Below are 64,978 nucleotides of genomic sequence, written 5' to 3'. Positions count from 1 at the left end.
CCCTGGCGTTGCACACACCATGCTGGCGTTGCAAACACCATGCTCTACCAACTGAGCCACAGGGAAAACTTTGATGACAAAGTTTGATGACAAAATTTGCCCACGAAGAACCGCCCCGCCACATTCCTGTTCAAGTGAGCACAGCACAACAAGGTGAGTCCAAAAATGTATTGTATGCTGCTGCATAAATTATGTAATATGTCAGGGAGATATGTATACTGAAAGTTATACTAAGTGTAAGTTGTGTAGCAAGCTGTTAGTAGCCCATGTAGCACACCATCAAGCGCTATGATGAAACTGGCTCTCATGAGGACCGCCACAGGAAAGGAAGACCCAGAGTTACCTCTGCTGCAGAGGATGAGTTCATTAGTTACCAGCCTCAGAAATTGCAGCCCCAAAAAATGCTTCACAGAGTTCAAGTAACAGACACATCAACATCAACTGTTCAGAGGAGACTGTGTGAGTCAGGCCTTCTTGTTCGAATTGCTGCAACAACAAAAAACACTACTAAAGGAAACCAATAAGAAGAAAAGACTTGCTTGGGCAAAGAAACATGAGCAATGGACTTCGGACTGGTGGAAATTAGTCCTTTGGTCTGATGAGTACAAATCTGAGATTTTTGGTTCCAACTACCATGTCTTTGTGAGACACCGACTAGGTGAACAGATGATCTCTCCATGTGGGAGAGCCAGGGGCAGAGGACAGACAGGCAGAGTTAGAGGGAGAGCCAGGGGCAGAGGACGGACAGGCTATAAGGGCACAGGGCGAGACCCAGATGCAGACACGGGAGGCAGATGGTTTGAGTCTCTGATATTTATTAGTATCCAAGGGGCAGGTAAGAGAATGACGTGGACAGGCAAAAGATCATAACAAGGTCAGAGTCCAGGAGGTACAGAGTGGCAGGCAGACTCGAGGTCAGGGCAAGCAGTATGGTCAGGCAGGCTGGTTCAGAGTCAAGGCAGGCAAGGGTCAAAACCGGGAGGACTATCAAAAAATAGAGCAAAGGAAAAGCAGGAGCACGGACTAACACGCTGGTTGACTTGACAAAATCAGACGAACTGGCACAGACGGACAGAAAACACAGGTATAAATACCCAGGGGATAATGGGGAAGATGGGCGACACCTGGAGGGGGTGGAGACAAGCACAAGGACAGGTGAAACAGATCAGGGTGTGACAGTAGGCAGAGGCAGAGGGGTGGGCCTGGAAACAGAAGACAAAGGGCTGTGAGACACAGGCTTAATCCTAGACACATGGAACGTAGGGTGAATACAGAGGGTACGGGGTAACAAAAGACGAACAGCAGTGGAACTAAGGACTCTAGAGATGGGGAAAGGGCCAATGAAATGGGGGGAAAGTTTGCTGGACTCCACCCGAAGGGGCGGGTCCCGTGTGGATAGCCATACCCTCTACCCAATGCGATAGCGAGGAGCTGGAGTCCGGCGGCGGTCCACTTGTCGACGATACCTGCAGTTGGTCTTGAGAAGCGCCGCCCGGGCTCATCTCCAGGTACGCCAACAGCGGTGGATGAACATCTGGGCCGAGGGTATGTTGACTTCCTGCTCTTGTTCTGGGAAGAGCGGAGGCTGATACCCCATGGAGCACTCGAAAGGGGAGAGTCCCGTGGCCGAACAGGGAAGAGTGTTCCGGTCATACTCCACCCAGACCAGTTGTCGGCTCCAGGTAGTGGGGTTGGGTCTTGGTTAGAATCCGGAGGACAGGCTGGCCGACAACCCAATAAGGGTGCAGAACGCCTTCCAGAACTGAGACGAGAACTGAGGACCCCAGTCGGAGACCATGTCCCCCGGGAGTCCGTGGATACTGAAGACATGCTGCACCATGAGCTGGGCCGTCTTTGGCAGAGGGTAGTTTGGGGAGAGGGATGAAATGGGCAGCCTTGGAAAACCTATCCAATACCGTCAGAATGACGGAGATATGGGACCAGGGACGATGAGGGACAGGTAGTGGCAGAAGGGGCTTGCCGCGGAGTCTTATGCTGAGCACAAATGGTGCATGCGGCAACGAAGGCAGAGGCATCAGGAACCATTGTGGGCCACCAGAAACGTTGTCGGAGGAAGGCCAGGGTTTGACGGGAACCAGGGTGACAGGTAAGCCTGGAGGAATGAGCCCATTCCAGGACCGGACTGAATTAGAGACAAACAACCGGTTAGCTGGGCCCCCTTCAGGGGCAGGCTGGGAACATTGTGCCTTGCAGACCAGGGTCTCAATACCCCAGCCCACTGCAGCCGCAAGGCATGAGGTAGGAAGGATGGTCTCGGAGTCAGAGGATGTGTCAGCGGGACAGTACAGGCGAGAAAGGGCATCAGGTTTAACATTCTTGGACCCTGGGCGATTGTGAAGTTGAACCTGGTGAATAACAGAGCCCACCGGGCCTGCCTGGAGTTATGGCACTTGGCTGTGTGGAGATATTCCAAATTCTTGTGGTCGGTCCAAACCAAAAAACGATGTTCTGCTCCCTCCAGCCAGTGTCTCCACTCCTCCAGTGCCATCTTGACTGCTCGGTTACCCACGTCGTAGTTTATTTCTGCAGAGTTGAGATGATGGGAAAGGAAGGCACAGGGATGGAGCTTTTGGTCCTGGACGGATCACTGGGACAGGATAGCCCCCACTCCAACATCAGAAGCATCTACCTCAACCACAAACTGATGGGACTGGTCCAGATGGACGAGGAAGGGGGCTGTAGTGAACCAATGCTTGAGGTCCACAAAGGCTCTGTCAACCGCTGGGGACCATGTGGACGGTACCTTGGGAGAGGTGAGTGCCGAGAGGGGGGCCGCCAGGGTGCTGTAGCCTTGAATGAAACACCAGGAAACCCCAGGAAACGTTGTAGCTGCACCCTGGACATAGGTTGGGGCCAATCCGCGGCGCGGGGCGTTGGTGAGTCCAAATGGCATGGCCAGGTACTCATAACGTCCACTGGCAGTGTTGAAGGCTGTCTTCAAGCTGAACCTTGGCAAGACGGAGCTGCTCTTCCTCCCGGGGAAGGACTGCCCGTTCCATGATCTCGCCATCACGGTTGACAACTCCATTGTGTCCTCCTCCCAGAGTGCTAAGAACCTTGGCGTGACCCTGGACAACACCCTGTCGTTCTCCACTAACATCAAGGCGGTGACCCGATCCTGTAGGTTCATGCTCTACAACATTCGCAGAGTACGACCCTGCCTCACACAGGAAGCTGCGCAGGTCCTTATCCAGGCACTTGTCATCTCCCGTCTGGATTACTGCAACTCGCTGTTGGCTGGGCTCCCTGCCTGTGCCATTAAACCCCTACAACTCATCCAGAACGCCGCAGCCTGTCTGGTGTTCAACCTTCCCAAGTTCTCTCATGTCACCCCGCTCCTCTGCTCTCTCCACTGGCTTCCAGTTGAAGCTTGCATCCGCTACAAGACCATGGTGCTTGCCTACGGAGCTGTGAGGGGAACGGCACCTCCGTACCTTCAGGCTCTGATCAGGCCCTACACCCAAACAAGGGCACTGCGTTCATCCACCTCTGGCCTGCTCGCCTCCCTACCTCTGAGGAAGCACAGTTCCCGCTCAGCCCAGTCAAAACTGTTCGCTGCTCTGGCACCCCAATGGTGAAACAAGCTCCCTCACGACGCCAGGACAGCGGAGTCAATCACCACCTTCCGGAGACACCTGAAACCCCACCTCTTTAAGGAATACCTAGGATAGGATAAAGTAATCCTTCTAACCCCCCCCCCTTAAAAGATTTAGATGCACTATTGTAAAGTGGTTGTTCCACTGGATATCATAAGGTGAATGCACCAATTTGTAAGTCGCTCTGGATAAGAGCGTCTGCTAAATGACTTAAATGTAATGTAAATGTAAATGTCTTCCACTCATCCTCTTCACGTATCCAAACCAGGTGGTAGGTATTCTGAAGGTCCAGCTTGGAAAAGATGGTAGCCCCCTGGAGAGGTTGGAAAGCTGAGTAGAGGAGTGGTAGGGGGTAACGATTATTGATCGTTATGTCAGTAAGGCCCCAGTAGTCAGTGCCTTGACACTGGGTCTTGTCCTTTTCCACAAAGAAAAACAGGGGATGCAGAAGGACGCATGCCTCCAGTCCTCAATATACTCCTCCATGGCCTTGGTCTCCAGGTCGGATAGGCCTGGAAGAAGGTCAATGGCACAATCGTTGGGACAATGCGGGGGAAGAGAAGTAGCCCGTGCCTTGCTGAAGACCTCCAGGAGGTCATGGTACTCTGCGGGGACAGCAGAGAAATCTGAGGCTTGACTTAAGCCCTGAGGAGGCCGTCTCGGGTAAGGCTACGCCGCTTTGAGGCAATGGGAATGGCAGAATGGACTCCAACCCAGGATTGAACTTGTGGTCCAGTCAATAACAGGGTTGTGTTTTTGGAGCCAAGACAATCTGAAAAAACAGGAACATGGGAGGACTCAATGTGTCACACCCTGATCTGTTTCATCTGTCCTCGTTATTGTCTCCACCCCCTCCAGGTGTCGCTTGTTTTCCTCAGTATATTTATCCCTGTGTTTCCTGTCTCTCTGTGCCAGTTTGTCTACCAGCGTTTTTTCCCCGTTTCCTGCTTTGCCTTTTCTCCTTTTTCTAGTCCTCCCGGTTTTGACCCTTACCTGTTCTGGACTCTGTACCCACCTGCCTGACCATACTGCCTGCCCTGACCTCAAGCCTGCCTGCCAATCTGTACCTCCTGGGCTCTGATCTGGTTATGATCTTTTGCCTGTCCACGACCATTCTCTTGCCTGCCCCTTGGGCAGGGTTAGAGAGAAAAGGAAAAAGCAGGAGCACGGTGTAACACGCTGCTTGACTAGACAAAACAAGACTAACTGGCACAGACAGACAGAAAACACAGGTATGAATACCCAGGGGATAATGGGGAAGATGGGTTAGGGTTAGCGCCAGGCTGCCCTACATTATGCACTCCTGCCACCATCAATACACACACCTGCTTCCCTCGTAATGCGCATCAGCGATTCATTGCACTCACCTGGTCTCAATCACTGTATTATTATCTCCCTTATATCTGTCTGTTCCCCAGCTCTGCTCCCCGTTTCTGCATTAATTGTCGTATGTCTTTGTCTTACACGGTTCTGACGCTGGTCCTGTCCTGTTCCATGTCTGTGCTACATTAAATGTTCAACTCTCTGTACCGGCTTCTCATCTCCAGCGTCAGTTCTTGCAGATGTGATAGAATGGCTGCCACAAAGGTTTGCATTATATTGAAAAATGCCTATAAATTGAACAGAAATAAAGTTTTCTTAAATATGCTATGTATGAACAGAGTTATTGTTGGCTGAATACATTTTGGTATTTGGTATTCCTCCACACATAGTACATTCAAGTGTGTTTCTCCACACATAGTACATTCAAGTTTATTTCTCCAAGCATACTGCATTCAAGTTTATTTCTCCAAGCATACTGCATTAAAGGGTATTTCTCCACACATACTACTTTCAATAGAAACATGATCGAGTTTGATCAATTTCCAATAGAAACTAGTATTTAAATTGGCTTAAAAAATTTATTTCACCTTAATTTAACCAGGAAGGCTAGTTGAGAACAAGTTCTCATTTACAACTGCGACCTGGCCAAGAATAAAGCAAAGCAGTTCGACACATACAACAACACAGAGTTACACATTGAATAAAAAAACCACAGTCAATAATACAGTAGAAAAAAGTATATACACAGTGTGTGCAAATGAGGTAAGATAAGGGAGGTAAGGCAATAAATAGGCCATGGTAGCGAACTAATTACAATATACCAATTAAACACTGGAGTGATTGATGTGCAGAAGATGAATGTGCAAGTAGATATACTGGGGTGCAAGGAGCAAGATAAATAAATAAATACAGTATGAGGATGAGGTAGTTGGATGGGCTATTTACAGATGGGCTATGTACAAGTGCAGTGATCCGTGAGCTGCTCTGACAGCTGGTGCTTAAAGCTAGTGAGGGAGATATGAGTCTCCAGCTTCAGTGATTTTTGCAGTTTGTTCCAGTCATTGGCAGCAGAGAACTGGAAGGAAAGGCAGCCAAAGGAGGAATTGGCTTAGAGGGTGACTAGTGAAATATACCTGCTGTGGGCGCTGCTATGGTGACCAGTGAGCTGAGATAAGGCGGGGCTTTACCTAGCAGAGACTTGTAGATGACCTGGAGCCAGTGGGTTTGGCGACGAGTATGAAGTGAGGGCCAGCCAATGAGAGCGTACAGGTCGCAATGGTGGGTAGTATATGGGGCTTTGGTGACAAAACGGATGGCACTGTGATAGACTGCATCCAATTTGTTGAGTAGAGTGTTGGAGGCTATTTTGTAAATGACATCGCCGAAGTCGAGGATCGGTAGGATGGTCAGTTTTACGAGGGTATGTTTGGCAGCATGAGTGAAGGATGCTTTGTTACGAAATTGGAAGCCGATTCTAGATTTAATTTTGGATTGGAGATGCTTAATGTGAGTTTGGAAGGAGAGTTTACAGTCTAACAAGACACCTAGGTATTTGTAGTTGTCCACATATTCTAAGTCAGAACCGCCCAAAGAAGTGCCAGAAGTATACAGAATGGTGTCGTCTGCGTAGAGGTGGATCAGAGAATCACCAGCAGCAAGAGCAACATCATTGATGTATACAGAGAAGAGAGTCGGCCCGAGAATTGAACCCTGTGGCACCCCCATAGAGACAGCCAGAGGCCCAGAAAACAGGCCCTCTGATTTGACACACTGAACTCTATCAGAGAAGTAGTTGGTTAACCAGACGAGGCAGTCATTTGAGAAGCCAAGGCTGTTTAGGCTGCCGATAAGAATGTGGTGATTGACAGAGTCGAAAGCCTTGGCCAGGTCGATGAATACGGCTGCACAGTAATGTCTCTTATCGATGGCGGTTATGATATCGTTTAGGACCTTGAGCATGGCTGAGGTGCACCCATGACCAGCTCTGAAACCAGATTGCATAGCAGAGAAGGTACGGTGGGATTCGAAATGGTCGGTGATCTGTTTGTTAACTTGGCTTTCAAAGACCTTAGAAAGGCAGGGTAGGATAGATATAGGTCTGTAGCAGTTTGGGTCTCGAGTGTCTCCCCCTTTGAAGAGGGGGATGATCGCGGCAGCTTTCCAATCTCTGGGATTCTCAGACGATACAAAAGAGAGGTTGAACAGGCTAGTAATAGGGGTTGCAACAATTTTGGCAGATCATTTTAGAAAGAGAGGGTCCAGATTGTCTAGCCCAGCTGATGTGTATGGGTCCAGATTTTGCAGCTCTTTCAGAACATCAGCTATCTGAATTTGGGTGAATGAGAAATGGGGGAGGCTTGGGGGAGTTGCTGCGGGGAGTGCCGGGCAGTTGACCGGTGTAGGGTAGCCAGGTGGAAAGCATGGCCAGCCGTAGAAAAGTGTTTATTGAAATTCTCAAATATAGTGGATTTATCTGTGGTGACAGCGTTTTCTAGCCTCAGTGCAGTGGGCAGCTGGGAGGACGTGCTCTTATTCTCTGTGGACTTCACAGTGTCCCAGAACTTTTTTGAGTTTGTGCTACAGGATGCAAATTTCTGTTTGAAAAAGCTAGCCTTTGCTTTCCTAACTGCCTGTGTATATTGGTTCCTAACTTCCCTGAAATGTTGCATATCACGGGGGCAATTCGATGCTAATGCAGTATGGCACAGGATGTTTTTGTGCTGGTCAAGGGCAGTCAGGTCTGGAGTGAACCAAAGACTATATCTGTTCCTGGTTCAAATGTTTTGAACGGAGCATGCTTATTTAAGATGGTGAGGAAAGCACTTAAAAAAAATAACCAGGCATCATCTACTGACGGGATGAGGTCAATGTCATTCCAGGATACCCCGGCCAGGTCGATTAGAAAGGCCTGCTCGCTGAATTGTTTTAGGGAGTGTTTGACAGTGATGAGGCATGGTCGTTTGACCGCAGACCCATTACAGATGCAGGCAATGAGGCAGTGATTGCTGAGATCTTGGTTGAAGAGGTGAGGTGTATTTGGAGGGCAAGTTGGTGAGGATGATATCTATGAGGGTGCCCGTGTTCACGGATTTGGGGTTGTACCTGGTAGGTTCATTGATAATTTGTGTGAGATTGAGGGCATCAAGCTTAGATTGTAGGATGGCTGGGGTGTTAAGCATGTCCCAGTTTAGGTCACCAAGCAGTACGAGCTCTGAAGATAGATGTGGGGCAATTAATTCACATTTGGCGTCCAGGGCACAGCTGGGGGCAGAGGGTGGTCTATAGCAAGCAGTAACGGTGAGAGACTTGTTTCTGGAAAGGTGGAGCTCGAATTGCTTGGGTACAGACCTGGATAGTAAGACAGAACTCTGCAGGCCATCTATGCAGTAGATTTCAACTCCGCCCCCTTTGGCAGTTCTATCTTGGTGCAAAATGTTATAGTTAGGGATGGAAATTTCAGGGTTTTTGGTGGTCTTCCTAGCCAGGATTCAGACACGGCTAAGACATCCGGGTTGGCAGAGTGTGCTAAAGCAGTGAATAAAACAAACTTATGGAGGAGGCTTCTAATGTTAACATGCATGAAACCAAGGCTTTTACGGTTACAGAAGTCAACAAATGAGAGCACCTGGGGAATAGGAGTGGAGCTAGGCACTGCAAGTCCTGGATTAACATCTACATCACCAGAGGAACAGAGTAGGAATAGGATAAGGGTACGGCCAAAGGCTAATAGAACTGGTCGTCTAGTACGTTCGGAACAGAGAGTAAAAGGAGCAGGTTTCTGGGTGCAATAGAATAGATTCAAGGCATAATCTACAGACAGTGGTATGGTAGGATGTGAGTACATTGGAGGTAAACCTAGGCATTGAGTGATGATGAGAGAGATATTGTCTCTAGAAACATTTAAACCAGCTGATGTCATTGCATATGTGGGAGGTGGAACTAAATGGTTGGTTAAGGCATATTGAGCAGGGCTAGAGGCTCTACAGTGAAATAAAACAATAATCACTAACCAGAACAGTAATGGACAAGGCATACTGATATTAGGGAGAGACATGCGTACCCGAGTGATCATAGGGGTCCAGTGAGTGGTTGGGCTGGCTGGAGACACTGCGATTCAGACAGTCCAATTGGCAAATGGATCTATTCATCTAACAGTCCAATATGCTCTAGACAGCTAGCGGGCCGCGCCTAGCAGGCTTGTAGATGCACATTCCGGGGCGTCGCGATGTATGAGCCAGCTGAGTAACCCCCTCGAGCAGATTACGTCGGTAGTCCAGTCTTGAAGGATCGGCGTACAAGCAGTAAAAGAGGTCCAGGCCAGTTGGCAAAATAGGTATTGTAGCCCAGGAGTGGCTGATGGACCTCTTCAGTTAGCCGGGAGATGGGCCTAGCATGGGCTAGCTCCAGGCTAATTGGTACTTGCTTCGGGACAGAGACGTTAGCCAGGAGTAGTCACTCGGATTGCAGCTAGCTAGCTGCGATGATCCAGGTGAGAAGGTTCAGCGCTTGCGGTAGGAATCCGGAGATATGGAGAGAAAATAGGTCCGGTATGCTCTGGTTTGAATCGCGTTGTACAAACCGGCGAGAGCTTTCCGAGCTAAAGGTAGCTGATGACCGCTAGCAGTGGTTAGCTGACTACTTGCTAGTAGCTCGTTAGCTGGCTAACTTCTGTTGGGGGATTCTGATTCAGAGGTAAAGAAAAATACTTTAGAAAAAAGCAGATCCACACCACATTGGGTGAGGTGGGTTGCAGGAGAGTATTTTGAAGTTGAGGTTTAGAAAAATATAAAAAAGATATGCGAAGAAAATATATAAAAATATATATACATGGGACACGACAAGACGAAGTACAAAGACGTCTGACTGCTACGCCATCTTGGATCACTTTGAATGAATCCTAGACCTTATATATATATATATATATATAATGACAAATACCTTTAGTTGGGTGTGGAGAGAAATATCCCATTCTGCCTTACTGATAATAGGCTATGTGTGCATCAGTTAATTCAGGAATTCCTCCTCAGGGAGCTGGATGATGCAGACAACAGGGAGGTGGTGAGGCTGATGTTTCAGCGAGACCCAGGGTTGGTTTTTGATGTCCTAGAGATTTAACAGCGGCGGAATGGTGAGCCACCACCTGAACATGTACCAGGTGGTAACCTTGGTAACTGCAGGGAGATGCCTACAGACAGAGAGAGGAAGTGTTTAGGTCAGGGACCAGACCTCTGTGTAAGCCAGCTGCCACATTTCGCCCATTACTGCCTAGACAACGGATATTTACATTTGCACAGGCGGTATAGGGTTGACGTGTTGGCAATGGCTGATGCAGCAGAGACTGGAGATGACGCCCGGGAGTAACGGCATGCTGCCTAAACACAGTTTGTGATGTGGCAGCATGTTGCCTTTAGTGCAGGAAACCGAGTTGTCAAATCAATTTTATTGGTCACATACACGTGATTAGCAGATGTTATTGCAGGTGTAGCGAAATGCTTGTGCTTCTAGCTCCGACAGTGCAGTAATATCTAACAAGTAATATCTAACAAATTACACAACATATACCCAATACACACAAATCTAAGTAGGAATTAATTAAGACTACATACATGTGGACGAGCGATGTCAGAGCGGAACGGACTAAGATACAGTAGAATAGTATAGAATACAGTATATACACGTATGAGATGAGTAATACAAGATGTGTAAACATTATTAAGTGAATGAGATACCGTAGAATAGTATAGAAAACAGTATATACATATGAGATGCGTAAAAAGTAATGCAAAATATGTTAACATTATTAAGTGACTAAGATATCATAGAATAGTATAGAATACAGTATATACATATGAGATGAGTAATGCCAGATATGTAAACCTTATTGAAGTGACTAGTGTTCTAGTCCTTAAAGAGGCCAGTGATTTCTAGTCTATGCAGTAGTAGGCATCCCCACAACCTCTCTCTCAGTTTGCATTCTCCACACACAAACACCTGCCAGGTGCATCTTCAGGACATCAGAAACCTTCTTACTGGGCACACCGTGTCATATCAAAGATTCTAAAGGTTGTTAGTTTATTTCTCACCCAAAAGTGTCATCACTGCACTTTCTCCTGGCAGAGCAAAGTTTTAAAATGGGAAAATGTCAGATTTTCTTTATTTATACAACTGAAAGTGTGCTGAAATAAATAATGTTACATTAGTTTGTTTGTATAATTGTTTTTTCTGGATATAACGTTTCAAAGGTCAAATTTTACACATTTTATACAACGTTTGTCTATATTAAAAATATTACAATTTTGACATAATCCTACTGTTCAAATTTCACCCTCAAAACAACAGTTAACGCCAATTAATTGTTCCAGGTCTATGCAGATAAATGAGAAGTTACTCCAAGCCTTGCTATTCAAGGAGACATGGGATGTCCAGTGAAATAAGACATAAACCAGTGAACTAATACAGAGGCGTGAAATTATTAGGCTATGGTACAGATATTCCAGATGAGTTTTCAACTGGGATATAAAACACATAACTACCCCTGGACAAGGCAGTTAACCCACTAGGCAAATATTTTAAAAAACAAATAAACTCAATGACATATTTAAAGTGGTAATCAGCGAGTTGTCCATGACCCCAGGCTTCCCCCCGCGTCTTGTGTTGTTTATATATACAATCTATGGTTGTGAGAGAATGGGAGAGTGCATAGATGTGAAAGAGAGCGTTTGGGCATGAGAGGGAGCACGTATGAGAGGGAGCACGTATGAGAGGGAGTGAGAGACCTAGAATGTAAATAGCAGAGTAGTCAGCTGCTAGCTAGTTGTAGATAAACAGTTGTGGTAGCAGGGACAACATTTTCAGAAATGTTATACTGAACAAGCATCATCATCATTCATTTTGGATCTGGATCACTCGACCCCAAAAGAGAAGTGAGAAAAAGAGGCAAGGGTTGGGTTTTGTTCAAAGTGCAATAACAAAAGAGGTGCGTCCTGGGGGTCGCCAATGACTCGCTGATTCCAGCTTTAAGGAGTTAAGATGCAATGTGAACATGATCAAACGCAAATTAACCCTTAGCTATCACGAAAAATGGACAAGTGATAAATGGCTAAAGCAGAAACTCAGAATATAACCAGATCAAAAACACCTTTTATCCAGAATCTTCTGCCACTTGTCACCTAACAAGAAATAAAAGATGTGTGTGCCAGCCCAGACATAATATCCACCCCTAGAGGCAGCCCCATGAACACAGGGATGGAAGGATTAGAGGAGGGTAAAGAGGCCAACAAAATATTTTAATAGCTATAAACCAACATAATTGTGTTATAAAATATAAAAATGTGCTTTCAAGGTCAATTCGTAAGGTCACAGATCTTACAATCTGACTACAACAGAACAAATAAGGTTGTACATCACTTCCCTCAATGGTTTAGAGAAAGGAGATTGGATGGTTTACAATACACTGCATATAGTTGAAGTCGGAAATTTACATACACTTAGGTTAGAGTCATTAAAAGTTGTTTTTCAACCACTCCACAAATTTCTTGTTAACAAACTATAGTTTTGGCAAGTCGGTTAGGACATCTACTTTGTGCAAAACACAAGTAATTTTTCCAACAATTGTTTACAGACAGATTATTTCACTTACAATTCACTGTTTCACAATTCCAGTGGGTCAGAAGTTCACATACACTAAGTTGACTGTGCCTTTAAACAGCTTGGAAAATTCCAGAAAATGATTTCATGGCTTTAGAAGCTTCTGATAGGCTAAATGACATAATTTGAGTCAATTGGAGGTGTACATGTAGATGTATTTCAAGGCCTACCTTCAAACTCAGTGCCTCTTTGCTTGACATCATGGGAAAAATCTAAAGAAATCAGCCAAGACCTCAGAAAAAAATTTGTAGACCTCCACAAGTCTGGTTCATCCTTGGGAGCAATTTCCAAACGGCCGAAGGTACCACGTTCATCTGTACAAACAATAGTACGCAAGTATAAACACCATGGGACCACGCAGGCGTCATACTGCTCAGGAAGGAGACGCGTTCTGTCTCCTAGAGATGAACGTACTTTGGTGCAAAAAGTGCAAATCAATCCCAGAACAACAACAAAAGACCTTGTAAAGATGCTGGAGGAAACAGGTACAAAAGTATATATATGTCCACATTAAAACGAGTCCTGTATCGTCATAACCTGAAAGGCCGCTCAGCAAGGAAGAAGCCACTGCTCCAAAACCACCATAAAAAAGCCAGACTATGGTTTGCAACTGCACATGGGGACAAAGATGGTACGTTTTAAAGAAATGTCCTCTGGTCTGATGAAACAAAAATATAACTGTTTGGCCATAATGACCATTGTTATGTTTGGAGGAAAAAGGGGGAGGCTTTCCAGCCGAAGAACACCATCCCAACCGTGAAGCACGGGGGTGGCAGCATCATGTTGTGGGGGTGCTTTGCTGCAGGAGGGACTGGTACACTTCACAAAATAGATGGTATCATGAGGATCGGAAAATTAAGTGGATATATTGAAGCAACATCTCAAGGCATCAGTCAGGAAGTTAAAGCTTGGTTGCAAATGGGTCTTCCAAATGGACAATTACCCCAAGTATACTTCCAAAGTTGTGGCAAAATGGCTTAAGGACAGCAAAGTCAAGGTATTGGAGTGGCCATCACAAAGCCTTGACCTCAATCCCATAGAAAATGTGTGGGCAGAACTGAAAAAGCGTGTGCGAGCAAGGAGGCCTACAAAGCTGACTCAGTTACACCAGCTCTGTCAGGAGGAATGGGTCAAAAATCACCCAACTTGTTGTGGGAAGCTTCTGGAAGGTTACCCATCTCATTTGACCCAAGTTAAACAACTTAAAGGCAATGCTGCCAGAAACTAATTGGGTGTATGTAAACTTCTGATCCACTGGGAATGTGATGAAAGAAATAAAAGCTGAAATAAATCATTCTCTCTACTATTATTCTGACATTTCACATTCTTAAAATAAAGTGGTGATCCTAACTGACCTAAGACAGGGAATTTTTACTAGGATTAAATGTCAGGAATTGTGACAAACTGAGTTTAAATGTAGTTGGCTAAGGTGTATGTAAACTTCCGACTTCAACTGTACACTGAGAAGTTCCTGTTTATATTCAATTACTCAACATTTTTCCTGCATCCCACGTCTTCGCCTACTTCGCAATCATATGGTAGAAGAAGGTCCAGCCTGGGTCGAGCCTGGGTCACTCCCCTCAAATCCTCTTTGTCATTATGGGGTTTCCCAACCATCACCCTAATGAAGGGATTCCCAGCCATCACACTAATGCATGGTTTCCCAACCAACACCCTAATGCAGGGTTTCCCAAACATCACCCTAATGCAGGGTTTCCCAACCCTGTCCTCTGTGACCAATAGACCGATATTTGTATACATATTCTGGTGGTCCCCGAGGACATTACTGCAGTAGTGCATAATGGACCATTAGCTGTAATCAGTTGCTAAATCGGGGGAAGGATTCTTGAGAACTTTTTATTAATTTTACATTTAAAATAAAGGACAAATTCTGATTTACATTAACGGCCTACCGGGGAACAGTGGGTTAACTGCCTTGTTCAAGGTTAGACGGACAGATTTTTCACCTTGACAGCTCAGGGATTCGATCCAGCAACCTTTCGCTTACTGGCCCAACACTCCAACCAGTAGGCTACCTACTGCCCCGGCATGTTACCCACCTGAAGTTCAGGTATTCATGAAGATCCTTCAGCCACCTTGTTTTGAGGACTTGTCTGTGAGAGCCCTTTTTGATCCATTCCCTGGTGTGGTTGTCCCCCATGCAGTCATGTTCACAGTGTCCTAGTGTCCATGTGTGTTCATTCACCACATGGTGAATAACACCTCTCCACAGGTCATGAAACATAACATTTTTCAAAAATCAGTGTCAATCCCCACATTGCCTATAGCAGATATGATTTCAGCAACTCAGGGTTAAGTGCTAGCTCACGGCAAAGCACAATACAGTAAGTACATTATCACTCAAACATAACATACATGGGAATAAATAAGAGAAAATATGACTTACAATAAACTCCTCGTCCGCCCATTCACAGCACCACCAAGTGTTTCACAAACTCCTTCGTCCACTGGAGGAGTTCTGCCTGGCCTTTACTTGTTAGATATTACTGCATGGTCGGAACTAGAAGCACAAACATTTCGCTACACTCGCATTAACATCTGCTAACCATGTGTTTGTGACAAATAAAATTTGATTTGATTTGATATATTTAGCATTCTGTTGGTGGAATTTTGCATAATAATTTAAATTGGAAAAACTCTAAGTTTTGCATCAAGTGTTGTTTTTTGTATCAGTTCATAAACCATCTGCCATGGAATTGATACATCGAAAATCTCTTTCCATTTATTTTGCAACCTGCATGGCGCAGATGTCAACATTTTTGTCGTCAATTGAAACTGGTATATTTTTCTATTTATGCCAATTGCCAATATGCCAATCTTTTATGGAGGATAAAACTGAAATTGAAACCAGCTTTGTATAACTTGGAGAAAGGGCGATACTTTAAACAAAATTTCATTTTCAATTAGTCGGAAATGAGTAGTTGTAATCTGTATAAAGGCAAAAAGGCAATTTTTGAACATGAGCCTTTCTCAATAATCTACTGGAGAACCATTTTGGGTTTAAGTATAACTTATGTATGAGTGAAGCTTTTAGTGAGAGGTTTAAAGCTTTAATATTTAATCATTTTAGCCCCCCAAACACATATTCATTATGTAAATAGGTACGCTTAATTTTGTATGTCTTAGCATTCCAAATAAAATTAAGTATCTTTTGATGTTTCATAATGTTCAATTGCTTCAAGTAATTGTCGTATATTATCTAAAATATATTGTCCATGTAAAAAACCTGTCTGATCAGGATGAACAATATCTGGTAAAACCTTTTTTATTCTATGTGCTATGCATTTGCAAGGATTTTCGCATCACAACGTTGATGAATAAGAGGCCTCCAGTTTTTTACATGGACTGGATCTTTATACTCCTGTTTTAGTAGTAATTAATTGTATTATGTTACTTAGATTGACGCACTGGTCAATAGACTCTTAAGGATTTAACACCTGAACTCAATGATTCATAGAGTTGCCACTGGGCACACACTGGTTAAATCAACGTTGTTTCCATGTCATTTCAACAAAATTAAATTGAACCAACGTGGAATAGATGTTGAATTGACGTCTGTGCCCAGTGGGTGACGTGGTGGGCTCATATGAAGAGATGGCTCAGGTCCTGCATGGATCTGTTAGAAGGAGCTGTTAGAAATGGACAGTCTACCCAGCTGAAAGACTCCATGACAGTACATGGGAGAGATGACACTGATGCAAGAGTGCTTGTGCTCCTATCAATCATGCTAACTGTCTGTATAAGAGGACACTGACTTGATTGACAAAAGCCAATTTTCCATTTTAATGATCTCTCTTTCTCTCTCCCCCCTCGCTCTCCCCTCCCCCTCTCTCTCTTTTACAATCTGTTACCTTGGGTCAAACAGGATTGTAAACTGCTGAGTGTGGCTTAATCCCCTATATCTGCTTAGTGAAGTGTCCTGACCAAACTAATCAGCCTGGCACTTTCTTCCCTACAGCCAGTCTAACACAGGGAGAAAACCAGACAGAATAACACACAGGAGACATCAAGACTGTTTCTCGTTGATTCAGAAAACAGAGACAACAACAGGAGGAGGAGTTGACAATGGAAGCTAAGTTACCAGAGATCTGAGAGTGCTAATCGATAGACTGGATACCAATCTTCACGAGGGACACACAAGCAGTATGGATGCTGTAAAACTATAATCACCACTCTCTGCATTTCTCTCCATCTCTAATTATTTGTTAGTTTTGTGAACGTTGAAATCTTGAAATCCTGAACTAGAGGGTTTAGGGTGAAGGGATATATAGAATTGCCCAATAGAGGAAGTCTTGAAGAGATGGCACAGGGAGACAGAGTTACTGAACATGAGAGGGAGACGGCTGAAGAGGAGGAGGATGCCTTGCTACACTTTAGCCGCTATGCCGAGGCCCGCCAAGCCCTGCCCTGGGACCAGAAGACCCGCAGGGAGAAGATTACCTACTACACTGACCGCTGCTTTCTCATCTTCGTCATCATCTTCCTGTCTGTGCTGTTTGGGGAGGCTATGTACAAAGCATGGTGGGTGTCAAATGGGCATAAGATAAAGGCGTTTTTGTTCAATTTTGCCACATACCTGTTCGCCCAGGAGGAAGGGGAGGACATGATTGAACTGTAGGCCTATAGGACAGTATGACATTGACAGATATGCTGAACACATCCTCATGATCACCCGAGGATCACCACACCTGAAATTATTATCTGTTAGTCAGTAGGCTATTTTGTTTTGACACAAATATTTGAAATGTGATTGACTGTTTTGTCTGTTTGGAAATCCTGTTTTTGTTTGTTACTGAATGTGTGCAAGGAAATCAACTAGATATAATCAGAACAATCGTCTAAACTCCAAAATGGTTAATTATTCAATAAAGTCAACTGTCTACATGAATAATTAGGTGTGATTGCTCATACTTCCCACAGGACACACACTGGTTGAATCAATGTTGTTTCCACATCATTTCAACTAAATTAATTATTATTCCGCTACCACATGTAGCACCAAAATCATAAAATATACCAACACCAAAACAACTTGCTTGAAAAAAAAAAACTTTTGATACTACTAATACTTTTCACATTACAAAAGTACCTGCATAAATCACAATGCATTACAATGGCCATAGTTTAACATGGTAAACGTTTGGACCGTAAGTAATTTTCAACCGTTTTAGCTAGAAACGCCATTCAAACTTTAAAATGTGCTGACCGGTCTGGCACAATAGTCTGATAGTATTCAGCTTTTTGATACCATTTATACTTTTTCAACTATAACCAATTGAAATTTGCATAAGGCTCAAATTCTCTCTCTCTCACACCTTGGGTCACATGCTCTCCCACAACAAACAGAAGGATTGTACACTGCTGAGGGTGTGGATTAGAGCGTTTTACACTACCATAGATTCTCAAAAGCAAGGAGTTTCACTCAAATTAGCCTATCCCTAACCTGAATCGCAAATTCCAAAGGATCATTTAATTTCATCATGGCTTGAATTATTGCTGGACGAAATGTGTTGTTGCTGCATATCATATTCATTTTTTTTAAATCCTCCAAAAATTGAAAGATCCTTGAACCATTATGGTGATAATGTATTCATACATACCGATACTTCATTTGTCAGGAGCATCTAATCCGAGCTGATTTTTTTCTTGGGCGAGATGCGATTTTTAACAAATAATATACATTTGGCCAGCAAGCAGCTGATCGACTCCCCAGTGTATTACCCATGTTTTCAGTCACACTTTCATTTTACCACATGTAATGATTTGCATGATATTGATAAAAATGAAGCTTGGTTTGTTCTTAACTTTGATAAGCTAAAGTTGTAATGTAGGACTACTGCACTTTTATAATTCGTATGAGAGGGGTATTTGTTATTTATTTATATATATATATATATATATATATATATATGCTAATGTTACTTGATGAAACATGTTCTTAGCTAGCTACCCTCTGGGAAAAAACTGGTTGAATCAAAGTTGCTTCCACGTCCCTTTACCCCAAAATTCAATGTGATGACATTGAATCAATGTGGAAAACTTATTGGATTTGCAAAAAGTCATCAACTTAAGGGCATTTCGTATTTTTTTCTTACCCAACTTTTAACCTAAATCCAATGAAATGGCAAAAAAAATTGTTGATTTCACGTTGAATTCACATTAGTTGAAAACTCAACCAAATGTAAATCAAAACTAAACGTTCATCTGATGTCTGTGCCTAGTGGGTAGCTAGCTAGCAGTATCTGTGCTATTGTCTTGAAGCTAAAATGTAATGAGTGTACGGACAAGAAAATAAACTCTTTAACTGTCCAACATGGTTTTGAATTGTTGCATTTTTCAATGGTGTAATGTGGTCTGGTTGCCTTACTCATTCAAGAGTGTTATATGATGAAAAGTTGCTTTCATAGTTAAACAGTTTGTTAAAAGCATGCTTACTGGCTAGTGGCTATACTGGGATATTTACAATAAATTTGAGCTGTGGAGCAAAAATGTGTGTCATGAAACCCCCAACCTTCTCTCGGCATGTGACATTCCTTTGATAATGGAAAAGTTCAAGTTAAAGCTGCAATAAGTACATTTTTGCTCGACCCAACCAAATATGTGTTATAGATCTGCCATTCTCATTGAAAGCAAGCATAAGAAGAGGTAGATCTGTTCTAGGTGCCCAATTTCCCTGTCTTAAGTTTCGTTTTTGCGTCTTACTTTCGGTTTTGTAAAGCAGCTTCAAACAGTTGAAAATACAATATTTTTGGTTATGGAAAATATATTTCACAGTGGTTTAGATAGTACAATGATTCTCTACACTATACTTGCTTGTTTTGTCACAAACTGGAATTAAGCGAACTATTAGAATTTTAGCAACCTGAAAATGGAGGAACGATTTCTGCATAGGTCATCTTCAATGTACATATTATGTGAATTGAAATCTCGTAGCGTTGCCTCTTCTTCAATTCTCTTCAATCTGAATAGTCTCTTAATCAGTGATGTAGTGGTAAACTCTGATCGCTGGTTGCGGTAAAAAAAAGTAATGCTGCCTATACTTTTAATAATTTTTCCGCAAAAGGTGGGTAAACTGTCAAGCAAAAAAAAAGTGGATAAAATACGTTTACTTCCATTTACCCTCCACTACACCACTGTTTTTAATCTCTTATATCTTCTTAATGAGGTGTCCTGACCTCACTAATCAGCCTAGAAATTTCTGCCCTACAGCCAGTCCAACACAAGCTGTCCCTGGAAATGCTTGAGCTCTGACAGAGAGAAAACAAGACAGTATAATGCATGGGTGAGATCATAATTGATTCTAGTTGAAAAATAACCATTCAAAGGATAAACAAAAAATAAGCCAGACAACAACAGAAGAGGTGACAATGGAAGCTAAGCTATCAGAGATCCGAGAGTGCTGATTGACAGACTGGATACCAATCTTTAGCAAGGACACTTAAGCAGTATTGATGCTGTAAAACTATAATCTCCAGACGCTCTGCATTTCTCTCCGTCCCTCATTGTTCTTCAGTTTTCTGACCATTGAAATCTCAAAAACCTGAAATCCTAAACTAGAGGATTTAGGGTGATTCATAGAATCTCCTGATAGAGGAAGTCTTAAGAGAGATGGCACAGGGAGACGGGGTTGCTGAAGATGAGAGGGAGATGGTGGCCGAGAAACCGTTGGGGGGGGGGGGTGTGACCGAAGAGGAGGCTGCCTTGCTACAGGCCTTGTGGTGGGGGGGGGGGGGTGACGACCGGGGAGGCCGATGCTGCCTTGTAACACTTAATCCGCTATGCCGAGACCCGCAACGCCGTGCCCAGGGATCAGAAGACCTGCCAGGAGAAGATTACCTACTACACTTACTGCTGCTTTCTTGTCTTCCTCATCACATCTGTCATCTTCTCCCTCTTTCTGCTGTTTGGGGAGTTTATTAACAAAACGTGGTGATGTCAAACTGGCATAATATTAAGGTGTTTTTGTTCAACTTTGCCACATACCTGTTCACCCAGGAGGAAAGGAAGGAGATGATTGAACTGTAGGCCAATTGGACAGTATGACAACGACAAAGATGCCTAGCACATCCTCATGATCACCCGAGGATCACCACACCAGAGATTATTATTTGTCAGTAGGCTACTTTGCTTTGACAGAAATCTTTGAAATGTGATAAATTGTTCTGTCTGTTTGGAAATCCTGTTTTCATTAGTTTCTGATTGTGCGAAATCAACTAGATGTAATCTGAAGTCCAAGATTGTCAATTATTCAATAAACTAAACTGTGCGTATTGGTTATTATTCTTGGTTATTATTCTGCGGCATAGTTTATGTTTGATAGACTCTTTTTTGAGTGGCGGTTCTAGACCATTTCAACTGGGGGGGGGGGGCAAGCTGGGGCCAGTTGTACTGTTAGAGGGGCCAGTTACATTAGACGTTATTGTTGTCATATCGTTTTCTTCACTGCATTGCAGGCAAAATACCATGTTCATAATGCAGATGTGTGTGGTACGATACTGTTGTGTTCCGCCTAAAGCTGTCCCTCTAGAAAATGTGTGGGTTAAATTAGTGATCCGCGTTGCCACTGTCTAATAACTGATGTAAAAAAAAGGATAGCAAAAATTTGTTATGTAAAAATTATTTCATACTCCAAATTTAGGGGGGCCACAAGGGGGTCCAAATATATCCAACCGCTAGTGGATATAAGTTTCCCATACCAGAAATGGACTATTCTGGATATGTACCGGTGCCAGTTTCACCAGAGAGGAAGAGGTGAAGCGAGAGGGTTTACTCTACACAATATCTGTTCATGAAAATAACACTATGAAGTGAGGATTTTTTTATGAGGATCAATGAAAAGGGTCGAATTTGTTCAACAACAAAAAAATGTAATTGCTACATAGGTTTATTTGATTGAATAGACGTTTCAAAATGGTTAGGCTGTTACGTATTCACTGATATAAGTGGGCTCTCATTGGCTAGAATGGTCCCATCTGCTCTGGCCTTCGACCGCCTGCCTTCCATCTTTAAATACATGTATTTCCATTGTTAGAGTGGTCACTCGATTATCTTGTCGATTTATTAGATATTCTTTGGTTTCATACGAAACTAGCCTACCCCTAGTCTGAATCACACATTACAAATAATCATTTAATTTCGTCATGGCTTGACTTATTACTGGACAAAATGTGCTGCTGCTGAAAATCATGTTCATAAAAACAAGTTTTAGTCCTAGTTATGTCGCGAAGAAATTGAATTAAGAAACTATTTACCGTGGTAATGTATTCATACATACCGACACTTCATTCGTCAGGCGCATCTCGTCCAAGCTGATTTTTTTGGACCAGGCGTGATGATGGACCAATAATATCTGGGCACTGCAAATTACTCTATCTTCCGGTGACGACCCTCTTTCTCTTCCGGAAGATTCAGCGTGACCGACGTTTCGTGTCTGTATAGACTTAAAGTAAGTTAAACTATTTAATACGTGTTAGACCATCAAAACGGCTTCAGTATTATAGTTCAGATGTTTTAATGTGCAAGTATATGATCAGAATCCATTCTGTACAACCAACTGCTCTTAAACGCAAGTAAAACTAAATGCATGCTATGCAATCGATCACTGCCCGCACGTCCAGCATCACAACTCTGGACGGCTCTGACTTAGAATACGTGGACAACTACAAATACCTGGGTGTCTGTTTGGACTCTAAACTCTCCTTCCAGACTCACATTAAGGGCATCTCCAATCCAAAATTAAATCTAGAATCGGCTTCCTATATCGCAACAAAGCATCCTTCACTCATGCTGCCAAAAATACCCTCGTAAAACTGACTATCCTACCGATCCTTGACTTCGGTGATGTCATCTATAAAATAGCCTCCAACACTCTACTCAACAAACTGGATGCAGTCTATCACAGTGCCATCCGTTTTGTCACCAAAGCCCCATACACTACCCACCACTGCGACCTGTATGCTCTCGTTGGTTGGCCCTCGCTTCATATTCGTCGCCAAACCCACTGGCTCCAGGTCATCTACAAGACCCTGCTAGGTAAAGTTCCCCCTTATCTCAGCTCGCTGGTCACCATAGCAGCACCCACCCGTAGCACGCACTCCAGCAGGTATATCTCACTGGTCACCCCCAAAGCCAATTCCTCCTTTGGTCGTCTTTCCTTCCAGTTCTCTGCTGCCAATGACTGGAACGAACTGCAAAAATCACTGAAGCTGGAGACTCGTATCTCCCTCACTAGCTTTAAGCACCAGCTGTCAGAGCAGCTGTCAGATCACTGCACCTGTATACAGCCCATCTGTAAACAGCCCATCTATCTACCTACCTCATCCCCATACTGTATTTATTTCTCTTGCTCCTTTGCACCCCAGTATCTCTACTTGCACATTCATCTTCTGCACATCTACCATTCCAGTGTTTTAATTGCTATATTGTAATTACTTCGCCACCATGGCCTATTTATTGCCTTAATTTACCTCATTTGCACTCACTGTATAGACTTTTTGTTTTCTTTTGTTCTACTGTATTATTGACTGTTTTGTTTATTCCATGTGTAACTCCGTGTTGTTGTATGTGTCGAATTGCTATGCTTTATCTTGGCCAGGTCGCAGTTGCAAATGAGAACTTGTTCTCAACTAGCCTTCCTGGTTAAATAAAGGTGAAATGAAATGTTCCACGTTAACAAAAAAAGGCGCGTGCAAGTTTTGCTAGCTTTATGGAAGCTAATGTCAGCGTTTGCTAGCTCACATGACACCATTGCATGAGCACCAATAATTATATGGAAATGGTCACAAGAAAGCCAGTGTTGTTTTTAAACTTTTTTTTATATGTTCATTATTTTATCATTGTAACGTTCCGTTGAGGGGGAGAGTGAATGTTACGACACAAACGCACATGAAATTAACGTTTTTTTTGTTGTTGTGATAACTGGTTCATTGCATCCCAGTTTCTTAATATTACCATCTGTCCCAACTGTTTGCCGTAGTTTTGAAGTAATTGTGGAAAAAACAGATCTTATTTTAGGGCATTTTTCACCCTGCCAGCTTCTATTAGTTCTATTGAGCACCGTGGCACCAACTCGCCTTCCGAACATTCTATTCCCAGCCCATTGTTCTACTTCACAAAACGTTCCCACATTAAACTCATAGGCTTACCTCAAGTAACTTATTATCAACAAGGCTAGTTGGTGAGCAAGTTCACTGTTCGCCTGGGTACACGTTGTTGTGACCTCCTTCAGAAAAAGGTGTAAACCTAAACAAACCGCAAGTCCCTGAACGAAGTTTCAAGATGTGGCCAATTTAAACAGCCAGAAGACTTTTTTATTTATTTAGAAAACCAAAAAAAATTAATGTTTTGTTGTTTCTAAATGGCTGCTGGATAATTTGATATGTGTCAAAATGTGTTCATTAGTAGGCATCAAATGGAGCAAATGCTGGGCAGGTTCACAGAGTTGCAAACCAAATGGATAGGTCTAGCTCATTGATTTGCAGATCTGACACTGTTGCTACCTCAGATTATGGCCACAGGGAGGAGCAAGAGAGCTATAAACAATACAGTTTTTTACCTTAAAAACCCTAACCCTAGGTATAACCTACTTAGCCCTAGTCATTATCCGAGGTGCCTACATTCCAGCACAGGCGAGACAAACAGGAAGGCCTCTATGGGGTAATGCTTGGTGTTAATCATTCGCATGTGGAAAGCAATGCAGAGACAAACGGAGGGGGAAAAAGAGAGGGAGAAGAGGTCTACGAGAGTTAGGGAAGAAGAGGGTGAGCTTGAGTCTGATAAAAGGGGAGATGGTTTGTCAAAGAAGAGTGGTACAAAGTGTAAGCAGAGGGAGCTGAAGACAGGAGGAGAAATGGAAGTGAATGAGGGTGAAGTATTGGCGGTGGTAGGTGCAGTAAAGTCATCGGAGACTGAGGTATGCACCGAGGATCAGGATAAAGAAGAGTCTGTGACAGTAGGAGTGAAGTTTATGGACAAAGTGGACTCCTGCCTTTTAGCTGATCCATTTGGGGTTTCACGGGTGGGTGAAAAAAAGAGTGGTCATGTGGAATTGGTGAGGGTAACCAGAAGTGGTCTAGTGATAATTGTTTGTGTTTCTGTTGGGCAGAGGAAGAATGTGCTCAAAGTAAAACGAATGGGAAAGTGAAACGTTTCGTTCTCAAGAAAAAGGCACTAATGAAAGGAGTGATAACTGGGGTGCGGTAGATATAAACGTTGAGGTCAAAGATTCCCGGTGTATGTGATGCTTGTCGTTTGATGCTACGCAGACAAGGTGGCGAGAGTGGGGAAACAGAAGTCATTGTTCTTTTGAGTTTTGATGTTGTCTTTGCCTGACAAAGTGAAGTTATCCTGTATGAGCGTATGTGCCGAATACATTAAGATGTTACAGGTGTCAAGCTTATGGGCATGTGGCAGCAGTGTGTAGAAGGGAGGTTCCAAGGTGTGAGAAATGTGCAGAAGGGCAAGAGACAAAGGAATGTGTAATATTTGGGAAAGTAGTGGAATGTGTTAATTGTAGGGGTGCCCATGGAGCTGGGGATCAGAAATGTCCTGTGCGGGAGGCAGGTTGAGGTTTCCAGGGTTAGAGTAGAGCAGAAGTTGTCATGTGCCTAGGCAGTGAAGAAAGTAGAGGAAGATGGGTTAAGGGAGAGGAGTGGTGAGAGTAGTAGAGATATACCAGTACAGAGGGAAATGCCAAAAAGTGAAATAAGTTTCAGTAAGATTGGATTTTTAGTATTTATAGCGATGGTTATTAATTGTACTGCAGGGATGGATCAGAAGTCTCAGAGAATTGAGGTTGTGGTGCCAGTTGCAGAGGTATGTGGGTGTGCAAGACGACCACAGAAGTTACAGGATGTGTTAAGTGGTGATGGCATGAGGTAGGAATAAATATGTTTAATTAGTGGCGTAGAGGGGTGTTTTATTTTATATAATTTTGAAGTTGGTGAGTATAGTGTTAGATGGTATTTATTTAGTAAATGTTTCTATTTCAAGTAAAGTATAAGGGAGTTGTACTCCAGTCTAGTAGGTGGCGGTAATGCAACAAATTGGATGCCAGCCGCCGTTAAACCTCATAGGTTATTCTTCTATTTTAGCCTTAACCCTTAGTATAACCTATTTTAGCCTTTAACCCTAACCCTATGTATAACCTTTAACCCTAATCCTAGGTATAACCTTTAACCCTAACCCTTGCTATAACCTATTTTAGCCTTTAACCCTAACCCTAATTCTTGGGTAGGGTAGCCTATACTTTTGAAAAACTATTTTTGTAATAATATTATGTTAGTAAATACCATTACTGTACAAAATAGCATTTTTAGTGTTATGTTTTTAATCAAAACCAATGCAAGCGTTTTGCTATTTTTGTATTTTTCAAATGTGGTTTGAACTGTGTGTGACTTAGTAACCTATATGTGAATTTCCAGCAATTGGCTGGGATAGGTGGGGCAGGTTTGAGACTGATCTCACGAATTAATAAGAAAAATACTTTATTTCTTAGCTGCTTCACCAATGTCTTTATGTGAATTAATAACTTTTAATTGCTAAATATTTCCAATATATGGCAGCATAAGACATAAGACCATGAAGCATCAATTATAGGCTGTAGCAGCAGTATAATTGACATAAAATAGCATGCAACCAAAGACTATATGTCCCATGATTTTCTAAAATGGTCACTCATTACTTTACAGGTTGCTATTTATCTCGTATTAGGCCTGTGTTGCTTTTGGGGAGCAAAACAATAGTGACTACAGCAGGTATTGAACCCTGGATAAATAATCACAAGACAGGTGCGCTAACATCAACCCTAGTAGACATGTATTACACTAACAGAGCTTTTTATAGCATATTATGAGTAAACATCCTAGAATAGAAAAGACGAGTGTTTCTTCCAGCTCGTCAATAAATTACATCATGCAACCCTTGCGGTTAGCAAATTTACCTCAACATGCCCCTCGATTGCGCGAGAAGTCAGAGTGCTCGCTGCTGCCTAGCGCACAAGCTTTTGGCAGGACTTTGTTGAATTGGCTACTTTTGCGAGAAGGCAGAGCGGGTCGATGCTGGTTGATGAATTTGACAGTGAATGTACTAGGGAAAATACGTTTTGTTGACCAGAGGTGACTGAATTAATGTTCAGCCTTATTGCTAAAAGTTATAGTAATGAAGTATATTTTCAAAACATGAGAATAAAAACAAGTAGTAATAACATTAATCATTATATTACTTCACAGTAATCTGTTAAATGCATGTTCAGTCCTTCCTCTTGCGTTAGAAGTGTGGAAAGGGACAGGAAAAAAGCACTCGCAGGAGTTTTCTTGTGAAGGGAGTATCCAGGGAGAACGAATCTTCTGAAATTTCATTTATGGTCTTATGCTGCCTTCTATTGGAATTATTTAGCCACTGCGGTAGTAATGAATAAATTGTATATCCTTACCAAACTAGTAATTACTCAGAATTGCAAAATATAACATTTTCTAGTTCATTTTATCACTTACATTTTTTTTACATTTTACAACCATAACTATTTAAACCATAGCAATGAAACTGACGAACACTATACATTTACTTATATAAAAAAAACTTTATTTAGATGGGCGACATCTGCAAAAGTAACACCCCCTTAACATATAAACAGAGACACTAAAATGTGCTTTTTATATATATAATAAATCTGGTAGCTCTCAAAAGAGCCTTTTTTTTTGCTGAGCAGTTTGTTTTCTTGCTCAAGAGTACATCGACAGATTAACCTAGTCTGTTCGAATCTCCGAACTAGCCACCTTTCGGTTACTGCCCAACGCTCTTAACCACTAAGATTACAAACCACAAAATGTTAAACACAAAAAGGCAAATGGTAGTAGATAAATGGTAAACTGTTTAAGTAAGTAGGGGTATGTATGTATATTTTGCCAAATTTCTCAGTGTGTGTATATATATTTTTTTCGAGTCCGACACCATTTTAATCAGGAGAATCTCCTTTGTATTGATGTAAGATTGGGCAGTGAGCTCTGCGGTCATCAAACACTAGCCTTTCAAATATCAGAAATTACACATTACTGTTGGAACTCTGAGGACGCTCTATTGTTTCCCTATGGGAAATTCTACACAGACATGTCTGTATTTCCCCAAATATCTCAATGTGTGTATTTACATTTTTTTCAAGTTGGACACCATTTTTTAATCAGGAGAATCTCCTCTTTGTAATGATGTAAGGCTGGGCAGCGAGCTCGGTTGTCTTCAAATGCTAGCCCCAAAATACTTTTTGCCCTTGGAATCCTGAGCTCCACCCATTGTTTTCCTATGGAGAGGCATGCCGGTCTATTTCGCCAAATATCTCACAATGTGTATATTTAGATTTTCAGGTTGGATACCATTTTAATCAGGAGAATCTCCTCTTTGTAATTATGTAAGTCCGGGCAGCGAGCTCGGTTGTCATCGATCACTAGAAAATAAATAGTCAGAAGCCACTGTTGTCTCAATTCATTTTTTGTTCATTATTTTATCGTTAACGTTCAATTTTGTAGGACCGTTAAAGGGGGGGGAAAGTGAATGTTACAATGACACAAACACATTGTGTAGCTCACTGAGATATTGACCTTGGCCTGCACCAAACCTGAAGTCTGGCAGAACAGTAGTATTCCTTTTGGCAACGACCACATTTTCTTGATATGGGAAAATAAAATTTTTGCGTTTAGTGACGCTGTTGGGATTAATCTGTCAATCTATACAAAAAAGAAACCTTGTTGGATTATAAGATATCAAGAACAGTAAACACCTGGTATGTGTTTTTTCTTAGCTCCCTTTTGTTCACAGAATAGCATGGGATTTACGTTTTAGACACGGTAAAGTTTAGAATCAACAATACTTGAAGTTGAGGTAATTGTAACGAAATTATACATGTAAAAAACTATATATTTATGAAATAATCATAGTCGTTAACTAATTTGGCTACTCCTATCCTAATATAGACCTGGATAGTATGAATATCCACAGAGTGCATTTCAAGTAGGCCAATATATAATAATCCAAATTGTTTTTTCCCCCTTCTCCATCCTCCTGCTTGCAGAATGCGTTACGTGTCCGCTTACCTACTGGCTGTGCTTGGTGGCAACACCAGCCCCTCCTCCAAGGATATCAAGACCATTTTGGGGAGTGTAGGAATCGAGGCCGAAGATGAGCGCCTAGACAAGGTATGCCTCCATTTAGGGCGATGCTGTCTTGTATTTTGAGAAGATGAACTGAGTTACTTTTGTGTACTTCGACGCTATTGCAGGACAGAGGCCTTGGTTTACATAGTAACTGGTGATAATAAGAACCTGAATTTGTCTCCACAGGTTGTCAATGAATTGAATGGAAAAGACATCAATGAAGTCATGAACTCTGGTGAGGCCTTATGTCTTTTTTTTGACTCATGAATTCATACATAATTATGCCAGATTTACACTATATGGCCAACCCAAACGGTACTGTTGGCTGTTCTGTATTATGTCATGTTTCACGGTTTGTGTAGACCCCAGGAAGAGTAGCTGCTGCTTTTGCAACAGCTAATGGGGATTAGAGGTCGACCGATTATGATTTTAACGCCGATACCGATTATTGGAGGACCCCAAAAAAAACGGCGATACCGATTAATCGCCCAATTTTTTTATTTATATGTAATAATCACAATTACAACAATACTGAATGAACACTTATTTTAACTTAATATAATACATCAATAAAATCAATTTAATCAAATAAATAATGTAACATGTTAAATTTGGTTTAAATAATGCAAAAACAAAGTGTTGGAGAAGAAAGTAAAAGTGCAATATGTGCCATGTAAGAAAGCTAACGTTTAAGTTCCTTGCTCAGAACATGTGAACATATGAAAGCTGGTGGTTCCTTTTAACATGAGTCTTCAATATTCCCAGGTAAGAAGTTTTAGGTTGTAGTTATTATAGGACTATTTCTCTCTATACGATTTGTATTTCATATACTTTTGACTATTGGATGTTCTTATAGGCACTTTAGTATTGCCAGTGTAACAGTATAGCTTCCGTCACTCTCCTCGCCCCTACCTGGGCTCGAACCAGGAACACATCGACAACAGCCACCCTCGAAGCAGCGTTACCCATGCAGAGCAAGGGAAACAACTACTCCAAGTCTCAGAGCGAGTGACGTTTGAAACGCTATTAGCGAGCACCCGGCTAACTAGCTAGCCATTTCACATCGGTTACACCAGCCTAATCTTGGGAGTTGATAGGCTTGAAGTCATAAACAGCGCAATGTTTGAAGAGCTGCTGGCGAAACGCACGAAAGTGCTGTTTGAATAAATGCTTACGAGCCTGCTGCTGCCTACCACTGCTCAGTCAGACTGCTCTATCAAATCATAGACTTAATTATAACATAATAACACACAGAAATACGAGCTTTGGGTCATTAATATGGTCGAATCCGGAAACAATCATCTCGAAAACAAAACGTTTTTCCTTTCAGTGAAATACGGAACCGTTCCGTATTTTATCTAACGGGTGGCATCCCTAAGTCTAAATATTCCTGTTACATTGCACAACCTTCAATGTTATGTCATAATTACGTAAAATTCTGGCAAATTAGTTGGCAACGAGCCAGGCGGCCCAAACTGTTGCATATACCCTGACTCTGCGTGCAATGAACGCAAAAGAAGTGACACAATTTCACCTGGTTAATATTGCCTGCTAACCTTGATTTCTTTTAGCTAAATATGCAGGTTTAAAAATATATACTTCTGTGTATTGATTTTAAGAAAGGCATTGATGTTTATGGTTAGGTACAGTCGTGCGACGATAGTGCTTTTTTTGCAAATGCGCTTTTGTTAAATCATCCCCCGTTTGGCGAAGTCGGCTGTCTTTGTTAGGAAGAAATAGTCTTCACAGTTTGCAACGAGCCAGGCGGCCCAAACTGCTGCATATACCCTGACTCTATTGCAAGAGAAGTGACACATTTTCCCTTGTTAAAAGAAATTCATGTTAGCAGGCAATATTAACTAAATATGCAGGTTTAAAAATATATACTTGTGTATTGATTTTAAGAAAGGCATTGATGTTTATGGTTGGAGCAACGTGTACCTAAGCGATTATATGCAACGCAGGACAGGCTAGATAAACTAGTAATATCATCAACCATGTGTAGTTAACTAGTGATTATGATTGATTGATTGTTTTTTATAAGGTAAGTTTAATGCTAGCTAGCAACTTACCATGGCTTCTTACTGCATTCGCGTAACATGTACGCTCCTCGTGGAGTGCAATGTAAAGCAGGTGGTTAGAGCGTTGGACTAGTTAACCGTAAGGTTGCAAGATTGAATCCCCGAGCTGACAAGGTAAAAATCTGTCGTTTTGCCCCTGAACAAGGCAGTTAACCCACCGTTCCTAGGCCGTCATTGAAAATAAGAATGTGTTCTTAACTGACTTGCCTAGTTAAATAAAGGTGTAAAAAAAACAAAACAATTGAAATCGGCCCTAATTTATTGGCCATTCCGATTAATCGGTCGACCTCTAATGGGGATCCTAATAAAATACCAAAATGACCAGTACAGCTTGGTTTGCCACCATCGTGTGAATCAGACTTTGGTCTGTAGATTGCATATAGGTGCAAATGTTGTCAAATTACCAGTCACTGTACAATCTAAATGGCCTGTCAATTAATTACTCCTTTGCTCTTTGCAGGTCTCTCTAAATTGGCCTCCGTGCCAGCAGGTGGTGCTGTGGCGGCTCCTGCTGCTGCTGGGTCTGCTGCAGCTGGAGTTTCTCCTACTGCTGGTAAGCCATCATAGTAGGGAGTCATTCATTTCAATGGACTGAAACGCGTTTATTTGAAATGAATTGCATGAGAAGACACATTGAGGAAAACGCTTGATATTTTAAATGCACTTTGATTATGTATTTCTGGAAATTGTCAATGTGTTTTGGGGATAGGCTCCCAAATACGAAACTAACCTATGTTTGTGTGTCTGTGCAGCGGAAGAGAAAAAGGAGGAGAAAGAGGAATCTGAAGAGGGATCTGATGATGACATGGGATTTGGACTCTTTGATTAATCTTCCTTCCGTTAGAGGTTGAAAAACCAATAATAAGATGGAAATGGTTAGAAGAAAGCCACTGTTGTCTTCATTTTTTTTTTATATGTTATTTTATCATTAACGTTCAATTTTGTAGGACCGTTAAAGGGGGGGGAAGTGAATGTTACAATGACACAAACACATTGTGTAGCTCACTGAGATATTGACCTTGGCCTGCGCCAAACCTGAAGTCTGGCAGAACAGTAGTATTCCTTTTGGCAACGACCACATTTTCTTGATATGGGAAAAGGTATTTTGCGTGTAATGACGCTGTTGGGATTAATTTGTCGATCTATGCTAAAAAAGAAACCTTGTTGGATTATAAAATATCAAGAACCGTAAACACCTGGTATGTTTACATTTTTTTCTTAGCTCCCTTTTATTCACAGAATAGCATGGGATTTCCGTTTTAGACACGGTAAAGTTTAGAATCAACAATACTTGATGTAATTGTAATGACTATTGTGTGTGCTTTTTGAGGTAGTCTCAACTACGTGTTTATTTGGACAGTGAAGCTAGACCTTTTCATTTGGCTTTATACTCCAGCGTTTTGGATTTGAGATCAAATGTTTGAGGTGACAGAACATTATATTTGAGGGTGTTTTCATACCTCTGTTTTAGCATTTGGAAATGAAAGCACTTTGTGTAAATGGGGGCGGCAGGTAGCCTAGTGGTTAGAGCGTTGGACTAGCAACCGGAAGGTTGCAAGATCAAATCCCAGCGCTTATAAGGTAAAGATCTGTTGTTATGCCCCTGCCTAGGCTGTCATTGAAAATAAGAATTTGTTCTTAACTGACATGTCTAGTTAAATAAAGCTACAAAATATATATATATATATAGTCCCCCCCCATTTGAAGGTGTCAAGTATTTGGATGAATTTACACTGAACAAAAATATAAACGCAAGAAGTCATTAGCTGAAATAAAGAATCCCAGCCATTTTCCATATGCACAAAAGCTTCTCTCATTCTGTGCACAAATTAGTTTACATCCGTTAGTGAGCATTTCTCTTTTGCCAAGATAATCCATCCACATGGAAGGTGTGGCAGCATGATCATTGCACAGGTGCACCTTGTGCTGGGGACAATACAAGGCCACTTTAAAATGTGCAGTTTTGTCACACAAAACAATGCCACAGTGGTCTCAAGTTTCCAGGGAGTGTGCAATTAGCATGCTGACTGCAGGAATGTCCACCTGAGCTGTTGCCAGAGAATCTAATGTTAATTTCTCTACCATAAACTCCTTCTCAAGTCGTTTTAGACACAAACCATGTGGAACCACGCCAGCCCAGAACCTCCACATCCGGCTTCACTTGCGGGATCGTCTGAGGGGAGTTGGGGGGGCACAACAATCTGAAACACAACTAAAACAAAGTGGAAATGCATCCAACAAGTTTGTAGAGTCACAAGCTTGATATAGTCGATGCATACTAAACTTTTGACTAAATTGAATAAACTAAGTTCATTTTTCTAAATACTTACGACAACTTAAATGTGGGGAATTGATTTTTAATGTTAAAACCGATGTATGAAAATATCCTCAAATAAAAGGTGACATTCTTTGCTGTCGCCTCATAACATTTGATCTCAAATCCAAAATTCTGGGTTATAGAGCCATATTAAAGGTTTTACTTCACTGTCCAAATAAATATGTAGAGAAGTGTATCTGCTTCACCTAGCTAGTAGAAGATATTTTGTTTACTCATTTCCTATCGCTACCCCAAAACAAAAAAATACTTTTGGTCATGTAGCGTATGTGGACACCTGCTCGTCAAACATCTCTTTCCAAATTCATGGTCATTAATATGGAGTTGGTCCCTGCTTTGCTGCTATAACAGCCTCCACTCTTCTGGGAAGGCTTTCCACTAGATGTTGGAATATTGCTGTGGGGACTTGCTTCCAATCAGCCACTAGAGCACTAGTCAGGTCGGGAACTGATGTTGGGCAATTAGGCCTGGCTGGCGGTTAGTGTTACAATTCATCCCAAAGGTGTTCGATGGGGTTGATGTCAGGGCTCTGTGCTGGCCAGTCAAGTTCTTCCACACCGATCTCATCAAACCATTTCTGTATGGACCTTGCTTTGTGCACGGGGGGGCATTGTCATGCTGAAACAGGAAAGGGCCTTCCCCAAACTGTTGCCACAAAGTTGGAAGCACAGAATTGTCTAGAATGTTATCGTATGTTGTTGCGTTAAGATTTCCCTTCACTGGAACAAAGGGGCTTACCCCGAACCATGAAAAACAGCCCCAGACCATTATTCCTCCTCCACCAAACTTTACAGTTGGCACTATGCATTGGGGCAGGTAGCGTTCTCCTGACATCTGCCAAACCCAGATTCGTCTGTCGGATTGCCAGATGGTGAAGCGTGATTCATCACTCCAGAGTCCAATGGCGGCGAGCTTTACACCACTCCAGCCGACACTTGGCATTGCGCATGGTGTTCTTAGGCTTGTGTGCGGCCATCAAAACCCATTTCATGAAGCTTGGAAAGGTGGCATCCTGTGATTGTGCCACGTTGAAAGTCACTAAACTCTTCAGTAAGGCCATTCTACTGCCAATATTTGTCTATGGCGGCGTGCTCGATTTTATACACCTGTTAGCAACTGGTGTGGCTGAAATAGCCGAATCCAGTAATTTGAAGGAGTGTCCACATTTGTGTATATATAGTGTATTTGGACTCAAATGTCACTTATACGTACTTGACCTGTTTGCTTGTGAAACTACTACTCTAACACGGAGCCCAAACTGGCTGCGAGCGTGCGCTATCGTGCATGAATTTATTTAGTCCCCCCACACCAAACACGATCATGACACGCAGGTTAAAATATCAAAACAAACTCTGAACCAATGACATTAATTTGGGGACAGGTCGAAAAGCATTGAACATGTATGGCAATTTAGCTAGTTAGCTTGCACTTGCTAGCTAATTTGTCCTAGTTAGCTAGCTTTCTGTTGCTAGCTAATTTGTTCTGGGATGTAAATATTGAGTTGTTATTTTACCTGAAATGCACAAGGTCCTCCACTCCGACAATTAATCCACACATAAAACGGCCAACCGAATCATTTCTAGTCATCTCTCCTCCTTCCAGGCTTTTTCATTCTTGAACTTATATGGTGATTGGCATCTACACTTTGATAGTATTACCACGACAACCAGCAAAACAGTTCGTCTTTCAATCACCCACGTGGGTATAACCAATGAGGAGATGGTACGTGGATACCTGCTTCTATAAACCAATGAGGAGATGGGAGAGGCAGGACTTTCAGCGCGATCTGTGTCAGAAATAGGAATGACTTCTATTTTAGCCCTTGGCATCGCAGACGCTTGCGAGCAGTGTGGGTGCAATAACTGAATAACATGGATTTCTAAATTTATTTTGCGATGCTCGCGCACGCGACGTGTCCGGTCTGGTCAGCATGTTTTAACTCTGCTTGGTGTGCTGCATACAGCTCCATGCAGATCAAGTCCCCATCTGACTCCTGTATTCCACCTGTGTTATATTTTGCTGTATTTGGCATCTTTAACAATATCTAAGGGGGACGAGAAATGTTCTACTGCCATTCATGACACAGCAGTGACATCTTGTGGATAAATTGAATACAATATTTCATTTCGTACACATTTTCTCTCAGAAGGTGGTTGAAAATGGCATCTTTACAGACAATGCCACTTCCCCAAAAAAATTACCCCAGAATATCTACTCAAAGGTTAAAAAGTAAATACATAAATATGAAACTGTTGCCAGGGAATTTCAAGTCATGGTGTCCACTAAAAATAGTTTCACCTTGCAACATTGCAGTCTGGCAGTCCGAACAGTGCCTGGTCAAACGTCCCTGTCCAGTGTCCACTCCACACTGTGCTGGTTGGGGGAGGAACTCGACCCAATTTCCCCTGCTCCTACTTCTCTCCTTGTGCCTGTATCTATCTCTCTGGAAAATGAAATATGCTAATAACAGAGGCAAGTGTTACCCTTTAACTGCATGCATGACACAATAAAAGTGTGAATAGCTTTTTTTCTTAACTAGTTTTTTGCTTTGAAATGTTTAGATACACTATACAAGCTTTGTGGACGGGATCCCTTTGTTTTGAAGACAAATGACCTCATCGCTCTATGTAATGAGATTCATAGTGGACTGATGATAGCTGTAGTTATTACAATGTATAAATAGACCAGAGTCAAAAGTTCAACCAAATGAAAATGTGTTGCAGATATGAAGCACCCTCTAGTAAGGATGAGAAACGTTCATTCCCAGTCCTCTCTGGGGAGTGACACCGACTCGCAGCCTGTCCTGAAATTAGAGGAGGAGGAGGTAACACTAGAGGAGGAGAAAGAGAGGGAAGAGGAGAAAAAAGGGGACGTATTGACGGACTCAGAGCTGGATCCAGAGTTGCCTGAGGAGTATTCCCATGGCCTGGAGGACCTGAGGTGGAACCTGAGCTCTCTAGAGAAGGCTGTATATCTCAGCCTGCCACCGTGGGTCCAGAGAGGTATGCATGACGACACCACCCACACCACATCACCATGTCATGCCACTGCTGTGTTGTTAGTGGGCATTTAGCCACAACTTCAGCTGTCCCTTAACTATGAAGCCATGCCCAGATGGGTGAGACAATTATAAACGTTGCTCAATAGTAAAACACAAAACATTTATCTCTCACATTCAAGTGTTGTTTTATGGTTTCTTCACCTTTGACAGCCAAGACTGTTAAAATATCATTATAACGTTATGTTTTATTTGACAGAGATTCACCATTGAGACCAGGGTCTCTTTCGCAAGGGAGCCCTGCACATACAATTCATAGACAAAATCAAATCAAAATCAGATAGGACAAAAACAAACTAAAATATAGCTCAACAAACAATCAAGAAAAACAGCCACATTCCTCAGCAAATAGTTCCCCAATCAATATTTTAAATTGCCCGAGCAACATCAGAGCGTCTAATTGCAGTGTACTTTAGGATTTACCTAATTTGGGGGAGATCTGAGGAACCTCGAGAGTTAACCAACCCTGTGAGTGGGTTTGGTATGTAATGTTTTTTTTATACTATAACAACAAAGTTAGGTAAGTTGGAAGCTTGTGTAGTAGGGCTTTGTAAACAAAAAGGAGTAATTAATTGATCTTCGGCACTTTCATGGAAACCAGCCAACCTTTTGACACAGTTGTGGTTGTCCTTCTTTTGTCTACTGTTTCAGCATTGCTGTGCAACCTCATGGCTAAATGTGGTGTAAACAACTCATTCTTCCCAGCCCGTCTGCTGTCCTACCTGCTGCTGCCCTACATACTGCCAGCCTCTATCTTTCTCCATGTCAACTACAGGTGATGCTCAATACTAGCGTCTATACAAACAACCATATTGAATTTATCAAAAGAACAAAGAAAACAAGTCACATTACCCCACGGACTATAAAATGTCCATCAATCAAAACATGATAGCCTAGTTACTATGACTAACACCATTAAAATAAGCATAATTATGGAAACTTCCATAGACAATTCAGACATGTCTGGCGATTTCCAAGGGTAAACTTATCTGTGAACTGATAGTGTTTACAGTACACATACTGTAACTATGGCTCTTTCTGTCATGCTTGTGTTCATACCATATTACCATTTGTACATTTGTGTCTATGTTTTTTTTTTTGTTGCTTCAACTTGTGTGTACATGGACTTTACATCCCCCAGGGTGCTGTGTTGGCTCCGCCAAGTCCCAGGGAAGTGGCTGTGGCCGGGTGTCGAAATGGCTGTGCCATTCCTTCTAAAGCTCTCTCACCCCAGGAAGAACCTCATGCACAGGTGAGACGTGACTATCAGATCGTATCAGCTGTAAGTCAGCGATCCCAGTTACTGGAAATCATGTGCCACACAAACACCATGGTGTTATTGGCAAGAGCATCCCAATCAGGTTAGAATTGGTTGAGTCACCATTTGTTATTTCAACATACTTTCTGGTTAACGTATGATATCAACGTGGTTAGTGAATTATATTTCAATAGATTTTCTTGTCAGATTAATCCTGACATCAACAAACTTGACTACAGGGTTTCTAGGTGTGGTTCATTTTAAACTGTGGGCAATTATGTATCAATCAAAATTGAATGTTGATCTGCCATTGCCCGGTGGTAGCTCCTGTCTGTCAGACATGTTTGTTTTAATCTCTCTTCTACCAAGTACATTTCCATAACACTTTCTGTCAGGCTAGTGCAGCCAGTGCTGTTTTACACTCTGTTTTGTGATGCTTTTAGGTTGTGGCCCTCTGGTCCTGTCAAATTTTGGCCTGGTGTTCCTGCCAGGTTGTGGCCCTGCAATCCTGTCAGGTTGTGGCCCTGCAATCCTGTCAGGTTGTGGCCCTGCAATCCTGTCAGGTTGTGGCCCCTACGCTTTCTGGCATCTGCCAAAGAAACACATACACAGTTTAAGAGTGCAGAGGATCCTCCTCCACAGCAGCGCCGTCGCTCCGTCCTGCGGTTCCAGCTGTCCACCACCAGCACCCATTACACAACCGAGACCCCCAACACCCCAACCGAGAGCCACCCTGACCCCCTGGGCTTCTGCCTCCTCTTCAACCTGGAACTAGCGATGGACAACCAGCCCAATCAGCCCAACAACCAGTCTCTACTCCACCATAGCGAGAGGCTGCTGCCACTGGAGTATGGCCCCTGCATAAAGGAAGAGGCCCTGGCCTCCCCACACATCTCCTACATGGGGGTGGAGGAAGAGGAGGAGAGGATCTCTCAGGGAGGGGATGAGGTGGAGGAAGGGTTAGCTCTCCTCCGCAGCCTTCCTGTGGAGTGTGCCAATACTGGCTACTAATGTTGGCTGACTTTAGGGTCAGGAGTTTTTCCCTGATCGGGTCACATGGTTAGCAATGTGATTTTCTCAGCAAATGAATAGCAGACTTAAGTCTGCCTGTATCCAATTCACAACTAGTTTGTACTTTGAAGTATAATGTATGTTGAACCAGATTAGTGAAGTCAACTCTCATGTGCCGCATGAGGTAGTAAGCACAAAAGCTCTCTTTCTGCTACGTTCTTCCATTCTCACTCCAGGATGCACAATGACTGGAAGGAATGATGATTAGGGTAGAGTCCCTCTTAGTCACGTCACATAGTCAAAACAATTGCCTCATGTCCCTTATCAGCTGACTTCCAGGTAAAGTAGTAGGTATTACCTTATCAGCCGACTTCCAGGTAAGGTAGTACTTATATTGTATTAGATTTACGTATTTTAAGAAATTGTATATGCAGCGCTTGAAAGAGACACTGGTCTCAATGGCGACTCCCTGATTAAATAAAGGTAAATAATGTCCACAGGACATGTATTGTACCTCAACTAGTTTAATCAGATTACTTTCAGGTATTTGATCGCGGGTATTGTTCATCAAGTGAGTGACAGTCCTATGAGTGGGGGGCTACCTGGCAGAGATGAAAATATCATCTTGAACAGAAAACTCCATTCACCCACTGGTGGTAGGAATTTACAGCCTTGGGCATAAGAAAGGCGGCAAATAGCAAGCAGGACATTTTTTCCTATCTGGTTATTATCAGTGTTTGATAGGATCCTAATAAACACCATTATTTTGTTAGCTGAATAGTAATACCTTTAGATTGAGACAACGTTAAGCCTTTTCTCCTTGACCAACTGTTTTGCTGAGGTTGAGTGGAACTTAGTTCATTTAAATAAAAGTAGTTGACAAATGAAAAGGCTCTGGCTTTCTCTTTCTTACTCAAAGCTCTGGCAGTTTCAAGAATTCAGCTCTCTTTCTCTCAGAGGACAGTTTGGCCATTATCTAAACTAAGTCAAATGTTGATACTGTATCAACCAAGGTACCATCAAATAACGCATTTCAATCAGTAGAAGTAGTGCTTTTTAACAAAAACATAATTTATTCATGTAAGAAATAGTGTGAATGCCAGCATACACATCTATATAAATGTCATATTGTTCATCAGCAGTTGTTCATCCCAAAACAGGTAAACAATGATGAAACTAAAGATTGTACTGCCAATAACGCTAGTTTTTTCTTTTTTAAAGTTAATAGAAGTATGCCGCAATTTTCATGTAATTGCACTAATACTAGTGCACTGTGTAAAGTGCTGGACATCGCATTGCATTATTACATAGCCAGATACAGTTTTGTAAAGTGCATTCTATCAAATCTGTAAAACATTGATATTGTAGAAATAATATATACCATTTAGCAGACGCTTTTGTCCAAAGTGACTTACAGTCATGCGTGTATACATTTCACATATGGGTGGCTCCAGTGGGAATTGACACTTGGTGTTACAAGCATCATGCTCTAACAACTGAGCCACACAGGACCACAGTATTAGAGAAAATATATTTCTACCACCTGGAAATATTGCTACATAAATAGTTTGGATCAATAGCTTGGTTTTCTTATTTTCTCACGTCTCATAAGTAGAATCCCCAAAAACAATGCATTAGTCTAGGGTTACTGTAGGGGCCTGTTTCGTAGTCCTGGTTCTGTGGACTCAAAGGGGTGCACATTTTAGTTTTTACCCTAGCACTACACACATCATGTCACTAATCAACTCATCATCAAACCTTTGATTAGTGGAATCAGGTGTGTATTGCTAGGGCAAAACCAAAAATGTGCACCCCTTTGAGTCCACAGAACCAGGATTAAGATACCCTGCTGTAGGGAAATAACCAATGTACCTTGTAGCAAGTTACAGTAGGCTACATAGTACTTACTATCACTAATTCAGATAAGTAAATACAGACAGTCCATAGTGGATATATTTTACTTACTAACCTGTACACATAGTAGTTATTTAGATTACCTAGTGTAGATTTACTGGTACAAGGACTACCATAAGTGGCTGTCATGTGGTGTTCCCTAGGTGACCTGCCTCTGGGTTTTATTTGTGTCCCAAGGAGCACTACATGTGCTATTACAGTACTGAGTATGTTTACTTTCCCCTGCAGTAGTTGGTCTCATTTGCATGTGGTGGCGCATCAATGATTAGGACCATCCTGGTTATGCAACGTCTGATCTGGATTAACCTGCAAAGCAACACAAATGCTATTAGAAACATATGTGATCTTCCTTGATTCACCTGCTAGCAGCACTGTGGTTAAAGGTACAAAACAGGTTTTAACTTGCGTGTTGGGGGTGTTTCTGTGTCACAATCCCTTCTGACCTCTAGTTTAGTTTATACCACATGAGGCTGCTGAGGGGGGAACAGCTCATAATAACGGCCTGGAAACCATGTGTTTGATGCATTTGATACCATTCCACTAATTCCAGTCCAGTCATTACTGCGAGCCCGTTCTCCCCAAATAAGGTGCTACCAGCCTCCTGTGATTTACACATAATTACAGGCATTTGAATTAAAAGAGAAAACAGGGCTGACTCTTGCCTCTGGTGTCTGGGTGAAGCGGTCCTCTAAGTAGCGGTTGCCCAGGCCCATGATGTGTCCTGTGGATTGTCTGGAGAGACAGGCCACCCTGGCTGTGAAGTCCAGAGTGAAGGCCAGCTTGACCAGCTCCGGGGCATTGACGGGCCCGGGCCCAACAGTGTGTGGTGTCTGGCGGCTCTGGCCTGTAGGGGTCTCTGTCTCCACATACGTATCAGCTAACTGCTGGAAGGTACTGTAGGACAGCTTCTGGAAGAATGTGCTCAGGCTGGGGTTCTCCTTCAGCTATGGAGAGAGCAGGACATACTTTCATGAGTGACCATAGAATAATACATTATTATCCATGAGGAAATAGCAAGTTTAGCCTGAAATCCAGACCAGTTTTGTGCTAACATTCCACTCCTTGTACTCTGTGCCATTTACCAAACCTGTTTGGCATAGGATACTGATTACAAGGGGTGGAATGTAAGCACAAACAGACTGGTACCCAGGCTATAGCAAGCTATCCTGGACGTGAAAGAAGCATTGAGTGTCAAAGATAGACTTTGTGTTAAGTTTCTCACATACATTCATTTATTTTTTTTTGTCGTTTATGAACACAAACCTTGTTATCAATGACGTCTCCTTGCTGCTTCATCAGAACAATTAACCTTTTGATGACGTCCTCTGGAAGAAATGGATAGAAAGGGTCAATAGAAGTCTACACAGTTATAACAGATGTGTGATGTGCTGTATTACATGGCCTTTACAGTTTTATATATAGAATGCTTAGGATGCTATTGAATGTGCGATTTCTATTATGATTGGATAAGACATCAATACACATAAGAACATTGCTTGATGATAAGCTACTTACCATCTGTAGAAGCTGTGTCTGTCTCTTTCTCCTCAGACACAATCTTCTCCAGCTCTTCTGACACTTTCTCATAGTACGAGTCTGTAAGCACCACACTCACAACCGCTGTAGAGAGTAACAAGTAGCAGAGTATTTTTTTCATGCAATAACTCTCTAATAACAGGACTACCAACTAACTCTCTAATAACCGGACAACCAACTAACTCTCTAACAACCGGACTACCAACTAACTCTCTAACAACTGGACTACCAACTAACTCTCTAATAACCGGACAACCAACTAACTCTCTAACAACCGGACTACCAACTAACTCTCTAACAACTGGACTACCAACTAACTCTCTAACAACCGGACTACCAACTAACTCTCTAACAACTGGACTACCAACTAACTCTCTAACAACTGGACTACCAACTAACTCTCTAACAACTGGACTACCAACTAACTCTCTAACAACTGGACTACCAACTAACTCTCTAACAACTGGACTACCAACTAACTCTCTAACAACTGGACTACCAACTAACTCTCTAACAACTGGACTACCAACTAACTCTCTAACAACAGGACTACCAACTAACTCTCTAACAACTGGACTACCAACTAACTCTCTAACAACCGGACTACCAACTAACTCTCTAATAACAGGACTACCAACTAACTCTCTAACAACTGGACTACCAACTAACTCTCTAACAACTGGACTACCAACTAACTCTCTAACAACTGGACTACCAACTAACTCTCTAACAACTGGACTACCAACTAACTCTCTAACAACTGGACTACCAACTAACTCTCTAACAACTGGACTACCAACTAACTCTCTAATAACCGGACTACCAACTAACTCTCTAATAACAGGACTACCAACTAACTCTCTAATAACCGGACAACCAACTAACTCTCTAACAACTGGACTACCAACTAACTCTCTAACAACTGGACTACCAACTAACTCTCTAACAACTGGACTACCAACTAACTCTCTAACAACTGGACTACCAACTAACTCTCTAACAACTGGACTACCAACTAACTCTCTAACAACTGGACTACCAACTAACTCTCTAACAACTGGACTACCAACTAACTCTCTAACAACTGGACTACCAACTAACTCTCTAACAACTGGACTACCAACTAACTCTCTAACAACTGGACTACCAACTAACTCTCTAACAACCGGACTACCAACTAACTCTCTAACAACTGGACTACCAACTAACTCTCTAACAACTGGACTACCAACTAACTCTCTAACAACCGGACTACCAACTAACTCTCTAACAACTGGACTACCAACTAACTCTCTAACAACCGGACTACCAACTAACTCTCTAACAACAGGACTACCAACTAACTCTCTAACAACTGGACTACCAACTAACTCTCTAACAACTGGACTACCAACTAACTCTCTAATAACCGGACAAGCAACTAACTCTCTAATAACCGGACAACCAACTAGGGCCCAATTTCCCAAAACATTGCTAAACTAAGATTATCCACAAAATCCTGTTCGAACAAAAGGACCACAACACAACAACAACAAAAACAGTACTGTGTGTGATGTTTGGGTGCCATGCCCGCTCAAACCTACATTCAACTCCAGTTATTTCTGTAGTGATGGCCCTGTTCCGAGCCGATGATCTCCTCACAGACCCTCTGGGGCTGTCACTCTTTATTTTCCTCAGAGGTAGTCTCCTCATGGAGCGCCATTGCTTTTTTATGGATTTGTTTCCTTGTGACTGTCCAGCAGTCTCTGTACCAGACTCATGCTCATCTTTCTGGTCACTCCCCTTTTTCGAGAAGAAACCCAGAAAACTTTTCCAGAGAGAGGGCCTTTTGGTCTTCTTCTTTCCCTCTTTAGACTTATTCTCCAGTTCAGTAGACGCATCAATCTCAGGAATATCAGCAGGCCCTGGGATTTCTACAGGAGCCACATTTGGTATAACAAAGCCCTCGTTGGGTGGTGTTCTGGTAGCATCGCCCTTGTCAAGTTTGCTGGGCCCTAAGGTGACCAAGGAGTCAATAGAATGCCGGTGGACTCTTCTGCGTTTCTCTGACAGTGTCACCCACTTCCGAGGCTTTGTTGGTGACCTCTGGTCCTCACATGTCCCGTCACTTAAACTGATGCTGCGCTTCACATACACTTCCAAGAGGTGACTGGTGTCCTTGCGGCCAAGAGAGAGCAGCTGGGCCTGTTTGGGCATCTTCTTTTCTGTAACCTCCATGATAGGAATCTACAATGGATAATGCAAAATTAGATACATTTTTTTCATTACCGTAAAGATGTCTTTCTTTCTAACTTTATGATATGTCACAATTGCATAATTTTCTTGGATATGTTGTTCTGGTTGTTTTGGTTTCACTTGTAAAATAGCCTAAAGTAAAGTTTTCGTTTACATTTTCTTAAATACGGCTAAACCAACGATTAAACACAGCATTGGGTGCCCAAAAAAATGCATAACAGTTCTCTCTGGTCGTGGTATTTCACCCAATGCTGATCTTAGTTCTTCCTGAACATTAACAGTAGCCTAGCATTACCACTTCAACTTGCAATTTCCCATGTGAATATGTCAGTCGACAACATGAAATATAATAGAATATCATACAGTAGGCTACTCACTTTTTCACTAACTGTCTTGCTGTTCCCTTCCCGATAAATGTGTTGATTTCGACGTGTTGACTAGGTGAGATATTCTTACGTAAAAATGACCTATTCAACAAAAACCCAGTTTAGGACATATAATGACGCTATGGTTTACGCCTCCTTCTTTACCGACAGCCTATCACCACCCTTCATGCAGGGCGCGTGGCTGGCTGAAGTGTAGCAGGTGAGTAACGCCTCCAGTTCAATGCGTCATATGATTTCTCCTCAACGGTAGTTTAGGGCTTGTTTACGGTTTCGGTGTTGTCCTGCTCGTCCCAAAAGGGGAAATTACGGTATTGGTTTTAGTTAACCTGAAACACACACACACACACAAACACCCATAAACGCAAACACACACACACAGTTGATGCTGCTGTTCTAATATATACTATTAATTCTACTACCCACTTTAAATATGTAAATCCATTGTAAATCCAGTCCATTATTACTATGCATACTACCTCTTCTTCTACTTCTACTACTTCTTATTTTATTTCTTTACTTCATCATTGTTATTATTGATGAAGGATTTATGTTCTGCATTGTTGAGGGAGCTAACACATAAGCATTTCACTGCACCTTTTATACCTGCAGTAAATTGTGTACGTGACTAATACATTTGATTTGATTAAAATAAGGCTACGCCATCAACAAAATAACATTCTTATGGCCTATATAATAATGCGGGTTTAGTGGCATATGTGACTAGAAACAAAAACAGAATCCTCATTCTCTTGTTTTATGATTGACCATACACACTGGGCACAGTCAAATCAACTTTTATTACTGTCAAAGGCAGCAATAAAGGCTGCCATCACCATTTTTGGACCTCTGTAGTCAAACCGGTAGCCTACTGATAAGAACATTTGTTGACTGCAGGGAAAATGTGAGTAACTACTTTGTGGGGCATTTGGACTTTCGGTTCAGCTGATAATATATTACCATAACCTTTAGGTCTGGAGAAACACAAAAATACATGATATATCATTGTGTGCTCTTTTTGGGGCAGGTGTTTGTGGTGGCATGATGCTACATGTTCCAACCTGGACTCAGGGTCATTCTGCATGTTCCCAAGCAGTGCTGTGTTACCTAGTCTGTTATATTTAGATTTTATTGTGCAACCTTGGAAAGGATGGAGGAGAGGAAGTGGAGGAGAGACTTCCAGGCAGATATGACAGAGCGGCCCCAACTGGTGTGACCTTTGACCTAGAAAAACTTGCCCTGAACCGAGAGACAGAACATTCATCGACGGACTATGCTCCTTATAGGAGCCATGGGCTTTAAGTCTTTACACCACCCTAAAGTGACCTATATTCTCTGAAATGGAAGTTTGAACAGTTCCTAAAAAGTGGATGGTGTCTGAGCCATTCGCTGACAAGTGTTATGACTACACTGTACGATTCAAGAGAAGTGATCAAGACACAACTAGGCTACAGTATATGGTTATATTGTATGGCCACATAGCCATTAGGCTGCAGTGGCATACACTTCTAGAATCCATTGAAAGTCTACGCTGCACTCCTCATATTCAAGGCTTCATTATTTGAAGTGTAATCTTATTCCATCATAAAGGTGTATCGCATTAATCATGAAATCGACCACAGCTCATGATTGTGACCAGAGATGAATGTGAGGAGTAGAGATAAGAAAACGGACGGCATTCACGTTAATGCACTGGTCTGATTAATTTACACGTGGGTTCATTTGATCTGAAATTTATTTTTGACTGTTACTATTATGGCTGTGATTTTTCATTTTTAATGACCCGCTGGCTTTGGTCGTGTTCAAAGCCTGTTAATCTATTTGCTCCAGTCAATGTCAGCCCCACACACACTGTAGTCATATGACCAGAATTTTGATTAAACTGGCAGAATACTAACTCATACAAAAAAGGATTCTGTTGAATTCTCAGTGCAATGCAATGTAATTAATGCAATGCAATGCAGGCTACTCACAAGGCACCATCATAGTCAAAAACCAGCTAGCTATATATATATATATATATATGGATTTACACTATTGGATGGCACACACAGCCTACATCGCATTTTATAGTAAATCAATAACAACAACCATACTACACAATACAACACAATACAATACTATACAACACAATACTTTACAATACTATAAAACACAAGACAATACTATACAATACAAATACAATACAATACTATACAACACATGAAAATACAAGACAAGACTATATAATACAATACTATACAATACTATACAATATAATTCAACACATTACAATACTGTACAATACAATACTATACAATACAACACAATACTATAGAAAGACAATACAAATGACCGTTCCCATCAGTGGGTGCTCTGGTCAGTGGGTGCGTTCACCCCCACCCGCCCCGAGACGCCAGCAGGGCAAAGCTCCTGCCCCCGACCCAAAGGTATTTTCCAAGAGCAGGAAGCACCAAGACCCGCCTGTCGCCCAGGCGCAACATTTTCAATGTATATACTGTACCTGGAAAAAGAAAAAAAAGAGAAGTTTGCAAATCAAGCATTTGTTGCCTCTCCAAATCCAGGATTTGCTGGTCTCCTTTTATGTAATGCACTAAAACCAATAGGTTCATTTTATAGACAACTTGATGTTTGTGGATGACACATTTACACATCACTGTGAATTTCCATCTCCCTAGGGATTGACTTTTTATTTAACTAGGCAAGTCCGTTAAGAACAAATTCAACCAGCCTACCCACCCCCCCCCCCGGCCAAAACCTCCCCTAACTCAGACGAAGCTGGGAAAATTGTGCACCGCCCTATGGGACTCCTGATCACGGCCGGTTGTGAACCAGCCTGGGAACGAACCAGGGTCTGTAATGATGCCTCTAACACAGCAATGCAGTGCCTTAGACCGCTGCACCACTTGGGAGGCACTGTTTTCTTCTGTTCTATTCTATTCCATTTTTTTATATTCCATTATATTCTGTTGTATTCTATTTAATTGTATTCCATTGTATTCTCTTATATTCCATTATATTCTCTGCTATTCTATTATATTCCATTCTATTCTATTCTCTTGTATTCTATTCTTTACTTTTATATTCTATTCTATTCTGTACTCAGACTCAATACATTATGTACCCAGGCTGACCTTACAGAAGGATTACAGAGCTAGTAGTGAACAGCTGGCTCATGTGAAGGATGTTCAGTTATTTCTCTCCTGAAATACCAACCGGAAACTCAGTTACAGTGGCATACAGAGTGGCATTAGTGTTGTTCACCCTCTGTTAGTCAGCTTCTACAACAGGCCATTATACTGATCCCTGATGTTTGACCAACAGTCAGATCATGAAACTATGAGAGGATTATGAAGGGCTCTCTCATAATTGAATTGCATTTAGGGAGGATTTAATTTATTGTACCTTTCTAAAAAATAATGGTACATCCTCAGTGTTAAAAATTTGGTGAGGAATTTGATCAAATCAATATGATATTTACATTCCACAATAGACTATGTATTATCTACTTACTAAAATCAACTAGTCATCCAGTGATGCTTCAACACCAAAGAATGTCACCCCAAACACTGTGAAACACAATAAGAGAGTTTATCTCTCAGCGATCAAGGTAAGACCCAGATGCAGACTGTCGAAGTAACACTGTTTATTGTAGAGACAGGGGCAGGCAAAGACAGGTCAAGGCAGGCAGGGGTCGAAAAATCTAGGGTAAGGCAAAGGTACAGGACGGCAGGCGGACTCAGGGGCAGGCAGAGGTCAAAACCGGGAGGACTCGCAAAGAGACGCTGGGAAAACGATAGGAGCTGTTAGGAAAACCGCTGGTAAGCAAGAACAAACAAGATGAATTGGCAACAAATAGACAGAGAACACAGGTATAAATACACAGGGGATAATTGGGAAGATGGGTGACACCTGGAGGGGGGTGGAGACAAGCACAATGACAGGTGAAACAGATCAGGGCATGACATTATCATTGTGATGGCTTTGTGATAGTCAACGCAACATTTGTGCAAAACACACCAACTTGTAAAGCTGACATTATTCCTTTTTCTACATGACAACGCATCATATCCGTTTCACATAGTATATGTATATCTGATCAACGAGCGTTCTCTTATGTGATCCAATTCACCGTCCCAGGAAGAGTCGCCGGCATCCACTTCGACTTACTTTAGTTGAACCCTTAGACAACACTTTACTGCCAGCGGCTGTCACCTCAAATACCGTGAAACACAATAAGAGAGTTCATCATTGTGATGTCTATGTGATCACATAGATTGATAGTCAATGCAACATTTGTGCAAAACACACCAACTGTCCAATGGATCAGTACCTTTATGCTGGTTTGCTTTAAGATGAATGGTCATTTCAGTAAGGACCTTAAATGTGGTATATTATTGTATGGTCTCTAATGTGACAGGTTGGCCTTCATATGATGCACTCCAGAATTAGAGTAAATGAGGTGTAAACAAAAAACTTAGACATAATTTGTTCCCAAGAAGAAAGTGTGACAGATGAATGATTCACAAACACTATTCATTCTGGGAGGCGCAGCTGAAAGGGCACTGGTATTTTCTTAATCCGATATCAACCATACAAGTTAAATTATCGTACTTTTATTTTTTGTAATGTAAGACTCTACACTGATAATAATTTGTTAACTTGATTGGGGCAAATAGATTTTTGTACTATATATGATACATTTATGATGAAATTAAGAGATTGTTGCTGAACCACTTCAGCAGCTTGATAGCTGTCTATATTTGGGAGCCTTATCTTGTTTTTAAATTGAACTTCATTTGATACAGGTTGATACTCCAGGTGTCCTGCTTCATTTTTTATGGCCCTTAAGCAGGACAAATGTCGGACTCACGTTACCTCTCACATGGCGCGTTCGTTGACCTGGGGGGACAGCGCACCGCAGCATAGCAGGAAGAGTCACCACTCTGTAATCAGTCATCAATCTTTATCTATGTCATCACGTTGCCCTCTCTCTGGGAACAGGGAGCACAGTTGAACCCCTCCCCCTTGCACCTTCCCCCTACCTACCTCTCCCTACCCAGGCCCTGTGAAGGTCGTCGTAAAATTCTAAAGGAGAATGTCCTGCCGCATGGCCCAGTTGAGACAGAGAGGGGTTTCATAGAGAGACAAAGGAAATTCTTCCAACTCACAGAATTGGGGAACCGAATGACATTTATGTTCTGGAGAAGGTATTAAAGATCGATGAAGAATCCAGCTACGAACTGGTCCGCTTGGTACAATTTTGTGATACCAATTGGAGACAATAGTACCATATTACCATACTAAGGTTTATATAATAGCCTCAGCTATGGGACTTGCATCTAAATGGTTGTATACAATGATTTAATAAGATTAAAGCTATTTGGAATATGTTGAGAGGCTATGTACTGATGTTAATGTGATAAAATTGTATTTCTGTTCAAAGCTTAACTCAGTCATCGGCACGCCCCCAGGGACACAGACAAGACCTGGCGTCATGAGACATCCTTTTTCTGTCATTCCGAATAAAACCCCCACCCAGGGTTACTTTCTTCAGACCAGGCCTCCACTCCATTACGAGTTGGCCAATAGGTTTGACCACACATTCCTCTACTGAACTTTAACCATACCATGTGGTTAAACTATCGATACAGAATAAGAACAAGTCTTTGATATTAAGTACTAGTCTGCAGCTAGAATTCGGTATCATTGAATGCGAAGACCGCCGAAACATCCATTCTATAACGATATTAACCTCTATGGGCTAGGTGGGACGCTTGCGTCCCACCTACTCAACAGCCAGTGTAATCCCGTGGCGCGATATTCAAATACCTCAAAAATGCAAAAACTTCAATTTTTCAAACATATGACTATTTTACACCATTTTAAAGACAAGACTCTCATTAATCTAACCACACTGTCCGATTTCAAAAAGGCTTTACAACGAAAGCAAAACATTAGATTATGTCAGCAGAGTACCGAGCCAGAAATAATCAGACACCCATTTTTCAAGCTAGCATATAATGTCACATAAACCCAAACCACAGCTAAATGCAGCACTAACCTTTGATGATCTTCATCAGATGACAACCCTGGGACATTATGTTATACAATACATGCATGTTTTGTTCAATCAAGTTAATATTTATATCAAAAACCAGCTTTTTACATTAGCATGTGACTAGCATGTGACTAGCATTCCCACCGAACACTGCCGGGGAATTTACTAAATTACTCACGATAAACGTTCACAAAAAGCATAACAATTATTTTAAGAATTATAGATACAGAACTCCTCTATGCACTCTATGTCCGATTTTAAAATAGCTTTTCGGTGAAAGCACATTTAGCAATATTCTCAGTAGATAGCCCGGCATCACAGGGCTAGCTATTTAGACACCCAGCAAGTTTAGCACTCACCAAAGTCAGATTTACTATAAGAAAAATGTTATTACCTTTGCTGTTCTTCGTCAGAATGCACTCCCAGGACATCTACTTCAATAACAAATGTTGGTTTGGTCCCAAATAATCCATTGTTATATCCAAATAGCGGCGTTTTGTTCGTGCGTTCAAGACACTATCCGAAAGGGTAAATAAGGGTGACGAGCATGGCGCATTTCGTGACAAAAAAAATCTAAATATTCCATTACTGTACTTCGAAGCATGTCAACCGCTGTTTAAAATCAATTTTTATGCCATTTTTCTCGTAAAAAAGCGATAATATTCCGACCGGGAATCTGCGTTTAGGTAAAAAGAGGAAAGAAAATAAAGCACGGGGTCAACTCGTGCACGCGCCTAAGCCCATTGTCCTCTGATCGGCCACTTGCCAAACGCGATAATGTGTTTCAGCCAGAGGCTGCCTCGATATCATTCAGCTTTTTCCCGGGCTCTGAGAGCCTATGGGAGCCGTAGGAAGTGTCACGTTACAGCAAAGATCCTCAGTCTTCAATAAAAAGAGCCAAGATGAACAACAACTTGTCAGACAGGCCACTTCCTGTTCAGAATCTTCTCAGGTTTTTGCCTGCCATATGAGTTCTGTTATACTCACAGACACCATTCAAACAGTTTTAGAAACTTTTCTATCCAAAGCCAATAATTATATGTATATTCTAGTTACTGGGCAGGAGTAGTAACCAGATTAAATCGGGTACGTTTTTTATCCGGCCGTGTCAATACTGCCCCTAGCCCTAACAGGTTAATGAATGTCACTTTGAAAGATCCATTCTAACCGAGAGAGAGAGAGAGAGAACGCGGACAAAACTCTCCAACAGAATAGAACTCTCCAACAAGGATCCCGACACACACTGAGTGTAAATATATATTGATTGCAATTGTTCCCGAATGAGTGAGCGTTCATGTGCAAAGGATTAGCATACCAATTGTTAATATTAATGAACTCTGTGTGCCTCCTCAGCTGCCCTTTATGACCATTTGTTTAAAAAGCCGCCATGCTGGTTTAGCCCACTAGGACACATTCCTCTATTATTTCTTTGTAACGATAACTACTGTTTGTATGCTTTCTGTGAATTACTTAGTTTAGTAAATAAATGATTTTAAGACAATTGATGTATTTACTTTTAGTAAAGACTGGGTTCGTGCAGATACAACAATTTACGACGTTTGGAATGAGATGGACGCGAGGTAAAATACACCATTTAAACCAGAAGATAATCGGCCTATACTATAATATAATATAATATATGATGTTATTGTATAGGAAAGTTATATTAGGAAAAGTATAACTTTGTAATCTGAATATTTTCCTTGGTGCCCCGATCTCCTAGTTAATTACAGTTAAACGATTAATCAGTTTAATCGGGTGATAATAATTACAGGGAGTTAATTGATAAACATGTCTTCAAGTTAGTGGTGCCCAAAGACACGACATCTCTTAGGTCATTTCCTGCGTCTGCTGCACTCAAACCCATTTTGGCTGCTGCAGAGGTTTATAAGTTAGATACTGCAGTATCCTCAGTCTGACTTTAGAGAAATCAGTACCATTTTAAATAAATATGCATCAGTTGGAAAGGCAGCTAACTTAAACCATGTCATAGAGAAACCAAAGTGAAACCAAAAAGTCCCTAATGTGTCTATAGATAGATAGTGTATAGGAGAGTCATTGTATTGTTTGGGCTCAACCTTGTGAAGATTAGGTCACCTGATTGACAATAATTATAAAGGGCTTTCTCATTGCTGATGGACAACTAGTCATCACAAACTAAACTCTTAAACAACTCGGAATTATTAAAGAGGACCTACATGTCAGTTGTGTTATTGAGCAGCTTGTAGTAACAAAGTCTGATAGTGGAGAATTCTACATCAGGAAAAGGGCTGTGCGTCTTCCCCGTGACATCACAGTTAAAGATAATTTAAACTGGTTTGACCTTGTCATGTATTTCATAGAGGACTGAACAGTAATGTAACCTCTATGGGATCGGTGTCACTTTACCAGGACAGTTGTTGCTAACGTGCTAACGTAGTCTTGCTCTGATTTGTCATCCTGAGGGTCCCAGAGATAAATTGTAGCATAGTTTTGTTTTATAAAATACATTTTTATATTCAAATGTAGGAACTGGGTTCTACAGTTTGAACCCCTGCTGTCTCTGGCTCCACACCCACCCTGTCCGGCCATCTAGATGTGTGAAAGTTAGTGTATAAGCTAATGATCCATCATGTATGACATTCCTGGGAGTGTGTAAACTTAAATGTTGTATTACCATATCATGTTTGTATGTTCTCTATAGTTATGTACTTGAAAATGTATCAATTGACCAATTCTGCACATTTGGGCAGACTTGATAAAAAAATATTGTGTAGTATTGCGGCGCTTCACTGGATCAATGTGAAACTTTGCATACACACTGCTGTCATCTAGTGGCCGAAATCTAAATTGCGCCTAGACTCGTACATTATGGCCTTTCTCTTGCATTTCAAAGATGATGAAAAAATCAAATAATTGAACATGCCTGTTTTTTTGTTTGTATTATCTTTTACAGATCCAATGTGTTATATTCTCCTACATTGATTTCATATTTCCACAAACTTCAAAGTGTTTCCTTTCAAATGATACCAAGAATATGCATATCCTTGCTTATATATTTTTCTATGTTTGTCCTCTTAATAAGGATCGGACCCTTTTTTTCAATTTTTGCCTAAAATGGCATACCCAAATCTAACTGAGCTACAGGCAGTTAGATTTGGGTATGTCATTTTAGGCGAAAATTTTTAAAAAAAAGGGTCAGATCCTTGAGAGGACAAATGTAGACTTCTATTTGAATTGTCTAAAACACATTGAAATATTTCCCTCCACACACATTATCCTCACATAAGTATATATATTTGGAATATTTAATAACACAGAACTTTTTTCTAGTATTTTCACAACTAAACACTAAACAATAACATTTAGAGGGACTTGTGACTTGCATTAGTCAACACGAGACCCTGGTATCAGTGTACAATTTCCTAAACTTCCCCAGGTACAATCATTCAGACTGCTCACATCTGATCTCATCTTTTTCTATGTAATACAGAAACCAGGGTTTAGTTTCCATGAGCAGGAATCAGGAAGGTAATTCATTGCATCATTTACAGGACTTGACATGAGCATAACTTGATGAGTTCATTTCCAAAATGCTATATCTACCAATTTATCACATTTGTGTTTTTTCATCAGAAATTACTGATTTTTTATTCATAGATTTTCTCTGTATGAAAATGTATTTTTTTTTACAAAACACTATTATGTATATCCATTGTTTAGCTGGAATGGAATGTTTGTATCCTGTATATTTGACTGTGATATATGGTTGTCTCACTTAGCGTCTTAAGATGAATGCACTTACTGTAAGTCACACTGGATAAGAGCATCTGCTAAATTATTGAAATGTCCAATGTAAATGTTTCACATACAGATCTCATATTACTGTATCGATTTTTTTATTTAGATTTTTTTATATATTGACAGAAATGTATAATTTGTGCAGTTCTTAAATAAACATTTTTGTTATTTGTTACATTTGACTGTGTAAAACCTAGCAGTACTACTAATTTATCGAAGCGTGAGGCAGGTATACTGTATAGCACTTAGTAAAAAAAAAAACATAATTATTTGTCTCTTTGAAATGAAACCATCAGGTGATATATTTTAAACAAGTACATGTCTGTCATTGAACAACTCCATGCCATGATCAGATAGTGGAAAAAACACACTGATCTCTTTCATAATTTCTTTAGACAATAAAAGCTAATTTACCAATTTCTAATTGACCAATTTACTAATTTCGCTGCACCAACTTTAACAACTGCTAATCTGTGTATGTGACAAAATAAACTTTGATTTGATTAGATTTGACCAACATTTCTGAAAATGTATATATAGCGTTTTGGAATTAAACTCTTCACTTCCTTCCTGAACAGGCTTGGCGTCACTGTCTGTCACCAGGCCCAAGACTCTGCCACTCCCACCAAGATGCAGGATGTGTTCACCTGTCTGTCCTCCATACCAATTTATGCCTAATGAGCAGGTGGAAGGTACACGCACGCACGCAAACACACACACACACACACACACACACACACACACACACACACACACACACACACACACACAATTGATTAATTTGCTGTAGCTATAAAACATTTCAGCACATACAGTATATTACTAAGGGATGTCTGGGTCAACAAATTAGAAGTTGTGTGAAATTACATTTATACAAGACAAGGTACAGGGCAAGGGCTTTACATATCATGTCAGCTTGTTTTTGTCCTCTTTTCCTGCTCGCACTTCACATGTCCCATCATCCAAGTGTCAGGTTGTTCATGTCATACTCCTTATCAAATGACACAAGCTAAGGGCAAAAAGGCACTTTACGCTAGCTAACCTCAAGGACAAAGATCATCTTATCCTGTAGAGGTCATAGTCTAAACGTTTATCTGCTGTAGTTGGTTTGCCTTGATGAAACGGACGGCCAAATTATATTCTAAAGGGAGTAATGGTAATAGGGTGCCAGTTAAAGGGGAGGGTGTCTTTTGCAAAATTACTGTTAACATGATTTCATTATATAGATCTTATCTCTCCTATGTATTGTCAGGAAGCACAAGTTATTTCATGGTGTAACTCAGAAAGGCGGCACCTTGGTCTGTTCACTACGACGCCTGTGACAACCTGACCATTGTTTACATTGTTGTAGGCAACCAGTCTGCCTAGGGAGACTAAAACGTACCAGACCTTTGCGAATTTTCAGGAAGTTAGTTGAAATTACATCTTATTGGCGACAGGGATATCCAGAGAACCGAGGCTGAACGTTGCGTTGCGTCAGTCGCCTGCTGTCCCTAACATGAGCATAACTTCCTTGTTGACAATATGTATTTGCTGTAGATTAGGAACTTGAAAGAGTGCTAGGTGCAAAGGTAAGTTTGAATCTCCCTAGGCAGACAGGTTACCTCCCACAATGCAAATAATATTCTAGTGCTGTTGCCCTAGGACTGGGATTTCCGAGTTATGCAATGATATACCTTTGTGCTTCCTGCTCATGGAAATTAAAACCCTGGTTTCTGTATCCCAGCTCTCTTCCTTTCGATGTCTGTGTGGTAAACTCCCTGGCTGTCAACCACTGATCATTTTAACAATTTATAGACCACCTAAGTCATCTGATCTGTTTTTATGTGAACTGTCCTCATTAATGGCTTCTGTCTGCCAATGTACTGCTTGTAGGTGATCCACATTGATGCTACTGCAAGTTGTACTTTTGCTGCTGACTTTGTCATTATGTGATGGTCTTGATATCATTCAAAATGTTGCTTTCCCCTCTCGCAACAAACGCCATTTTCTTTTTATTTAGTCTGATCCACTGGTATTCTTCCTTGCAAAATAACTGATGTTGAGCTCCCCATCTCTGATCACAAAGTTGTTCAGTTTGAAGTCTCCGCCCCCCCTTTCCAAACAAAATGTCCAACACACCATTTCCGTTAGAAAGGTAAAAAAACATAAACCCCACTGATCTCATGAGCCTGATTAAAACATACCCCAGTCCTGACCTCAGCCTGATTAAAACATACCCCAGTTCTGACCTCAGCCTGATTAAAACATACCCCAGTCCTGACCTCAGCCTGATTAAAACATACCCCAGTCCTGACCTCAGCCTGATTAAAACATACCCCAGTCCTGACCTCAGCCTGATTAAAACATACCCCAGTCCTGACCTCAGCCTGATTAAAACATACCCCAGTCCTGACCTCAGCTGTATTAAAACATACCCCAGTCCTGACCTCAGCCTGATTAAAACATACCCCAGTCCTGACCTCAGCCTGATTAAAATATACCCTAGTCCTGACCTCAGCCTGATTAAAATATACCCTAGTCCTGACCTCAGCCTGATTAAAACATACCCCAGTCCTGACCTCAGCCTGATTAAAACATACCCCAGTCCTGACCTCAGCCTGATTAAAACATACCCCAGTCCTGACCTCAGCCTGATTAAAACATACCCCAGTCCTGACCTCAGCCTGATTAAAACATACCCCAGTCCTGACCTCAGCTGTATTAAAACATATACCTATGTATCCCTATGTGTCCCCACAACCCACACCCTAAACCTAAACCCTTACCTTAAACCGGGTCCATATCCTATTCCCAACCATACCCCCTAAACCTAAACCCTTACCCTAACCGGGTTTTTATCCTCTACCCAACCCCTCCATCTTCTTTTTATCTGTCCTGTTTCAACTGATCTTTTGATTTAAATGTTACTTTGATTGATTCTAATGTATTTTATGATCTTATGTGCTGCACTTGTTCTCATGTTGACCTACTGTTAATGTGAAATGTCCTGAAAGCCGTCCACTAAATAAAATATAATATTATTATTATTCATCTTTGTCCTGCAAGGAAACTTTCTTTTCCTAGTATTTTTTTGTGATTTTGTTGCATTATTTGAGCTCAAAATAATATGTAAGTGAATTGTATGAGGAAAGATTTGCCCTTGTCGTGAGCAAAGGATCCCAATTTCAAACTCTCCATAAAAGTGTGGAGAGTTTAAAAACTGAAAATAATGAATATTACCTGAAAAATTATATTATGTAGTTTATTGCAATAGCACTCTGTGACATTAAAGAAGAATTCTCTCAAAACTGTGATTCCTACAACTCAATATTAGGAAGGTATACCTAATGTTTTGTACACTTGATGTATATACATTATTTTAATAGCAGGACACCGTAAAGTCCATAATGCCTCTAAAGAGTATGAATTAGGCTGTTTGAGAATGTTTGAATCCTAAGCAACCTGACTACACATTGATGTTAGCACAATAGATCAACATATGTAGCTTTTGTAGGAGGTCAAAGCAGTGTGCTGGAAAACCTTGGTAGAGCATGGGGGAAGTAAGCATTATGGTGCTCGTGAATTTCCTTTCTTTTTCGGCTTCTTCTCACTTAAAACATCGTTTTTTTGTTTTTAATTTTCATGATTTTTACACCGGAAGGTGATTATACATCATTATTATACAACATTATAACACAGCAAAACACAGCAATAAAAGTAAACTTACACAATAAAGAAAGAATGGCAAAATAAATAATGTAGTTATTAGTATTTATTTTATATTAACAGCTGATTTTCCAGAGGGAGGCAAAAAAACAAAAAGACATTTAGACCAATCGAGAAAGCTCTTAGAAAATACACAAAATAATTCATGTGTACTCATTAACTATTTACATTAAAATGTACTTTGAAGTTCACTGAAGAAAGGTGTTGTACTACCTGTAAACAATAGTGAGTTAGGGCAAAATATACAATTTACAATCAAGCGTACATTCATCAGACATAGTAAACTTTGTACATACAATTCAGGGATGGCCATAATTGCTATTGAAGAGGTACAGGGTTATGCAGGCTTTCTTGTTCAAGCCCAAAGCTACCTCACCTGATTCTACTATTCAAGGTATCCATGAAAAGCTTAGGTCTTGATGAACAGCTGAGGTCTTGATGAACAGCTGAGGTCTTGATGAACAGCTGCGGTCTTGATGAACAGCTGCGGTCTTGATAAACAGCTGAGGTCTTGATGAACAGCTGAGGTCTTGATGAACAGCTGAGGCCTTTATGAACAGCTGAGGTCTTTATGAACAGCTGAGGTCTTTATGAACAACTGAGGTCTTGATAAACAGCTGAGGTCTTGATGTACAGCTGCGGTCTTGATGAACAGCTGAGGTCTTGATAAACAGCTGAGGTCTTGATGAACAGCTGAGGTCTTGATGAACAGCTGAGGCCTTTATGAACAGCTGAGGTCTTTATGAACAGCTGAGGTTTTTATGAACAACTGAGGTCTTGATAAACAGCTGAGGTCTTGATGAACAGCTGAGGTTTTTATGAACATCTGAGGTTTTTATGAACAGCTGAGGTCTTGATGAACAGCTGAGGTCTTGATAAACAGCTGAGGTCTTGATGAACAGCTGAGGTCTTGATAAACAGCTGAGTAGTAGAATCAGGTGTGGTACAGTAGCACTGGGCTTGAACAAAAAAACCTGCATAGCCCTGTGACTCGTAAAGATTCATTTATGTAACTCCTGATACTGTGACAAATGACAAACTGCTGAGAAACAAAATACAAAGTCATTAGACAAATACAAAACACTTTTAAGAACAAATCTGACAATGATTAGTCTCTAAATCCTTTAGCTACAAATGTTCTTAGTAATGCTGTCCACAGCTGTCCAACTCCAGTAGAAGAGCCCACATTCCCACATGTATACATGGCAGAGAGACGTTTACAACCTGTGCAAATGATCGTGTGCAGTTGTATCGTAGGGATGGCGTGCATCTGACGGATGAAGGCAACAATGTCTTCTTTGAGAGTTTGAGAGCTGGTCTCCACCGTTCTTTCCTCCGTAGTAGCAAGACGTGTGCACTAGTACACGTCATACTCCCTGTCCTTGCCATTCAACGATGCCCAACGAACCCAAAGGCTCTTTAAGAGACACCTAATGCATGAAAATAAGCACAAACCTTGTGTGCGTGTCGGTGTGTGTGTGTCAGGAAAGGGCGGGGGGTGTTATACACACAATTTCCCCTTCGGCAGGCGAACCCAGGACTTTCAAATCCCAGAGCAGTGACGCTAACCGTCATGCTGTGAACCAACTTGACACTCTATTTAAACAGTCTCGTGATGACAGCATGCGTTCGTTCCAAAATGGTTTTGTTTATTCAATCAGTACTGATTGAATGTTTATTTATCTTGCTTGGTAAGAAAAATACATGTCTATCACATAGCTAAGTTAGCAAGCATGGTATTTTCTTTTGACTGCGCACAGGTTGAGCAAGCAATGATCATTATGATGTTGTTTTATCTGGATGCTTTGTGTGCAACCCACACCCATGCTACTTTTTACTTGTGGATGGCGACTTCAGGTTTTCAGGAACACATTGAACAGTAACTTGACACTGTGCTGATCAATCAGAGCGCATTTGGATTATAATGATTAGAAGAAAAATTGTCTTTGACAGAGAAGGGAGCAGACTGAATTAATGCATAAGGTAAGAGCTACAATTTGCTCTGGATCTTTTAACAGTGACGCGTCTGTCTGGTGTGTGCATGTATTATAAATTAGCAGGGTGTCAGTTTTCCCAAAATTCCCAACGTTTGGTGAATTCAACTGGCTAGAATAGCAGCCAAGGACATTCACTGGCTTATTAGTTTGTGGTATGATTACATGCAAGTGTCCAGGTCAGCAGTTTACACAGATGACTTCAGCCACACGAAAAATCTTCCATAGCAAAATATTTAATCTTTATTTAACTAGGCAAGTCAGTTAAGAACAAATTCTTATTTTCAGTGACGGCCTAGGAACACTGGGTCAACTGCCTTGTTCAGGGGCAGAACGCCAGATTTTTACCTTGTCAGCTCAGGGATTCGATCCAACGCTTTAACCAATAGGCTACTTGCCACCCCATATATACTGTACCCTAGCCTCTTAGAAGGTACTCCATATATGGTCGCAGAGCCAGGACAAAGCCACCTTGCACACCTGAATACAATGACCATTAGCCACAAGCTCACCTCCTAGTATTTAAACTGCATCCACCTTCCCTCCTTTGTATCTTTACCTGACCAACAGTCTGTACTGCTAGTGCATCCAACTGACCCGTCACTACCCCATCCTCTTCCCAATCATCTCGCCCAACCAGGCTTCCTGTGCAATGGCAGACCAGCTCAACCCCGGGCCATGACCGGGGACTGGCCTCCCAGCATGGGGGCTGATCCTTCCCGGGAGGCCAGCTATGAACCTGTCCTCAGCCAGGGGCCGGCCTCCCCATCGAGCCAACCTCCAGGCTTCCTGGGCAAATGCGGGCGTGCTCAACCGAGCCAGCACAACCCCTGCCTACGGGGGTTGGCCCTGCCAGCAGGTTCAGCACGACTGGAGGCTAGCCTCCCTGACCGCCATCCACGCAAAAACCCTCATACCAGGAATCAAGGGATTAGCTGCTGATTCGCGCTGCTTTTCACCTTGTCTTCTAGCCACCCATTCTCCTCTCCTCTCCTCTCCTCTCCTCTCCCAGACTCACCAACCACCAGCCAGATAATCGTCTTCTAGCCACCCTCCTCCCCTCCACCCTCTCCTCCCTCTCTCCTTTCCTCTCCCCTCTCTCTCTCCTCTGCCCTCCCTTCCTCTCTCCTCTCTTCCCTCCCCCTCTCCTCCTTCTCTCCTTTCCTCTCCTCTCTCCTCTTCCAGACATAACAGCCACCAGCCAGATACTCATCTTCTAGCCACCCCTCTCCTTTCCTTTCCTTTCCTCTCTTCTCTCCCCTCCCCTCCCCTCTTCTCCTCCACCTTCTCCTCTCCCAGACACACCAGCCACCAGCCAGATACTAGTCTTCCAGCCACTCTCCTCCCCTCCACCCTCTCCTCCCTCTCTCATTTCCTCTCCCCTCCCTCTCTCCTCTGCCCTCTCTTCCTCTCTCCTCTCATCCCTCCCCCTCTCCCCCTCTCTCATTTCATCTCCCCTCCCTCTCTCCTCTCTCCTCTCCTCTCCCCTCCCTTCCTCTCTCCTTTCTCCTCTTCTCCATAAACTACTACCCCTTCCAAAATGTTTGTCAGATGGTGCGAAGCTGAACTCGTGAGATGACATTTCTATGAGACAGGGTACACGGCAAGGTCTTTAGAAAGGTCTTTACATATTATGTCAGCATGTTTTTGTCCTCTTTTCCTGCTCGCACTTCACATGTCCCATCTTCCAAGTGTCAGGTTGTTCATGCCATACTCCTTATCAAATGACACAAGCTAAGGGCAAAAAGGCACTTTACGCTAGCTAACCTCAAGGACAAAGATCATCTTATCCTGTAGAGGTCATAGTCTAAACGTTTATCTGCTGTAGTTGGTTTGCCTTGATGAAACGGACGGCCAAATTATATTCTAAAGGGAGTAATGGTAATAGGGTGCCAGTTAAAGGGGAGGGAGTCTTTTGCAAAGTCATCATAAACTGTCAGTCAATCAATAAAGGAGGCATAAAAGTAATGTAAAACCCTGGTCAGAATGTTCTTAGTCAGCAAAGTCAGAGACATGCAATCAATACCCAACCAATAGTGGATCATGACGCCGGAATTTTTATCAAACTCTAATCCATAAAGATTGTCCTGTCACTCACAATTAGGCAGGCTGTGTTTCTCCTTCATTTTATCAGTTGTCAAAGTCAAGGGAAGTGTACGCTCAAGGCAGATGCCACTCTTTCCCTCCAGTATGTTACATTCAGAGGAGATAATCAAGGTAGTTGAGACAGAGAGGAGAGGAGACTTTGGATGTTTTGAATGCAGCCAGCCTTTGCCCTAGCCTTTCCTTCAACACCAGGGACTCTGTCCTCCAGAGGACACTTGGGTACACAAGCTGCTAGCTGAGCAGCTCTATAATTGGCTTATTGCGTGTCTGCTGACAAAACAGTAACCCGGTCACATTGATATGAGATTCACTCTCTGTGCTCTGGCACGGTACCGTCCACCTTATTAATAAAACATCGGAACAGCATTTTACCATTTGTAGAAATGAGTAAAACTGTGATAATTATAGAACCATTATCGCGGTTCATTATGGTGTACGGTGTCATAGCGTTGGCCATTTGTTGGACGTTTCAATGGATTTCTTGGTGTTGTGAGCGGTATCAAGGCAGGATGCATTGGATCTCTTTGTGGACTGCCTGATGAATAATAAATGCTGCTTCACTTTGTGTTCGACCTTGTGCCTACAACCTGTCTGTTTAATGACAGAATACACTCAGGCTGCTCAGTGAGTTGGAGATACCACTAGCCACCATCAGTGATCAGTGGGGCGCTAGGGCAGGCCACTGGCTAGGCAGTAACTACAGACATCTGATCACAGACCCCAACAGACCCCACTCATACTGACCGACATGACAATGACCAAAATCAAGCAGCAAGTCACATGAATTGAACTGGTAATAAATTGACAGCCGTCAGTATAATCAAAACTCAGCAACACAGAAAACACAGAAACAGTGTATACGCATCAATCCATTAGTTGTGCTGTGTATCACACCTACAGGATCTATAATGTGCCCTGTGTCTTACAACTGAAACACTCTGCTCTTAGCCTAGGAAGCCAAGATCAGATCATCCTATAAAAGATTCATTTGTTTTGAATATTTAATGCAGTGCTTTTGAAGCTGTTGTGGCAAAAGGCATTGTCAAGCTCATAACAGTATATTGTACATCTAGCGTGTAGAAATATTGTTATAAGGTGAATACCACTGATATTTCTGTCCATTCTAAGTCATGCGGGCAATCTCTCCTCCGTTTCACATCTCTGGAGTATTTCATACTTTATCCCAGCCGACGGGGATTAAAAAAATAGCCATCTCTGATCTTTTTAAAAGCTATTTTACGTTTTTAAATTAATTGATACGGCCCTTTATATACACAACCCCCATCTTCAAACAATCCCCATCCCACTCACTCTTTTGATTTCAAACACAGCGTTTGAGGAAGCAAGCACTTGGCATTCACTCTTTCTGTCATCTATTAGATATAAAAAGAACCCATCCTCCTGTGACATGACACATCCTCAGGCAATCACACGAGGGAGCTCTGTGTTGTTGTGAGAGGGTTAGAGAGTGAGAGAAAGACCGTCATCATGCTGACTGACTGCAGCACTGAGTCTACAGTGCAGTGAGAAGGCGTTGATAACAGTTAACACAAAGTGTTAACAAGAAAACAAGCACGGTGTCACATTCTGACTACTCCACTTCTCACCACCTAAGGTCTGTGCTGGTCAGTAGAGGTATAGGCCTACAGGTCTGTAGAGGTATAGGCCTATAGGTCTGTAGAGGTATAGGCCTACAGGTCTGTAGAGGTATAGGCCTACAGGTCTGTAGAGGTATAGGCCTACAGGTCTGTAGAGGTATAGGCCTTCAGGTCAGTAGAGGTATAGGCCTACTAGTCTGCATATGTATAGGCCTGCTGGTCTGCAGAGGTATAGGCCTACTGGTCTGCATATGTATAGGCCTGCTGGTCTGCAGAGGTATAGGCCTACTGGTCTGCATATGTATAGGCCTGCTGGTCTGCAGAGGTATAGGCCTGCTGGTCTGCAGAGGTATAGGCCTACTGGTCTGCAGAGGTATAGGCCTACAGGTCTGTAGAGGTATAGGCCTACAGGTCTGTAGAGGTATAGGCCTACAGGTCTGTAGACGTATAGGCCTTCAGGTCAGTAGAGGTATAGGCCTACTAGTCTGCATATGTATAGGCCTGCTGGTCTGCAGAGGTATAGGCCTACTGGTCTGCATATGTATAGGCCTGCTGGTCTGCAGAGGTATAGGCCTACTAGTCTGCAGAGGTATAGGTCTACAGCCAGTGACCTCATGGATCAGACATTGTTGAGGGGACACTGATGGCCAAGTTATATTCAGTATATTTGCATTTATTCTGTGCATGTGTTACATATTGCTGCCACCCTCAGTTACATGCCTCTACCTACAGCACTGGGTCAGTTTCTATTTTTGTTTTATTTATCATTCTATATGTGGATGTGAACTGGTTGTACAGGTAACTACCAAAATAAAGGAAACACCAACACCAAGTGTCTGAATAGGGCATATGGCCACCATGCCAGAGCGATGCAACAAGTTTCTGGAACTCTATTGGTAGGATGCGATACCATTCTTCAACGAGAAGTTCCATCATTTGGTGTTTTGTTTATGGTGGTGGAAAACAGTCTCAGGCGCCACTCCAGAATCTCCCATAAGTGTTCAATTGGATTGAGATCTGGTGACTGAGACAGCCATGGCATATGGTTTACATTGATCTCATGCTCATCAAACCATTCAGTAACCACTAGTGCCCTGTAGATGGGGACATAGCCGTGGTGGCCAAAATAATGACCAAAATAATGGCCTGCCCAGCGTTTTTATGCGGTAC

The 64,978-nt window shown here is 41.9% G+C and overlaps 3 protein-coding genes across 5 annotated transcripts; 2 read left to right on the top strand and 1 right to left on the bottom strand.

The window, feature by feature from the left end:
* Positions 1 to 21,927: 21,927 nt before the first annotated feature.
* Positions 21,928 to 32,024, top strand: LOC106566032 (60S acidic ribosomal protein P2). Of its 3 annotated transcripts, none has more exons than XM_014133839.2 (5): positions 21,928 to 22,053; positions 28,669 to 28,792; positions 28,937 to 28,985; positions 31,292 to 31,384; positions 31,584 to 32,024. In XM_014133839.2, exons 2-5 carry the CDS (start codon positions 28,670 to 28,672, stop codon positions 31,658 to 31,660), a joined length of 342 nt encoding a protein of 113 aa, XP_013989314.1. In that variant the 5' UTR covers positions 21,928 to 22,053; position 28,669; the 3' UTR covers positions 31,661 to 32,024. The 3 variants fall into 3 exon arrangements, with proteins under 3 accessions (XP_013989314.1, XP_045547845.1, XP_013989313.2); XM_045691889.1 differs by lacking the exon at positions 21,928 to 22,053 and adding an exon at positions 22,622 to 22,640; XM_014133838.2 differs by lacking the exon at positions 21,928 to 22,053 and adding an exon at positions 25,359 to 25,483.
* Positions 32,025 to 34,914: 2,890 nt separating this feature from the next.
* On the top strand, positions 34,915 to 39,383 carry LOC106566033 (uncharacterized). The gene is made up of 5 exons (XM_014133840.2): positions 34,915 to 35,638; positions 35,890 to 36,168; positions 36,876 to 36,999; positions 37,366 to 37,476; positions 37,926 to 39,383. The coding sequence occupies exons 1-5, from the start codon at positions 35,326 to 35,328 to the stop codon at positions 38,491 to 38,493; spliced, it is 1,395 nt and encodes a 464-aa protein (XP_013989315.2). The 5' UTR covers positions 34,915 to 35,325; the 3' UTR covers positions 38,494 to 39,383.
* A 1,052-nt stretch (positions 39,384 to 40,435) lies between these two features.
* Positions 40,436 to 44,702, bottom strand: LOC106566034 (uncharacterized). Its single transcript, XM_014133841.2, has 6 exons — positions 44,556 to 44,702; positions 43,527 to 44,169; positions 41,923 to 42,027; positions 41,671 to 41,732; positions 41,070 to 41,351; positions 40,436 to 40,713 (listed from the first exon to the last, which is right to left on the bottom strand). Exons 2-6 carry the CDS (start codon positions 44,158 to 44,160, stop codon positions 40,666 to 40,668), a joined length of 1,131 nt encoding a protein of 376 aa, XP_013989316.1. The 5' UTR covers positions 44,161 to 44,169; positions 44,556 to 44,702; the 3' UTR covers positions 40,436 to 40,665.
* Between the last annotated feature and the right edge of the window lie 20,276 nt (positions 44,703 to 64,978).

The sequence above is a fragment of the Salmo salar genome, chromosome ssa12 (assembly GCF_905237065.1).
Source record: "Salmo salar chromosome ssa12, Ssal_v3.1, whole genome shotgun sequence".
NCBI classification, from domain to species: Eukaryota; Metazoa; Chordata; class Actinopteri; order Salmoniformes; family Salmonidae; genus Salmo; species Salmo salar.
This window is presented reverse-complemented; position numbering and strand designations above follow the sequence as displayed.

Excerpts from the sequence above, each read along its gene's own strand:
- LOC106566033 (XM_014133840.2), top strand. The coding sequence starts at position 35,326 with ATGGCATCTTTACAGACAATGCCACTTCCCCAAAAAAATTACCCCAGA. Across the intron at positions 35,639-35,889 it reads GAAATATGCTAATAACAGAG|ATATGAAGCACCCTCTAGTA; the intron begins GCAAGTGTTACC and ends AATGTGTTGCAG. Across the intron at positions 37,477-37,925 it reads AGGAAGAACCTCATGCACAG|GTTGTGGCCCTCTGGTCCTG; the intron begins GTGAGACGTGAC and ends TGATGCTTTTAG.
- LOC106566034 (XM_014133841.2), bottom strand. The coding sequence starts at position 44,160 with ATGGAGGTTACAGAAAAGAAGATGCCCAAACAGGCCCAGCTGCTCTCT. Across the intron at positions 42,028-43,526 it reads AGAAATAACTGGAGTTGAAT|CGGTTGTGAGTGTGGTGCTT; the intron begins GTAGGTTTGAGC and ends TACTCTCTACAG. Across the intron at positions 41,733-41,922 it reads AGACACAGCTTCTACAGATG|AGGACGTCATCAAAAGGTTA; the intron begins GTAAGTAGCTTA and ends CATTTCTTCCAG.
- LOC106566032 (XM_014133838.2), top strand. The coding sequence starts at position 25,374 with ATGGATCAGAAGTCTCAGAGAATTGAGGTTGTGGTGCCAGTTGCAGAG. Across the intron at positions 25,484-28,668 it reads TTAAGTGGTGATGGCATGAG|AATGCGTTACGTGTCCGCTT; the intron begins GTAGGAATAAAT and ends TCCTGCTTGCAG. Across the intron at positions 28,986-31,291 it reads CAATGAAGTCATGAACTCTG|GTCTCTCTAAATTGGCCTCC; the intron begins GTGAGGCCTTAT and ends TGCTCTTTGCAG.